Source organism: Parambassis ranga, unplaced genomic scaffold (genome assembly GCF_900634625.1).
Source record: "Parambassis ranga unplaced genomic scaffold, fParRan2.1 scaffold_21_arrow_ctg1, whole genome shotgun sequence".
In the NCBI taxonomy this organism is placed as follows: domain Eukaryota; kingdom Metazoa; phylum Chordata; class Actinopteri; family Ambassidae; genus Parambassis; species Parambassis ranga.
Window position 1 is genome coordinate 3,972,724 of NW_021144767.1, and position 72,089 is coordinate 4,044,812.

At 44.1% G+C, this 72,089-nt stretch overlaps 1 protein-coding gene, 2 long non-coding RNA genes and 6 other non-coding genes across 9 annotated transcripts; 2 read left to right on the plus strand and 7 right to left on the minus strand.

Moving 5' to 3' along the window:
• Positions 1-825: 825 nt before the first annotated feature.
• On the minus strand, positions 826-21,278 carry LOC114429879 (tripartite motif-containing protein 14-like; the record flags this gene model as incomplete). Its single annotated transcript, XM_028398491.1, has 5 exons — positions 21,087-21,278; positions 5,591-5,748; positions 5,305-5,478; positions 4,427-4,473; positions 826-1,328 (listed from the first exon to the last, which is right to left on the minus strand). Coding segments are annotated over exons 1-5 (1,074 nt in total), but the record flags the coding sequence as incomplete, so codon positions are not given.
• On the plus strand, positions 17,971-18,043 carry trnak-uuu (transfer RNA lysine (anticodon UUU)). The gene has a single exon. It is a non-coding gene; the product is annotated as a tRNA-Lys (tRNA).
• Positions 21,279-21,456: 178 nt separating the features above from the next.
• Positions 21,457-26,324, minus strand: LOC114429762 (uncharacterized). Its single transcript, XR_003669921.1, has 6 exons — positions 26,265-26,324; positions 26,118-26,175; positions 23,761-24,079; positions 23,290-23,430; positions 22,562-23,224; positions 21,457-21,585 (listed from the first exon to the last, which is right to left on the minus strand). It is a non-coding gene; the product is annotated as an uncharacterized LOC114429762 (long non-coding RNA).
• A 2,223-nt stretch (positions 26,325-28,547) lies between these two features.
• LOC114429763 (uncharacterized) lies at positions 28,548-29,564 on the minus strand. Its single transcript, XR_003669922.1, has 3 exons — positions 29,299-29,564; positions 28,989-29,211; positions 28,548-28,596 (listed from the first exon to the last, which is right to left on the minus strand). It is a non-coding gene; the product is annotated as an uncharacterized LOC114429763 (long non-coding RNA).
• Positions 29,565-37,229: 7,665 nt separating this feature from the next.
• trnas-aga (transfer RNA serine (anticodon AGA)) lies at positions 37,230-37,311 on the minus strand. The gene has a single exon. It is a non-coding gene; the product is annotated as a tRNA-Ser (tRNA).
• A 5,331-nt stretch (positions 37,312-42,642) lies between these two features.
• trnaa-agc (transfer RNA alanine (anticodon AGC)) lies at positions 42,643-42,715 on the plus strand. Its single transcript has one exon. It is a non-coding gene; the product is annotated as a tRNA-Ala (tRNA).
• Positions 42,716-44,105: 1,390 nt separating this feature from the next.
• Positions 44,106-44,177, minus strand: trnap-agg (transfer RNA proline (anticodon AGG)). Its single transcript has one exon. It is a non-coding gene; the product is annotated as a tRNA-Pro (tRNA).
• A 3,498-nt stretch (positions 44,178-47,675) lies between these two features.
• trnav-cac (transfer RNA valine (anticodon CAC)) lies at positions 47,676-47,748 on the minus strand. The gene has a single exon. It is a non-coding gene; the product is annotated as a tRNA-Val (tRNA).
• Positions 47,749-71,727: 23,979 nt separating this feature from the next.
• trnap-ugg (transfer RNA proline (anticodon UGG)) lies at positions 71,728-71,799 on the minus strand. Its single transcript has one exon. It is a non-coding gene; the product is annotated as a tRNA-Pro (tRNA).
• Between the last annotated feature and the right edge of the window lie 290 nt (positions 71,800-72,089).

The window sequence follows — 72,089 nt, forward strand, 5'->3', positions numbered from 1 at the left end:
AGAGAGATAGAGAGAGGGGAGGAGAGAGGAGAGAGCCAAGAGGTGAGAGAGGAGAGAGGGAGAGAGACAGGAGAGGAGGGAGAGGAGAGAGAGAGAGAGAGGGAGAGAGAAAAAGGGAGGGAGAGAGGGGGGGAAAGAGGGAGAGAGGAGAGAGCAAGAGGGAGAGAGAGAGAGGGGGGAGAGACAGGAGAGAGGAGGGGAGGAGACAGGAGAGAGAGAGAGGGAGAGAGGGAGAGAGAGGGGGAGAGAGAGAGAAGGGAGGAGAGGAGGGGGGGAGAGAGGGGGGAGAGAGAGAGAGAGATAGAGAGGGAGAGAGAGAGAGGGAGAGAGAGAGAGGGAGAGAGAGAGAGGGAGGGAGAGATAGAGAGGGAGAGAGAGAGAGAGAGAGAGAGGGGGGGAGAGACACAAGTTATTTTACAAGTTGAGAGGCTCAGGCATTATTTTATATCTGTCATGTCAAAGTTGATCCAAAATATTGAGTTGGAGTTATTAGTGTTTGTATTGCAGCAGTTTTAAATGGTGTTTTCCACTTAGGTCCATTAACTCCTATTATAATACTACATTTTAATATCAGAGCCATAACAACATGGAATCATGCATTTCTTAATGTAAGGGTTTCATTTGTGAGGACATGTCAAAGTTCATGATCATAAATTCAGCTTCACATTCTTCATTTCACTGCTTCTAAGACAAAAACATGTTCTGACCTGAAATCACAGTCAGTGATTCAAATGAAAGTGAAACATCATCAACATTTAAAGCACAAAGTTGAAGCTGCTGTCACTTCCACACACTCTGCTTCTACACACAGCACAGACTCACTGAGGAATCAGGAAACAACCAGAACCCAGCATGTAGAGGCTGAGTGAATGTGGTGCTGAAGGTGTGGAGGTGGATCAGTGTGTCAGAGGAGACTCTGTAGAAGGACAGAGTGCCAGCAGGACAGTCCACATACACTGCTGCTCTGTCAGAGACAGAGGAGGAGGAGATGGATGTTACTGTGTTATTGTGCCAGACAGAGTAACGACGATCAGAGCAGATCAGACTCCAGGACTGATTGTTTAATCCAAACCTGCAGTCAACACTGTCTCCTTTCCTTCTGATTCTTCTGTAACTCACTGATATATGAACCCTTCCTCTCCACTCGACCTCCCAGTAACAGCGACCAGTCAGAACATTTCTACACAGCAGCTGAGGACACCAGTCAAATCTGTCTGGATGATCAGGATATGGCTGCTCCTCCTCCACATGTGTCACCTTCCTGTTGTTGTCAGACAGTTTGAGCTTTGTGTTCACTGAGTTTGTGTCGACTTCAAGTTGACAGAAATCTGATGGAGAGAAAAAGACACAGCTGCAGTTTATCATCTGACACATCTGATGGCTTCATTCTGTCTTTACTGACTGATGTGTTGTTCATTCATACAAAGTTTATCATCAGACTTTTTGTCACTAATGTTTGAATGAACAAACACACAACTATCAGCTTTGTGTTCAAACACAACTGGATATTTGCAGCAATGTGAGTAAAGACAGACGACACATTTAGAACATGAGAAGAACAGCAGCATCAACTGTATCATTGGATAAAGAGCATCATCCAAAAGCTCCTTCATCAGAGTCTGGAGGAGGATCTGGACTGAAAGACCAGACTCAGACCTCCTGATCTATCCTGATATTGTTCCACTGTTACTATTGTAAATACTTATTCCGCTTCTGTATTATTCTCCTTCTTCTGGACACATTTTCAGCAGAACTAGTCCCACAGCTTTAATGTGAGCGACCTGAAACTGTTACAGGACGTCCGGCTGTACCGGGACACCTGTGCTGTGACTTTTCTTTCCGTTCCGACGTACGGTTTTCACGTAAATCGCAAAAAACCAGTGGGCGAACGACATAGACGGTGAATGGGGAGAGAGAGAGAAAAAGGCAAAAGTCACAAAACCAGGAAGCCGAAAACTGAGGGAGCCGTTTCCATGGTAACCGTAACAGCAGCATCAACTGTACCATTGGATAAAGAGCATCATCCAAAAGCTCCATACAGGAACATACACAACTACACTCACAGACACACACACACTCACAGACACACAAACACACACACACACACGCTGATTTTCAAAATAAAAGCCTCCAAATCATTACACACCTTACTAGGCCTGGTAAACTACACACAAGCCACCCAGAAATATGCAGACACACACTATACACACCTGCCAACACACAGACACACAAACATGGATTTTCAAAATAAAAGACCCTGCACAATAACAGGATATTCTGACGTGTAGATTTTCAAAATAAAACACTTAAACATGTTTTAACATGCATTAGGGAGTGTCCCCAACCCACCCCCCCCCACACACACACTTACACAGACACACACTGATTTTCAAAATAAAAGCCTCTAATTCATTACACAGCTAACTAGCGCTAGCCACCCCTACAAATTATACATCAAATCGACCGGCTCGGTCAGGACTACTACCCTCTGAGGTTTGGTAGCGATCGGATAAACGGTGTTTGAAAAAATCCAGAAAAACTGCGATGGACCCTCCACACAGGCATCAAATCACTGTCAAACTTTGAAGGCATGGTGTTTGGGCATTTGGGTTTGTTGTTTCTATTTTCTTTCCTGTTTAGTTCTTCTGTCCTTATGTTCCTTTCTTTGGTTGGGATTGTTGGTGCATTATCATTGAGGGTTTTTCCTGTAGAACAGACCAAAAGTCCAGTTCATATGTTCACTGGGCCGAAGCCTCTGTCATAAAATCAATAAAGTCATAATATGCCACCAGTACTGTTGTCCACAGGATGAAATCACACGTTTAAAAATGATTATTATTTATATATATTTAACATTTCACCACAAGATGGCAGCAAACATGGTCAAACTCTCACCACCCTGTTTGCCAGTGATCTGTGTTTTTTTATTGCCCATTTCTAAAATGGCAAGTGTGAGTAAGAAAAGGAAGGTTGACAGCGAAGGCCGAAGTTTCAGGACAAGTGGAAATGGAAGAAGAATGTGAGGGCAAGACATCTTGCACATTGAAACCTGTGTTGGAGCCAGACCTGCCCCCTTTACTGCAGCTGAGAGCCCAGTCTCTTCCTTCTCATCAGAGGTCCCTCGTTAATCGCGGGGTTACGTTCCAAAAATAACCCGCAAAAGGTGAAATCCGTGAAGTGATGGGCTTTATTTTTTACAGTTATTCTAGATGCTTTAATGCTTTAAGGCATTTGTTAAACAATCAAATCTTTTTTCCACCCAAAATTCTATAGAAAGAAGGGAAGAAACGGTGCAGGGAAACATGGCGGATAACGTGTTTGTCACGACCTGGTGTATTTTTGGTTTTGTTTTCCTTGTTTTGGGTTTTTTTAGTTTAATCTGTGTCTAGTTATTGTTATTTTCCTGTTCTAGTGTTTTGTTTAGTTCTTGTGTCTTGTCTTGTGCTTGCTGTTTTGTGTTTTACTTCCTGTGTTTTCCCTCCTTGTTGATCACCTGCCCCGCCCTCATGTGTGTCACCTGTGTATCGTATTGTTGATGCTTTGTTTTTTGTTCTCGCCTTTTTTCGCCATGTGCCGGGTTTTCTTAATCTAGTTTTGCCACGCAAGTTAGTTATGTTGGACTCTTCTCTTTGACCACACTGAGAGAGATTTTTGGTTTTTGCATTGTTTTGCCCTCCTGGCCTTAAATAAAAGACTCTTGAACTTTAAACCGATCTGCGTTCTGCACCTGTGTCCGCTCCTCTGACAAGCCCTGACAGTGTTTTGTTAAAACTGATTAAAAACTTTAAATAGAGACCCCGTGTGAAACTTATTTTGGTGGTAACTCGTTTTCTTAAACAGTGGCGTTTCTCGCCCTAACCCTAACCCTAATAATGCTGCTCACAGCTCAGTGTCTCAGTGTCTTCACTCTTCAGTCCATCAGTCCAGTCTGACCCTTTGGATGAGATTCTTTGTGTCTGAGTCCTGCCTGCTTTTGGACTGTGGAGCTGTTTCTTCCTGTGTTTGGACCTTTTCAACCCTTTGTGGTCTCTTATTGGATTTTGTCTTTTGTCTGCTTTGGTTGTCTCTGTTATGTCCCAGGCTGAGGGGAAACCCACACACAGCATGTCTGCACCTCCCCACTCGTCCCCACTCTCAGATCGGCAGCTACACAGGCTGGTTTCAGTGTTAGGCTGCAGTTCATGAACTCAGAGCTGAGCAGTGCCCAAACAAACACAGAGACACTACAACACACTAAAGCTCCCTAACAAGAGAAAAAAGGAAAACCAATGACAAAGCTGGAACCTAAAACTCCTGCTGGGGAGTAATAAACTCCAGTAAACACCAAAGAAATCCAACCGCCGAGGCTGCGCTACAACAGCTCTGATGGACTGATAGAACACTGACTCATGCACAATAACATGAGGAAAGACTGAGTCAAACTTACACTTCCTCAGCCCAGGTTTTAACCTCTGCTCTCCACCATGCTCCACCCTGCAGGAAGAAACACAGTCAGAATGATTTTCTAACCAACATGAGTCCAAACTGCTGATCAACATGAAGCAGAGTTCCTCAGTTTGTCAGAGACACACAAACAGACTGAAACTCATCTGTGTCGACTCCAGAAGAGTCTCTCCTGATCTGCTCTGTGTTTATTCATGTCCTCCGTTCTGTGAAATATTGCTCTCTGTCAGTGCTTTACTGTAAAATCCTCTTCATGCAGCAACAGTGTAGGTTTGATCTCAGCATTGTGCATTTATCCAAAGCAGCAAACAAGCCACACTGTCTCTGACTGTTTGTTCCTTTCACTCTATATGCAAACACAAGCCTGGTTCACATGTGTCATGGATGGAAGAGTTTCTGACACACTTCAAATAAATACATTCACTCATGTCTGTGTGTAGTTTTTACAGTGATAATATTGTAGTGTCTCCCTGCTCTCTGTCTCTGACTGAAGGAACTCCTCCTTCTACCATTGTGTTGTTGTCTCCTCTGAAGCTTCACATATGGATTGTTTCAGGAACATTTGTTTGTGGAAATAATTCAGTGGTTCTAACAGCTGAGGACATTAATAAGTAGGGCATCATTTAGTATTTGATCTGCACTAAGTGTGACTGAAAATCAGTCTGTATGTATTTTGACATGAAGAACGTGTATAAAGAAAAGTGAAGTTAACATGATGGACACTTAATGATGGAGGAAGATGAACATCAGGGATCAGTGATTATTTCTTCTCTGCAGTTTCAGTCCATCCATCAACAGCTGTGGATATATGAGCTAAACTGACAGACTGAGGAGGACTCATGCTCTGTGGTCTCTGTGTACCTGAGAGTCTTCAGACTACAATCTGGACTGTTGAGTAAAGCAGACAGCAGCTCCACTCCTGAGTCTCCTGGATGATTGTAGCTCAGGTCCAGCTCTCTCAGATAGGAGGGGTTGGAGGTCAGAGCCGAGGCCAGAGAAGCACAGCCCTCCTGTGTGATCAGACAACCTGACAGACTGGAGGTACAAAACATGTCATGAACTCAAGAAGAAAGAAGGAAAATCCAACAGATCTTCAACATGAACATGAAGCAGAATTTAACTGATGATCAACAAGCTGGATCCTGACCTGAGAGTCTCCAGTCTGCAGTCTGGACTCTCCAGTCCACGAGACAGCTGCTTCACTCCTGAATCCTGCAGGTCGTTATTATCCAGATCCAGCTCTCTCAGACTAGAGGACTGGGAGCTGAGGACTGAGGACAGAGCTTCACAGCTTCTCTCTGAGAGGTTACAGCTGCTCAGTCTGAGAAAAAAAAGAATGAACACAAAGTCAATGTTTTATTGTTCATATAAAAATCAACCATGTTTGAAATGGTTCATAAATCCACCTACAGAACTTTGTTGGAGGCTTTGACCACTGGCAGCAGCCTCAGAAGAGCCTCCTCAGAAGCAGAGTATTTCTTCAGGTCAAACACCTCCAGATCTTCTTCTGATGACAGTAAGATGAAGACCAGAGCTGACCACTGAGCAGGAGACAGTTTATCTGTGGAGAGACGTCCTGATCTCAGGGCCTGTTGGATCTCCTCCACTAGAGAACGATCATTCAGTTCATTCAGACAGTGGAACAGATTGATGCTTCTCTCTGCAGACACATTCTCACTGATCTTCTCCTTGATGTACTCGACTGTTTCCTGATTGGTCTGTGAGCTACTTCCTGTCTGTGTCAGCAGGCCCCGTAGAAGAGTCTGATTGGTCTCCAGTGAAAGACCCAGGAGGAAGCGGAGGAACAAGTCCAGGTGTCCATTTGGACTCTGTAAGGACTTGTCCACAGCACTCTGGTGGAGATGTCTTAGTTCAGGTTTGTCTCTGAAGCGTTTAGACCACAGAGATGTTGTTTGTTGTTGTTTCAGCAGGTTGACAGCAGAGCTGATGAAGGTCAGATGGACATGAAGAGCAGCCAGAAACTCCTGAACACTCAGATGGATGAAGCAGAACACCTTGTCCTGGTACAGGCCTCTCTCCTCTTTAAAGACCTGTGTGAACACTCCTGAGTACACTGAGGCTGCTCTGATATCGATGCCACACTCTGTCAGGTCTGACTCATAGAAGATCAGGTTTCCTTTCTGCAGCTGATCAAAAGCCAGTTTTCCCAGAGACTGGATCATCTTCCTGCTCTCTGGACTCCACTGTGGATCTGTTTCAGCTCCTCCATCATACTTGATCTTCTTCACTTTGGTCTGAACCACCAGGAAGTGGATGTACATCTCAGTCAGGGTCTTGGGCAGCTCTGCTCTCTCTCTGGTTTCCAACATGTCCTCCAGAACTGTAGCAGTGATCCAGCAGAAGACTGGGATGTGGCACATGATGTGGAGGCTTCGTGATGTCTTGATGTGGGAGATGATCCTGCTGGCCTGCTCCTCCTCTCTGAACCTCTTCCTGAAGTACTCCTCCTTCTGTGGGTCAGTGAACCCTCTGACCTCTGTCACCACGTCCACACAGTCAGGAGGGATCTGATTGGCTGCTGCAGGTCGTGTGGTGATCCAGAGGCGAGCAGAGGGAAGCAGCTTCCCCCTGATGAGGTTTGTCAGCAGCACATCCACTGAGGTGGACTCTGTGACATCAGTCAGGGTCTCAGTGTTCTGGAAGTCCAGAGGAAGTCGACACTCATCCAGACCATCAAAGATGAAGACCACCTGGAGGTGCTGAAAGCTGCAGATTCCTGCCTCTTTGGTTTCAGTGAAGAAGTGATGAACAAGTTCCACCAAGCTGAACTTTCTCTCTCTCAGCACATTCAGCTCTCTGAAAGTGAATGGAAATGTGAACTGGATGTCCTGGTTGGCTTTGTCTTCAGCCCAGTCCAGAGTGAACTTCTGTGTTAGGACTGTTTTCCCGATGCCAGCCACTCCCTTTGTCATCACTGTTCTGATTGGTTCCTGTCTTCCAGGTGAGCCTTTAAAGATGCCTTCTGGTCTGATGCTTGTTTCTGGTCTGTGTGCTTTCCTGGATGCTGCTTCAATCTGTCTGACCTCATGTTCCTCATTGACCTCTGCAGTCCCCCCCTCTGTGATGTAGAGCTCTGTGTAGATCTGGTTCAGAAGGGTCGGCTCTCCTGCTTTAGCGATCCCCTCAAACACACACTGGAACTTCTTCCTCAGGTTAGACTTGAGTTTACGTCCACACTCTGCAGCAGGAGTTCCTAAACAAACAATAAATGTCATTAATAAGTGAACGCTACAATAAATGTGTCAAATAAATATTTTCTGTCTCCATGAAATCTGTTCATCAGTTGTAGACAAACAGTTTGTGTTTTCAGTCAGAAGAGTTCACAGATGTCTGCAGATGTCTGTCATGGAGCAGTAAGAGGTCTTGAAGACGGTTTTTAGAGGGAGGGACTCCCTCCTCTCTGTCCTCACACTGACTCATAGCAGAGCTCACACCTTCACACAAACACAGCAACATGACACAGAAACACACAGTCAGCATGTTGTTATTGTTATTGATTGTTATTGATTGTTAGAGATGGCCACAGGGCCACCATTCCCATCTTGAAGCTAAAGTGGCCATCAAAGAAACGTCAACATTTTTATACTTTACCTGTGACCTTATGATGTCACCTTCATAATAGAACATGATAACATAAAAGCCATTGATTCCTACTGATCTATCCAGCTAATGTCCACATTAAAACTCTGCACTCAACATGTTGGAAGCATTTTCTCATCATTCCTTCCCAGTGAGTGAGTCTTACCTGTGCTGTTGGTTTCTGTGACGAAGCAGAGAGCAGTCAGTGTTCAGGGTGTTTATACTTCATCATAGGAGGAGCCTCTGTGGTCACATGACTTCCTAGAAACTCTGAACAGGTTTAAACAGACTGTTGGCTCAGATTAAAAAATTTCCCAGTTTGGGATCAATCAAAGAATAAAGATCATCAGTCTATCAGCTGGTTTATGGTGTGTTCAAGAGGAACTGGTGCTGACCTTTGGACTCTGCCCTCTTTGTGAGGTCAGAGAGGTCAAAGGTCAGGTCAGTAAAAACCCAAATACTCGCACTGAGGTGTGAAGACAATCATAACAGAGAGTGTGGTGTACAGAGAGAAGACTGTACTCACTGTCAGCGGGTCACATGTGCTCTAACATGCACTGTGAGCTGTAAGGTCTTATACAGACAGGTGTGTGTCTTTCCTCATCATGTCCACAGACACAGCTGGACTGAAGGTTAGAACCATCTGAATCATATTTCACTTTTTGTTTTTTCATCTGCAGAAATGTTTTCCTGTCAACATGGGGTGCTGTGTGTACAAAAAATAACTGAAATGATTTCAGCAAATGGCTGCAGCTGTTTACGTGAGCAGATGCTGTGACTTAATGACTGGAATGTTTAATCATCCCAAAAGGACCGGATCAGGACTGACCTCACGTTTTTAAAGACTAAAAGACTAAAATGAAATGACTAAAAAGACACCTGGGACCTGCTAGCACATACCTTCATACAAACACAACACTCCCCCCAACACTTACGCCACTGAATACCACTGTCACTCTGGATTCTACCAGCAGATGGAGACAAAGTAAACATGGGTCAGAGTACAGAGAGTCTAGAAATAACGTCATGATAAACAGTGAAGAAGCATTTTACATTAAGGATTTCATATGATGTCTGAAACATTGGATTGTAACTTATCTATAAAACTATGTTTTTGTAGGATTCATAAAAAGTGCTTTTGGACTGTTTATAAGCAGGACCTCCATCTTTCTCCAAGCTTTAAAAAACAGCTGAGAGTTTTCAGCTCATCACTTCTGGAAACACTTCATTTTAAGAGACGGCCTCATAATGCTGTTAGAAGTGTTCTTATGATTCCTGAACACCATCTGTGCATCATAACTCAGTCTCTACAGCTGCATTGGATCTCTGCTTGTTAATCAGTGATGGATGATAACATGTTACTGCACAGGTTTCCACCATTTTATGGCTGCATTAAAGACTTTGAACCTGGCTGCTGCTCAGTAAAAGCTCCATCTACAGTTTAACATGAATGAGTGACACAGTGAGAATGTAAAAAGTCAAAAGTGTCTGACTGAACACATGATGCAGACACAGTGTTAACAGATGCTGCATTGCTCTACAAAGAGCAGTTTGATGACAGACTTTCTGTTTCATGCTGACTGTGAACATTTTCAAACATCTGGAACATGTTTAATGACTGTATGAAGCAGCCAGCAGTCCTCCTCTGAACAACAGGACAGTGAACGCCTCTCACTAGCTGAATCACACTGTCTGTTAGAATGACACAAAGATCTCTAACAATCAGATGATCGGCACGAGACGAACAGATACAATAAATGTTCCAAGTGAAGCACAACAAGCAAACACTTGAAGTCACAGTAACACAACAACACTCATCAATAAACTGCTGTTAGTTACCTCCTGATGGAGAAAAGAATCTGGATGAAGCCGAGGAGTGAAGGTGACGTCCATCAGCAGGAAAACAGCAGAGAAAGAACAAACATGGAACTCACAGCAGGAGCTTTTCAACGCTCTGTTGATGCACAGAAAGGCTCAGCTCTCTGGATTCATCGTCACACTCAAGGCTTCTTTAAGGAAACATGATGACAGTGTTCTGACCTTTGGAATAAAGAGCTCAGGTCAAACATTCACAGACTGAACCAGCACAGAGTTCTTATCAGTTACAGTTCCAGACCTTGATCTGACTGTAAGGAAGGAGAAACACACCTTCTTAATAAAGTGTGTTTCAGTGAAAACAAATCCATCAGCTCCAAACATCATTTACACTCGCTATAAATGTAACATTTGATGTTCTTATCTGACTGTTACTATGAATAAACTGTGTGAGGACTTTGTGTAGTTAGATCACAACCCACAGCGAGACTGTGACAGAAGCAAAGAACAGATTTACAAATTTGCAGAAAATTATCATTTGATACGATCAGACACATCAATGCTTTGGTTGTTCTGCCAGCACAGTGGTCCAGATCCTGAAAATGAATAATCTGAGCAGATTGATTGTGGGTGGATGAAAGAAGTGAGCAGATGAGGTATTCTCAGTTTATATAATATGAAGGCAGGTTTCTGGAAACACTTCATTTTAAGAGACGGCCTCAGAATGCTGTTAGAAATGTTCATATGATTCCTGAACACCATCTGTGCATCATAACTCAATCTCTACAGCTGCATTGGATCTCTGCTTGTTAATCAGTGATGGATGATAACATGTTACTGCACAGGTTTCCACCATTTTATGGCTGCATTAAAGACTTTGAACCTGGCTGCTGCTCAGAGTGAGAACATTACTTGAAGCTGATGGGGAGCTGTGTCACTGCACAGTGTTCTGTGTTGAAGCTTCGACACATGATTCAAGAAAAAGGTTCATTACTCGAGGCTTCATTGACACAGTGCTCCAGTAGGACATCTAGTGGTGGATAAAATGAACTGTGGTGCGTGTTATTGGTTCATGGATTGTTTGGGATTTGAATCTCCGCACAGTCTCGTTTGACTACACTACATGGTTGAATGGTTTCAGGCTGACACAATAAAATACATTAAACTTTCACTTTTACTGCACAAAATTTGTATACAAAGTTACATTTGAAGTGATCATCATGATTAATCCGATTAAAATGTTTAACACAATTAAAGCATTTGCGGCGGAGAACAAAGCTGGATGCTGGTGTAGGGGAATCATTGTCGGTTTGGGTGCGAGAGGTTCCGGGTTCAAAACTTATGATACGCGAATCAGCAAGAGGTCCTCCACACACACACATGCCAGAGAAACGTGATCAATAACTTTTCTTCTACTAACATGTACACAATGACAAATTGCGATGTATGTATCAATGTAGCTAATATATTTCACTATCTAACTGATTGATCTATTACTATATATTGATATATAGTCATATCCCTGAACACACCCGATCCCACCAAGCGATTCACAACCCGAACCAATCACATGACTCGTATGCTGTTCGAAGCACTCAACTGCTTCAAACGTCACTGAAGTGGTTCAAACGTCACTAGTCACGTGACCGAAGCAAGCCTCAGCACAGTGTGAGACCGATTACGTGATTTCAGACTCGATCGGAATCGGACATTACCTCCCGATCAGGACTCGAATATATTTATTAGGACTCTCAAAGTGAATTCCTTCTGTGCAGGGTGGCTCTGTGTCCTGTAGTGTAGGGGTATGACAGCTGCTTTTGGCTCGAGAGATCGTGGTTCGAGACCTTGATGTGCTGCTGCGTGTGTGCAATCTCCTAGCGTGGCACTCTGGACACACACACACACACTCGGTATGGGCAGATACTCAAAATGAGGCAAAAAAACCTGATCGGGACATCCCTAATTAAAACGTTATGGATACGCATAGCATTGTAACTTTTTATATTTATTACATAGAAGACACCCTGAAAATAATTCATCAAGCTTTAAGGGAATACGTCATTAGTACATTTTGTTCAAAAACTGTGCATACAGCCATCAACTGCACGAGCAGATCCCCGTTTATGCATAGCAATCTCCCACCTCATCTTAGGTTGCAGACATCGCTTTTCACACTCCTCACAAAACTGCACCTGTTCCTGAGATCGCTTGTAGAGTGTTTTTCTCTTGTCAGCTGTGTGCAGAATGAACTTTGCTACTCTGTCCAGTTTAGTCTCTTTGTCCTTTCACCCGTTTCAGAAACATTTGGATATAACATCATTGACTCAAGCAAAACTTGAGAACTTTTCCACACAGATGTTTCAGAACATTCTCCTCTTTGGCAAACATGGCTTCTTATCTATGCATCCTTCATGTGACAAATAGCATTCAATTTTAAAAATAACTGAAACAGTTCCCTCATATTGTGCTAGATAAAGGCTTCTCACCTGTACGGGTTCTGATGTGAACAGTTAAATCGTTATTTTGACTAAAACATTTGCCACATGTTTGGTTTCAAAATGGTTTCTCACCTCTGGCTGGAGTCTATAGTAGTTGTCAGTGGGAGACAGGCCTTGATGGGTGGCCAGTCTATCACAGGGCTGCCACAGAAAGACAAAGACAATGAACCTAACATGCACGTCTTGGAATGTTGGAGGACATGTCACATGACGCATCTGATGACTAAATATAAGAACAAGCACATAAAAAATCCTGAACTTTAAGGAAGCTAAAAGCAAATAAAACATCAATTTATGACAGAGCTTCTGACATTGAACTATAAACTGTAGCTGACCTACAACTGGTTACTATGAAAAATACACTGTTATAATATGAGGTTATATATAAAGTTTACACACATGTAACAAATAACCAAACTGCTTTATAATGAATCTGTCACATATAATTCATGTTATTTAATCACTTCTGTTTTAATCTGTTTTAATTGGTCAGATTTATGTATGAAATATGATTCAAGTCCTCATATTACATATTTGAAGTTATGTCTCAATATTTTACTATAATAGTTATGATAACAAAAATATTGATTTAACAGACACGGGCAGTATGTGTGGATATGTCAAATATTATACATTTCTGTTCATGAAATATTATTGATGGACATGCTAGATAAAATATTTACCAGATCACATTTAACACATTATGATGAGTTATTATATATTATAATTATTACATATTGATGTCTATTTACCATCATTTACTTTAAAACCAAAATATGTATTTTATATATTGTATAATTTTGATGAATATGAAACGTGTGTTAACATGTAAAACATATGAATGTTTTACCATCTTTTATCTTTTATTTCCTCTTATTTTAGCACCACATCAGGTTTCTTTATTTTATATATTAATTTATTACTGATTAAAAATACTGAAATGATGAAACACTAAATAATTCTGCACAAACAATAGCTCAGATTAAAGTGTTGTCCGTTTGTTTTTTCTGTCCGTGTGCTGTGTGATAAATTCTATACAAAGTATAAAAATAATACAAATGTGATTCAGTAGAAACAGTCCATGAAGAAAGTGACTTTAAACAGCTTCAACATTTCCAACAGTAAAAACAAATGTTAGTTCTTACCTGTTACTATCAGTTTAGTTCCAGGACCAAAGATCCTCACACAGTGAAACAGGCTCATACAACAACCTGCTGAGTGAAGCATCCAATCAGGAGGCAGGAGTCTGTCAGAATTCCATGTTGCAGGAACGTCTGTGTAAAACAGAGACACTGAAAATCTCCATGTTTGTAAAAAGCACCACAGCGTCCTCATCATAGCTTTTTCCTGCTGGTTCTAAACTTCCTCTGTTAACATGTGAAGCTCCGACTGGAAGACTCCCAGTCAGCGCCCCCTCTGGTCACATGGACTCATTCCTTCCTTTGTTGGGATCAAACATGCATTTGTGCAGCTTTCGGTGCTTCAGAGCTCTTTGAGTGTGTTTGAGTCTGAGATGGAGGTGAAACATGAAGCTGATGTGGTTTTCTGTTCTCTGCTGGTTTTTGTTCAGGCTGCTCCCATAATCTCTCACTGTGGGACCTTCCACTCCACCAACAGGAGCAGTAGGTGGCTGAATGATCCTCTTTAACTGTCTTGAGCTCCAGCTCCAGCCCTTCTGTGTTTGTACAGCTGAGAAATCATCTTTCTGAGGATGACTGTAACCTCCATAGATGTCACCATTATCATTATCAATATAGAGAATCAGTCTGAATGTGTCCTGGTCTTTCTTCTGGTACCAGAATACAAAGCTGTCACTACACTGTTGAAGCCCTCCACAGCTGAAGGACACATGTCCACCGACTCTCCTGGTCAGCGAGGCATCGTCCTGGGTCAGATCTGCTGCCATGGAAACCAGCGCTGCAGAGACAGGTGGAGGTCAGTGTTTGTTACAGGTGCGGCTCGTCGGCGCCTGATTGGCTGGAAACACTCACCTGAACACAGCCAGCAGAGAGCAGCAGCCGGCAGGAGAAGCATGTTTCCTCTGGTGAACTCACAGAGAAGTGACGCTCTGATGCAGCTGAGGCCAAACGAGGACGAGCTGCTCAAAACTCCCATCAGCCCCTGCTGCCCTCAGATAAGACTGCTGAGTGCTGTGGTTTGTAACCACAGCTTCAGATGAGACTGATCACTGCTAATAGAAAAGAAAAGAATTCTTATGAAGAATAGTGCCATGATATCTGGTATTATCCTGTCACCACAGTTTGTTGTGTGTGTGTGGTGGTGAGGAAGGCTGGAGAACAGGAGAGATGAGGGTTTGGACTAATTGGACTTATTAATGACTTTTTACTAACCAGACTGAAAACTGTGTCATCACACACCCACACATGTTGTGTTATAAACTACTACTCATACATATTTATACACATACATATGTTTTTAAAGCATGCTGTGTGGATGGGAAAGGAGGCAGAGCTGAGCCTGTCTGAGCATGTGGCTCCACCTAGTGGACAAAAGTGCAAACCACTGGCCCGGTCACAGAAGTCAGAGGCTCATGCAGATCATGGGGCATGTTTTGCAGTGCTTATCACGAGCGTGCTTCTCCTGCAGTTCACACACTTGTGAGGACAAACACTTGTTGCTGCAGGACTGACTGTCTGTGGTGGTTTGGCAGCGTCCTCCTGATAGTTTTAGTCTCTCATCAGATGTTCAGGTGAGCCACACATCAAGACATCAGATAAAAACAGGACAGACTGCTTCAGATTCTCATGTTCCTGTTAACAACAAAGATCAACAATTCACTTCAGTGATGTAACTGCACATTGAGAATATTTCAATGCACCAAGAAGACTTAAAAAGTACCAAGAAGCCCTGAAAGAAAATAAGATGATGATGTCACATTGATACAAAGTCAGGCAGAAGATTTAAAGGTAAGTATCTAAGGATCTGTTGGAAGAATTCTGGAAACAACCTAACCTGTGGCCTGCTGGACTTTGTGGAGACAGTCTGTCCATATGTCTTACTATGGAAATATATGTGGTGTTACTCCTATGATCTCATACATGATATGTTACTGTCATATATGATTATGCTTGTGCCTATTCTAAGATGTGTGTGTTCTGAGAAGCTGTGTCTGTCAGATAACAGAGGGTATAAGAAGGGAGCTGCTCTGAAAAGACCTTGAGCACTCCTACAGAGGCGACTGTCTGTGTGTGTGGCTGCTCCTTCCTGCAGGAATAAAAGCACTTGAGTGATTAACAGCTGATATTTTGGGTTTTATTCCTAACAACTTCACACACTACAGACCAGCCTCACTGCTGCCTCACTTCTCTAAAGTCCTTGAAACACTGTTTAATGATCGCTTAGAAACATTTATTGAAGAACATCAGTTATTAAATGAAAGCCAACATGGATTTAGACTGAAAAGATCAACCTCAATGGCAACAACTGATGCAGCAGAAGAAATCTCAAATGAGCTGCACAATAAAGAAATCAGCCTGGAACTGGGTGAAAGTGATTTAACTGACACAAGCAATGCTAAGCCATGTCTGTTTTAATCAATCAAACCTGGATGTGATCAATAACCTGCTGTGGAACACCTTCTTTATGAAGAACATAAAGCTGCAGTCAGTGATGTTTCTGATGCAGTGTGTCTCCAGCAGGGGGCGCCGTCACACTGGAAACATGAAGCTGATTTTTACAGCAGCCTCCCTGTTGTTGCTCTGTCTGTGTCTGTTTACATGATAACAGCTGTGACACAAACAGAACAGTGATGGACTTTATTCAACCTGCTCAGCGAGAGAAGCAGCGAGCAGCTCTGATAGAAGTCTGTCTGCACCATCATCAGGGTCTGATGCTGCTGCAACAGCCGGACTCTGGGACGAAGTGACGTCAGCAGATGTCGGGTTGTCCTCTGAGTCTCTGAAGCAACATGCGGCTCAGCTGGAAAACAGCTTCTGATGGAGCTCTGATAGTCTGACTTCATCTCTGAGAGGAAGAAGAGGGAGAAGCCGCTGCGCAGCGCGCGGACTCTCTCCAGCAGCAAAGTGCAGAGATCATCAGAGCTCCACATGAGCCGAACATGAAGAGACACAGTCCGCTAGCAGCTCCTTCACTGTCGGCCTGCAGCGCTGCTCCCACACTCATCTGGACTCTTTCATCCACACACAGAAAACACGAGCGGAACATTCAGCCTGCAGAGGAGCTGCCTTGGATTGAGTCTCCGCGGTTCTCATGGTGTGTTCAAGGACCGCCTCCTCTCAGCTGATCATAACTACACTCTGTGGATGCTTGTGTCTCTTCTCCCCTGTAGCTTCCTGCTTGTTGCTCCGTCACACGCCCTCTGCTGGTGAGCCGCGTCATTACACACAACCGCTCATGTAATGAGGCGAATTTATAACTTTTGACTTTATGTGGAGGAGGGATTGATTTTGGAATGAGGAGGCTGCAACCTGCGATGGCACCACTAGATGTCAGCTTTCCACAGCATCGGTGGTTCAGTGGTAGAATTCTCGCCTGCCACGCGGGAGGCCCGGGTTCGATTCCCGGCCAATGCAATAACCCTTTTAACTGAGGAACATGTGAGGGGACATATATTCACCTTCACATCTATGCTGTTGTTCAGCATGTTGTTTTTATATGTGTTAACAGACCTATCTGACTTCTGTTAACATCACTGTGACATACACACAGAGGCACTACACTTCACAGACGAGCTTCAGTGGTACAGTGCACATCACATTTGAAACAAGAGCACTTACCATCACTGGTAGTGAAGGTGTCACAGGAAGAATTACTGTGATGTTTTACCTTTAGAGGCTTTTTAAAGAACACATTCATTTGATTTAAATTAAGAATGTTTGTTGGTGCAGTAGCCAGCATGAGCACTGTAGATGTCTTTATTTAAAGAAGAAAAAGAGAAAAGACCATGTTTCACCTCTTTCTGAGCCTCGTTAGTGCAGTAGGCAGCGAGTCAGTCTCATAATCTGTAGATTGTGACTTCAACCCTCACAAGGGGCACTTGTTTTAGAGCCAGAATACAGATTACAAAGAGCACACTGTATATTTACATGTCATCCAGGTCATATTCATAGAGACCACTGAAGCAAGGCTGAAGCTGGGCATTGTTGGGAGCCAGTGTGCAGGGCAATAGTTGCTAGACAGCAAGCCTTATCTAGACATGGAGGACAGTCTCCTCATGGAGGACAGTGATATGCAAAGTGCTCAATGACACAATATTATAACAAATACTTATGAGACATTATATAAGAAAGACCAGTGCATCATGACTTCAGCTCCATTCAAAGCTTTAGGAGGCTTCATGGCCTCCATCACTCCATAAGACTGTTCCATCTGTTCTGCATCTCTGACATGTGCTGGGACGTGGTCGCTTGGATGTTTCACTGCAGCTCATCTAGTAATAATGTGTAACACATATATGAACATCAAGCTGATCATGTCATGCTAAACTGAGTCCTTGGAAGAGAAAACTGACATGTAACAAATAACAATTTCACTTTGTAGATTACAGCAACATGTGTTTACACCAGAATTGGTCCATGCTCTCTGTTTCAGTTAACCTGTCCGCACAGAATTAGTCTCTGACACAACATGTAGAGCCTGGATAGCTCAGTCGGTAGAGCATCAGACTTTTAATCTGAGGGTCCCGGGTTCAAGTCCCTGTTCAGGTGGAAAGCTTTGTACTCCTGTGACACAGTTCTAGGATGGCCATGTAGCAGCTCAACTTCCCAAGAAGGAGACAGAGTTGGATGTACCATCTATGTAGATGTTTTTTAGCAAGCACATAACAAACATCAATAAATGATACATACATACATACATATGTACAATAAATACATGGAATTCCTTTTTATTAAAAGCTAAAAGCTGGTTTAAAACTCATAACTAAAATTGTCCTTCCCCCTGCACCTATTTCCTGAGTGGACTGGTCCGGAACCATAAATGCCTGCTTGTTCCAAGAGGGACTCTTTTGACTGTCACCCCTGGCCACAACACAAGGTAAGAGCTCACACACCATCACACATTAACAATAAACAATCATTAAAAACCCACAATCCGATCATTGTATAGTTAATTCAGCATCTGGTTCTTGTGTCTTACAGATAATACCTACAGCTAGTGATGGGTTTTCAAGGCTTTGTTGAAGCTTCGACACCTGATTCAAGAAAAAGGTTCATTACTCCAGGCTTCAATGACACAGTGCTCGAGTAGGACATCTAGTGGTGAATAAAATGAATTGCGGTGTGTGTTATTGGTTCATGGATCGTTTGGCATTTGAATCTCCGTGCAGCCTCGTTCGACTACACTACATGGCTGACACAATAAAATACATTAAACTTTCAGTTTCACTGCACGCAATTGTTACAAAGTTACATTTGAAGTGGATACATAATAATTAGGGCTAATCAAACAACATGATTAATCCGATTAAAATGTTTAACACAATTAAAGCATTTGCGGCAGAGAACAAGCTGGATGGTGGTGTAGGGGAATCAGCGTCGGTTTGGGTGCGAGAGGGTCCGGGTTCAAAACTTATGATACGCGAATCAGCAAGATGTCCTCCACACACACACATGCAAGAGAAACGTGATCAATAACTTTTCTTCTACTAAAATGTATACAATGACAAATTGCGATTAACTGCGTTTAATGCTATGAAATTCTTAGATATAAATAATAAAAAATAAATGTGCATCGTTTGCATCCAAGTAATATATTTAACTCATATTTAAAGAATCTCAAACTGATAAATGTATCAATGTATCTAATATATTTCACCATCTAACTGATTGATCTATTACTATATATTGATATATAGTCATATCCCTGAACACACCCGATCCCACCAAGCGATTACAACAATAAATAATTACTCCATGTTGCTGTGTTTTTATTTTATCAATCATCCCACTGCCACTACACAAACAAAAATCATGCTCCCTACATGGGTTAAAGGTGAACTAAAAAAAGATTAACTGTGCTAGCAACCACTGCTAACAGTAATGAAGAGGCCCTTCATTACGGGGGGGGGACACCTTCTGTGGGTTGGTGGTGAAAAAAAGTACATTAGTATATTATGAAATATAATAATATGAAGTAGTTGAGATTTCCTGCAGATTTTAACAGGTTGTTAAACTATTTTAGCTACAGAAGTAAACACTTAATGACTGAGTGATGAATGAATGAGTGATTAATGACTGAGTAATGAATGAGACAGATTCAATAAACACTCATTGATTTTAAAACACGGTGACAGAAACTAATTCCAAGTGAAACAACAGTTTTGTCAAACACACTGGTGGCACTACACTAACAGATGATACAAAACCTCCATATCTGAGGCCTTCTCTCATTTACAGAGACAAAACACTGGCAAATCTCCCTCATGTCCACCTGATAGAGTTTCCCCGTCATCACTCACCTCAGCAAGCATACTTTTGAATTAACAACCAATATAAGTGAGCTTTAAATATATATATCATCAATGAAATAACATCAGCATGTTGATTTAACACAGTTCTCTTCATCTGAGTTTCAAAAAGTTGTTGGACCATGAACCAAACTCTGCTTAATGCAGATAATACTGAAACACTAAAAATACTAACTTACAAAAAGATGCATGTCTTTATTTTTATTTGCTTATAAAACTGCTGAATTCACAACAAACCTTGTGGATGTGTTTATAATGACGCCCTGCCTCATCTGCTACATCAGTGTTTCCCTGTTCATATAATGCTCCACTGTGTCCTGACGGTCCATCACATGTGTTTTATTCTTGCTGATAAGAATAGGAGCAGGTGGCTATGTGCACTGGCACAGCGAGGCTGAAGCTAGCAGGCTAACAGGAGCTAACCTGGCCTTATTACAATATGGGTTAAAGCTGAAAACAACTCTAACTCTCCGTGTCTTTGTTGGGAATCTCCTCATGTCCATTGTGTGTGCGGAGGGAGCAGAAAAGGCAACAACATGTCATCAGACAAATAAAACCGTCTACTGTAACTGAAAGTAAACAGCAGCTTCCTCCCAACTTTTCTAAGTTTCTTTAACATCAACCTAACGTCACCTGGGGCCATGTGACAAACAGTCAGGCTTCAGCATGAGCTGGACTTTGTGGGATGACACTGACGTTACCTCCTCCAGCTTCGACCAGCACCGACGGTTCTCTTCACTGTGTTTTACGCTCGCCCGAAGAAACCACTGGCTTTGTTAGGTCTGTTACTATAGTAACGGTATTGCAGCGCTGTGGTAACCAGGAAAACTGGAGGATCCTCAACCGTTGGTAAATGGGACCGTCTGGCCTTCAAAGCACTTCCTGATTGTGGCGCGACGTCATAAATTTTGGTGGCAGTGTTTCCACCAACAGGAGACCAGCTGTTGAGGAAGATTTATTAAAGCTGCAGATTCACATGAGGTCAGAGATCAATTCAAAACAATAAACAGTCAATCCCTGCATTATTGTAAACAAACACAACAGCTCTGTACACAATCAATTAAACTAACATTACAAATGTGCAAATATTGATCACTTGATAACTGATCTCCCAGCCATCATTACAATCAAACAATAATCCCGTCGTCTGTGAAAACGAAGCAGAACAGTGTGTTCAACAACTACAGGCTAAAGTCCACTTTGCACATTACACAGAGTGTAAGGCCACACAGGTTGGGAGGAAGAGGAGAGGTGTATGGACCAACACGTTTTCACTCGACCACCTTCAGGTCTGGTCCAGGGTCCTCTGGGCTGCTCAGAGAGCAGATCTCTAGACAGTTGTTGTTTTTGCTGCCCTCCTCTGGACAGACCAGATGGTGTGATTTGCGGTCGGCTTGTCTTTGTTGCCACACGTAAAGTGCAGCAATCATCAGGGCACAGATGCAGAGCACCAGCAGGAAGGAGACAGCCACCATGTGTGAACACATCCTGGAGGATGTTGAAGGGAAGCTGTTTGGGGGACTTTGCTTTGGCAAAGGACGTCCACTTCCTCTGCAGAGTCCTCTGTCCTCCCACATCATCCTGTAATTGCACACACAGGCATCAGACTGTAGCATCAGATGACATCACATCCTGCTGTCACTTTTTATGTTACCTTGCAGACTTGAGACACACGGGAGATCTGCAGTTCATCCAGGAAGTTAAACTCTTTCCCAATTTCACTAAAGAAGAAGTAGAGTTTCTTCTCGGCTTGGTCCAGAGACGAGCCGACAAACGATGGGTCTGAAATACAGGAAGTGATGAAAGGAAGTGTCATGTGGTCAGAATACAGAGAAAAGAGATGTGAGAGCATGTGATCAGCTGACTCAGCTGTGGACAGGATACATTTTCTTTACAGAACCAAACTGTCTCAATCAGTGTCAGTGAACAATGAACTGATGGTATCAGATGATAGATCTGATATCTGTAAGAAGACTAGTAGAACGTTCAGACTCAGAGGAAGTGAGTCACTGTTCTGTGGCTTGAAGTCAAAGATGTGACATGAGTGTTTCCATTGTTTCATATTTCTGTGTTGACGACCGAGTGATGAGGCCGCTCTCTCACACTGAGCTGTTACAAAAAGTTCCGTCCCTCCCCTTTGTGCAGGTTAGCTAAGAACGGCTACCTGGCTGCTCCTATTTCACATCACACTTGGTTTGAGTGAAGGTGGAACAGAGCCGCTGTGTCCAGGAGTCTGATGGCGGCAGCTGGACTCAAGGATGGTGTTTTGAAGACGTTTCGTCCCCCGCGTCGCTTCTTCGGTCCTGCTGCTGTTCTGGTGTGGAATCTGAGTTTTTATGTGTTCAGGACCTCTGTGGGGGGATCTTGACTCACATGACTAAGATCCCTGTTGTTGGTTAATGGTCAGTTAAGGACCAGACACTGTGCAGGACTAGTTGACGGCCCCATTGTGTTAGGGTTTGGATGGGGTGAAAGCTGCTGGGCAGGTGTTGACAAAAGGACCGATTGTGTGATTTAAAGCTGACCCAGCAGAGTTGATTTACTCCTGGTCCTCTTTGAAGACCAAACCGCGTGAGACCTTTTCAGACCAGGTTTTGTTCAGATATCAGTGCTCTGCCTCACATAACTTTAGCAGAACTCAGATGAAGAATCATGGCTGAAACAGCATTCTCAGTGATTTCTGCTCTCAACAGATCAATATTTTAATTCAGAATGATTGATCCTCTTTGGCATAACAATACAACAGCAGACAACTCACTGAGTACATTCTGGCAGCTGAAGACACATTAGACAGATGAAGACTGTAGAGACACAGAGACAGACAGGTGCTGCTGGTAAGGCTTTCAGTTAACTTCAGAGTCCAGCACAGATCCAGGAAGTGTGTCAGCTTCCACAAACTCACTGGCCACCTCAGCAAAGGTGGGGAAAGGTCCTTCTAACTGAAAAGGCTCAGAGAAAAAGAAAACATCTAAAACATCTCACTTTCAATAACGTCTATTCATTTCAGCAGCTCAACTTCTCCCATTCATTCTAAAATCAAAACTTCAGACTAAAGATTTTTCACCTTTCAGCCTGAACCATAGAAATAATAATCTGATTACAATCTGATGAAGACTCAGTCTGTAAAGTAATCTGATTACGATCTGAAGGACTTTGTCCCTCAAGTTCTAGTCCGTCTTCAGAGAGTGTGGGCAGCTCTCTGTGAGTCATCACATGACTCCATCTGTGAGCAAGGCACTGACCCGAGGCGTAGCTCCAGGCTTTGAAGTGACATGATCAGTGCTGAGGGGCTGCTTAGCAAGGCACCATTGTTTACAGAGCAGCGTTGAGGAGGATTAAATCCAATGACCAAGCATCATCTTCATCTTCATGGCCTCCATCTTAGGCGCTAGACGGTGGAATGGGAGGAAGAGGAGGCCGTCTGCAGAGACACACAGTTGAGCTTTAAAATGTCTTTCTCTCCTGGTCTGGAATGAACCACTGTACCTGTTAGGAGAGGCAGCTGGTGCAACACTTCTGTGCCGCTGGGGTTTGATGTCAGAGGCGTAGTCGGGGGGCTGTAGGAGGTCGGGGTAGCAGGCCGGGGGAGGCTTCCTGGGCAGCACCGGTCTGAGTGGAACCTGATACCTGAAGAATTTATATGTTTACGCTATATCTAAAGTGGAATCTTCATCAAATGTCATCAACCATGATTAGTCGTTCAAATAGCTGATTAGTTTTGTTGATTGATTAAATGGGTCGAACTAACCCTGAGAATTTGTAGTTCAGGGAATGTTATCAGAATCTACATAAATCCAGGACCTGACGCTCACCTGTGTCCCTGACCAATCAGCTTACACCAGATTTCAGGTGAGTTCAATAATCACAGTGATCAACCACCTGATCACATTACACTGATCAATCAAGCGGCTTCTCTACTCAGCACTATCAGAGGCTGCAGCCAGAGGCAGGTCGTACCTGTCCAGTTGTGCAGGGGTCAGGGGGGAGTGGCTTAGTGGGAGGAGCAGGTCTGTCATGAACCTGACAGGAGAGAAAACAGGAAGCAGAGACAGAGTGACAGAGCTGCACAGAGGTCAAAGGTCAAACAGGCAAGGTTGCCTGTAGCATGTGATCCAATCACAGCTGTGCCATGTGATGTGGTCACCTCACACGCTAATCCCAGGTGTGAACAGTCACTGACTCTACATGGACCCCAGACCAGGACCTGCAAGTCCAGCTGTACCTGGGAGGATGAAGAGGAAGATGACAAGCAGAGCAACATGGACAGGATCCGACTCTGAACACACAGAGAGAGAGAAGGTGACGGGTTAGTCACAGTCCGTCAGGAGGTCAGAGTGTGCGTGTGTCTGTGTGTCAGTGAGTGTGTGTGTGTCAGTGAGCAGTCAGCGTGTGTGTGTGTCTGCAGTCAGAGTGCAGTCAGTCTGTGTGTGTGCAGTCAGAGTGTGTGTGTGTGTGTCTGCAGTCAGAGTGCAGTCAGTGTGTGTGTGTGTGTGCAGTCAGAGAGCAGTCAGAGTGTGTGTGTGTGTGTGCGCAGTGTGGAATTATATAAGGTTACCTATGCACTGACATGATACAGAGCACATTTTTACTCGTATGTATGCTTTCACTCAGAGAAAAAGGGAGGTTTTCACACTCTTTCACACAAACACATCCTCCGTTACAGGGAGTTCGGGAGGATGTTATCATTCCTGGAACCCTTTTGATGCGGTGAAGGCGAAGCACTGGGAGGCATCGGACGTAAGATAAATCATCCAACATAGGAGGGATACAGAGTGTTTCACAGTCATAAATATGTTAGACCAATTATTATAATTGGTAGGTGGGAATAACAGGGCAACATGTCCCAATATGGTAATACCAACGAAGGTCTTGAAAAACTGTTGATCTATTATGCAAATAGATTATGCAAATGTACCTCCACGAGCCTGTGTCCAGGGAGGGGCAGAACACTTATGGAGGGGAGTGAAGCAGACTGAAAGGCCTGTGTTCACTGAGTGTTCTCCCTTTGTGTGTGTGTGTGCAGTCAGAGTGTATGTGTGCGTCTGCAGTCAGAGAGCAGTCAGAGTGTGTGTGTGCAGTCGGAGTGCAGTCAGTGTGTGTGTGCGTGCAGTCGGGAGTGCAGTCAGTGTGTGTGTGCAGTCGGGAGTGCAGTCAGTGTGTGTGTGTGCAGTCAGGAGTGCAGTCAGTGTGTGTGTGTGCAGTCAGGAGTGCAGTCAGTGTGTGTGTGCAGTCGGGAGTGCAGTCAGTGTGTGAGAGTGTGTGTGTGTGTGTGCAGTCAGAGTGTGTGTGTGCAGTCGGAGTGCAGTCAGTGTGTGAGAGTGTGTGTGTGTGTGTGCAGTCAGAGTGTGTGTGTGCGTCTGCAGTCAGAGAGCAGTCAGAGTGTGTGTGTGCAGTCGGAGTGCAGTCAGTGTGTGTGCGTGCAGTCGGGAGTGTGTGTGTGCAGTCAGAGAGCAGTCGGGAGTGCGTGCGTGCGTGTGTGTGCGAGCAGTCAGAGTGTGCGCGTGTCTGCAGTCAGAGTGTGCGCGTGTCTGCAGTCAGAGAGCAGACAGAGTGTGTGTGCGTGCAGTCAGAGTGTGTGTGTGTGTGTGTGTGTGTGTGCAGTCAGAATAGTATTTTCTGCTGATCTTTTATAAATAATAAACTGTACATTTTCATAATGCCCACTGGTAAATAGTTAGAAATGTTCAAACTGTGTCTCTCTCTCTCTCTCTCTCTCTCTCCAAAATGCCAACAGGCAGAATGACCGTTTGATATAATAACCACAATATTGCTCCTCACGTGAACTATACTTTATACTATGGTGGAGCATTTGTATATTACTACAGGTTTCATAGTTTTTTTATGTTATTTGTTTTATATGATTTTTTTCCATACTTTTTGATGCCACTTGGTGAGAATTAATTACTCTGATTACTCTTATTACTTACTCTGTACTGAACACTATTTACTTTGATGACAGCAAGGGAGAATATTTTTTTCCAACAGACTAATAATTCAAAAGTAACATTGTCTGATGTAAAATATTTGCATGAAACACAAACGGCTCTCTGCATCTCAGAGCAAAAATCTCTTTCTATAGTATAAATCAGATCACTTAACTGTGTAAACTTTATAACAGTCCTGTGATCCTATGATGAATAAGTATGAATGCATGCACAGCTAGATGTTCAGTCACTTTCACTACCGCTCTCTGAATTCACATAGCAGTTGTCCTCTCCTGTGTTCCCTATAAACCACAAAACCACAAGAGGGCGAATCATTCTCACTGAAAGTAGGTATTATCACAAAAATTAAGTCAGTCTCCAGCAGCTTACCGTTTGGTGTTTCTTCCTCGTCGTCAAGGTGATCCATGTCGTGACTCACAAAAATATTCTAGAAAGATAAATCACCTGTTAAATCAATCAAAAGATGATGTGGAAAAATTCTATATTTCTGCTGTAGACTGAACACAAGTTGAGTACCTTAGTCCTGACAAGTCTTTCCCAGTGTCCCTGCTGCTGTTTGACTAGTTTGAGAACGGGTTGGTTGGACTTCATTTCCCAGCAGCACTGTTCAGCAACAATATTCTGGTAAAGCTCCAGGTCGGCTCTGTACTGACGACCATTCACTCTGCCACTGCAGAACAAAAAGAGGGCATCAACACACTCCAAGTTTCCTCCATACCAGGTCACTTGTTTGCAATTCTGAAGCATTTAAGGCAATTTACGATTTCAATTTGCAAAAACACAAAAGGGAACATTAATATTCTACATTGTTTCATGATCATCTCTCAAACTCTATAATCTCCCCCTATATCCCTCCTCATTCTTTGTCAGGGTGAACCAATAAACCACTATAATTCCTTGGAAGCTTCCCACAGGTGAGCAACCACAAGGAATCATGTATACTGACAGTCAAGAAATGCACCAACAACCAAGTTACATATTTGCTGCTGATAGAAGGTCTTAGGAATCAGATGGGCAAGCTGTATTCTACTGTTATGTAATGTATACAATGAAAATCTGACACAAATGAGGGCGGGTATATTGAGTCTGTGCAAACAAAGAAGTTTGTTCCCTGACATGAATGAATGTAACTGCAGCAGAGTAAAGATATCTTTGCTAAATTAGTATAATGTTAGGCCAATCAAATTTCATGATAATGTAATCACAAATTAAATGTAGATTTCCTTTAAATCCAATTATGAGACAGCTGTATTATTCAGAAACAACAGAATACAGAACAATCACAGTAGCACCAAAGGAAAGTGACTGAATGAGATGCCCTTTACATTAAACTGTAACCCGGAACTGTGTGACACCGTTTGTTTGTCTAGTTTACAGACTGGCATGCCGAACATGTACCCACTACCACCAGTGTAAAATGCTCTGGACAGAAAGTTCCACTGAATGTTGGATGTGATGAAAGTGAGTGAGCAAACACTGGTGGTCTGGTCCTGACAGACCTGTAGATGACTCTGTCAGAGAAGAAATCACAGCGCTGACTTTCTGGGTTCACCAAGATCACTCTTGCAACTGCACAGTTGACCGTCTGATACCAACGTACATGGGGGTGGTAACTGAAATCCAACAACAAAACACTTAGAACAATGTAACTGTATTATTAAGACCACATATTGTACGACGTCTCGTGCCTTTTTGTTGAGTCGTCTCTTCTGTTAGAGCTGATGACCTGCTGTCTGTAGCTTTCATCTGCCCCTTCAGGTACACCTGTACACATGATTTATGGAGTGTCTCAGCTCATTCATAGTAGCCTATATAAAACATCTTTCTGTGTGCTAGTTTACACCATCTCTTTCCTCTTAGTGTCAATCTGCGATGTTTAGTAAACTGTGGATCTGTATAGAAGTTACAAAAATGCTTTTACCATTTCCAGAGGGGTTTAAAGAGGCAGCCAGGCTAATCACTGGATACACGTCTATCGCATCCCTCTTCCCGTGTATGATAGCCAGCATTCAATTACACATTTGTGACAGTGTGTATGTGACAACAACGACATCAAAATGGATATAAACCTTAAGTGGCTACAGAGCAGAATGAAAGGTATTACAGGAGCACAGAAACAAGAGAGCAGAGGCTGTGTGGTTCTCTTACGCTCTTTGCAACAGCAACCACCTAATCAGGCAATAAGCTCTGACAACACCCAAACAAACTGGGAATAGGGTTATAGAATAATTATTGTATGTTTCCTCACTGTAACGCTGCTGTTAGTAATAACAGTTTCTTTGGCGGACCTTGAAGTTTCTATGCCCTATTACTCAACACTGTGCTCTGTTTGTACAAGGAGCCCTGACAATCAGGCATCTCTGCCACTCCCTACGTATTGATAATAATGCCGCACAAACTTAATCACAGTACTCATTTTGAATGTATACAAGACCTGAAAGAATACAAAGCTCAATCAAAATCAGCAGCACACCATGCCAAACACATACTGGTACTCACACTCAAAACTACACTGAATCTCTGAAACACATGCTTATCTAAAGACACCAACCTCTCCTTCTTAATTATTATTAATTAATATTATGATTCATTTTCTTCTTTTTAATGCGAAAGAAGAAAAGAATTCTAAGAAGAAGAAAAGAAGAAAACAAATCTGTCAGGGCACGGTTACATTTCCATTCTAACAATATAAAAAGCACTACTGTTTCCATTACAGCTGAAGGTTTACAAACCATGTACAGAATCATTGTATCATTTAAAATAACACAACATAACAGTTGTGGCTGTGTTAGTAACTTACTTTGTAGATGACTGGCTCAGAAAATACTGGGGTATCAACACACAGTATCTGTGAAGAGGACACAGAAAATCATCAACACATGCATTGTGTTTACTGTCAGTTGTTGTATATGCTGCTAACACAACCCAATGACTCCATGGGTATTAATAAAGTTCATGTGAACGCACGACACTTTGATCATGTTCAATTTCAAATGACATAAACCAAACAGGCTCTCACACACAAGGAGTTCAGCAGCTCTGGTGCTTTAACACATCTTCATTAAAGTGAACAGCCATGAAGAAAGGCCTCCATGTTCAGTGAAAGGCACTACAAACAGGTTTTATCCTGCTGACTGAGCTACATGCTGTCACTCATTTTGACTTCCTACTCGCTATCTCTGGGCTCACAAACGGGAAGTTCTTAGATGACACTTTCTATGTGTCAGAGAAAACTCCTACCTGCTCTCGTACTATAGAGTTCCTTCTGTTGAATGTGTCACTGTTTGTTTAGCATGTTCCTCCTGATGTTAGCTGTATGACTGCTGCAGCGACCGCTTGTTTTCTTTTAACGGCAGCCGGACACGGATGCGGCGGAGTGTTGTTGGACAGCAGCAGAAGACGCAGCGTAGACCCAGATTAATTAGTCACAGGTTCACTTGCTTCGATTTTCGCATCAATTGATCTAGACGCAAAGGCGTGAAATCAAATATTTGTAAAACTGTTTTATTAATATTTACAAATACACAAATACAGACATAAGACTTCTTACCATAATGTGTTTTTGAGATTGGAGGTTGAATCCTTGTAAGCCGATGTTACCCCACATGGTAAACAGAGTTTGCTCCATCAGCACGCTGTCTCCTTTCCTCCCTGTGGACGTGAACAGCTCCTCCAAGTGTGGCCGAGGAACATGAAGCCATTGCAGCAGCATCGAAACAAGGCCCTGAGCAGCATAACAACAGATAAAGTAAAAATAAAGACGATACAGAACAACCATTAGATCTGCAGATATACATGTAAGTCTGTTCCGGTTGGCCAGCAGGTGGCGCAGAGGCACGGTTGGTTTGGTTGGAGTGACAGCTCACATGCTGCACTTTTCTTCAGTGACACCGTAGTTGCTGAGAGAAGTTTGTGCAGGGCGCCATATTGCTTTCAGAAGTTTGATTCCTCTGAAAGGTAAGCAGCACTTTATGATGTGGTTTATTTTATGTGAAGGTAGTGATTGTGCATGGCTCCTTGGGAGCTCACTGTAAAAATGGATATTTATGAGGCTGAGTTCTGTTTCTGACAATTACATTATTTGGTAGTTAACCCTTCATTGTAAGCATACCTATAAGTATGTGTAGTCATATCAGTGTTAATTTTGGCAGCAATTTTTGATTTAGTTTTTATTTAGTCTTGTGACTAAAATGTCATTTGATTTTAGAAACATTTTAGTCATCGACATTTTTTAACGACTAAAAATCGACTAAAATTCTATGATATAGGCTATTTGTCATGAAATTAGTTTGACTGTGCAATAAAAACAGGCACAGCTTTAACTTGTGTTATTGAAACAAACATCTCTTTATTTAATTGCCGTTACCTTTTCACAAAAGAACAAAAGCACCAGTGAACAGTGAGCTGCTCTCCCTGAACGTTCATACACTGTTCAGCCATGACCTTCTTCATGAACAGGCTCTCTCATATTCTAATAGGCTCACCCTTAACCCATCTGCAAACACGTGTTGCCAACAGCCAATAGAAAGGAGACACAACACAAAAACTAATCAAGTTTACTAACATGAATACAAACAACAAACCTAAAATAACATCCCTGAAGCACATACACCCAACACTAACCAGGTCTAAATGCATTCACTAGTTAACTAGTGCAACGTTTTGCCTTACTAGTGCGAGAAATAAAATATTTACTATCAAGAAATGAACTGAACTGGCTTTCCATACAACACTGACATGAGGTCCACATTGTCCTGTAATGGAATCCAGAGTCTGAGAGTGTATGACTGGCAACAAATAACAATTTCACTTTGTAGATTAAAGCAACATGTGCTGACACCAGAATCAGTCCTGTCAGCTGATATGAACAGGACTTCCTCCTCCTCCTCCTCAGGTTCAGACAATATGAAGTCCTCTATAAAAACACATACATTCATTAAGTATGTGTTCTTTATGTGTATAGGACCACTGTCCTCTGTGGACTAGCAGATGTGAGCATGTGAGGAACTGGAACCACTTCTTCATCTGAACCATGGAGATGCCAATTTATAACACCTGAAACCACCTCCACTGTCTGCACACACAGGAAGTTCACCCTTAAAGAAGCATTCAGCGAATTTCTTATATGTTTGAATGTAGCCAATCAATGCTCTCTGTTTCAGTTAACCTGTCTGCACAGAATTAGTCCCTTAAATCACATGTAGAGCCCAGATAGCTCAGTCGGTAGAGCATCAGACTTTTAATCTGAGGGTCCAGGGTTCAAGTCCCTGTTCAGGTGGAAAGCTTTGTACTCTTGTTACACCACATTCAGATGTTAACCCTTTAAACCCTAAAAGAAAAAAAAAATCACCTAAAAAGACAATAATAACGTGCATTATGCATGTTCTTGGTGTCTAGGAACATCCAGGGACCTCGGAAAATGCATTTCCAGTGTTTAAAATATTGTGTCTATTAGTATGCCTGAGTGAATTACAATAAACTGAATGAGAAATGTAACATTTCTATCCTCAAGTTTTTTTCCTGTTTGACAGCAGAAAACAGTATGCTAACAATGTTTCTATGTACACAGATGCCATTGATCACATTCAGCTATCCCTTGGCTACAAATGTACCAAATTTGATAGAATTTGAACAAAGAGCAAAGTCTTCACAAAGGTTTTAGTAAGGATATCACCAGGCGGACACTCAGGCACAATTTGGCACCACATTGCCAAATAGGTTACTTATCATTTCCAATGGGAAGTGGCTGAAAAATACAACTTATATCCATTTCACTAGTCTATTGCCATCTACTGGAGCTTTTGGGTATGAATTTTACCTTGTACTTCATCAACTTCTACCATTATGCACAGTGTAAAATCAAAAACATCAAAATGTATAATTTTGTCTCCAAATAGAGTAGTTTTTATTATCATAACTAATAACTAATGTAAAATAATGAAAGTCCAACCAAATGTAAAGTAAGAAAAATACAATAACAACAAGGAGAGGTGATGCCTCAGCGTTGAGCCCAGATGGGCCTGGGACCTCGCTGAAGAGGAAAGCCAGGTCCCAGGCCCATCTGGGCTCTTCCCTCTTATTGGCTATGAAAATAATAACACTTATTTTTATCTGTAATTGCATACATATTGAAATATACACATTATGTAAAAAATATGTAAAGACAGTATTGAATAGGATTGAATCATCCTTCATCTCTGTTCAGCTCTTTAGGGGTTGCCACAGTGAATCATCACCACTATCCTCTGCATCCTCCTCTCTCACCCCAACTACCACCCTGCTGTATACTATACTGTGTATATGTATATATAATAAATCATTTTTATTAGCAACAAATAGTTTACACTTCAAAATAAATGTACAAAACTTACTCATAAACTGGGTCCATCTTTTCCAACATTCAACTGGCTGGCAACGGGGTCAAACAAATCCGGAAATCCCTGCCGTTGAAATTCTGCTCCATGCCCCTCTCGACGCAGTAAGAAGAAGAGATAAGAAATAACAACCTAAAAAAACCTCTGACACTCACTGAAACTCACTGAAATTCACCAAAAGTCACTGAAGCACACTAAAGCAACTACAACCTCCACAAACACCTACGCGCACTAGCGTTAGTGTTGTTGCATCTAGTCTTTACGCAGGGATTTTATGTCAGCTGGGTATTGTAGTCCATTAGATTTTTATACCATTCAATTCAGTAGCTTGTCCTCTTTCTTTGGACTACAAACATGGCCGTGTCAGAATTTGAAGTAATAGTGCCTGCACGTTTTCAGCCCTTCAGCGGCCCATCGGGTTTAACCACTGCAGTACTGTTAACCTGCTAGCATCTTTGCTTATCTAAACACAGTTTTCATTTCTGTCCAATGCGAGACAATTACCAACCCCTATAAAGGAGAGGTTCTGCTTCTCAGTTCAATTCAATTCAGTTTCCACTGACCACTTCCTGTTATGCAACAAATACACTTTATGATTCAATGTTGAGCTAATGCCACAGCCACAAAGTCAATCAAGGATTGTTTTTTGAAGACGTTTCGCCACTTCCCCAAGTGGCTTCTTCAGTTCTGCTACTTTTCTGGTTGGGAATCCGAGTTTTATGTGTTCAAGACCTCTGTGGGTGGATCTTGCAGGAGCTCACATGACTACGATCCCTATAGTTCAGGGTTCGGCAACCCAAAATGTTGAAAGAGCCATATTGGACCAAAAAAACAAAAAACAAATATGTTAAAAGCCTTATATAAGCCTTATAATAAAGGCAACACATGCTGTATGTATCTATATTAGCTATATTAGCCTACTATCAAAATGACTAAGTTGGCTACAAATACATAATGAACCTTCATGATTACATGTTTATTTTCCCTGCAGCACATCCTGTAGGGAATGAGGCACCACGTGACTGCTCTGTTGTACGACAACTCCATTACAATATTAATGAATTATGTTTCATTGCTTTGATGAAATTAAAGAAATGCAATGAAGAAATCCGATTTTTGATGTCATTTTTATTTTGAGGATTTGAAAAAACAACAACAAAATGGAACGTGCATAACGTGCCCCTTATCTGGGCAACAAACAGAGTGCAATAAAACGCAGCCTGCATTTATAAAAATAAAACAGCAGCCTTTTGAAAAGGTAAAGTATATAAAATCTAATTCATACAGTTTAAGTTTGATTTCTGTGCAAATACCAAGCAAGTCAGTGCAAGGGTAAAACGAAGCAGCATCCTCTTCTCTTTTGGCATGCAACCAACGCAGCTATCCTCGGCCCTGAGCAACAAAACACAATAATATCCCCAAGTGTCATTCCACATATATACTGACGAAAATCAGAAATCACTTTATAGAAACAGCCACTTCATTACTAAATATGTGCCTATGACAGGATTGTGTTCTTACCCGTTTAATGTGACGTCTGTTTTTGGTTTTTCCATTTTCAATGGTCAGCTTCTCAACATCGGGCATTTAAGATGTAACTTTAATCTTGACGCAGGACTGCAAGCTCTCATCTGGCGGGTGCGATATTTTGATTTGATGTAGTTCATGTTTGGAGATGCAATCCACTTCTTAAATCTATTTTTGCGCTGCTCTAATTTCTCCAGAAGTAATGCAATCGCACTTTTTCTCTCACTCCCAACTGGGCACTCGGCTGCAAATGTAACATGCCTTCCCTGGAAATGTCTTTCCACTGGCTTAGGAAGTGGAAAGACATTTTCCACTGGCTTCCACTTCTACTCTTTTTGTTATTTGACAACTTCTCGCTACAGAGCAAACATTCAGGCAATCCTTCCGCATTGGCAATGAATGCAAATGATTCGGTCCTTTGGGATCCATGGCCCATCACACAGCCACCGGTTTGTTTACAACAGCCACCTGCCTGGCATCCCGCCCTGCTGATAGAAACGTGTATCGCAGGCTATGACGCAAATCTTCGTTGACAGAAATATTGAAATTGAATATTTATTCTAAACATTTTTACAGCATTGGAAAACGTTAAGAATGTTTGTGTCATGTTTGTCCTCCTACAGAAACCATATTAAAACAAAAAATTATATTTCCCTCCCCCATCTTTTTCCATTTTCAAACATTTTTGAAAAAGCTCCAGGGAGCCACTAGGACAGCGCTAAAGAGCTACATGCGGCTCTAGAGCCGCGGGTTACCGACCCCTGCTATAGTTGGTTAATGGCCAGTTAACGACCAGAAACTCTGGGATGAAGGGACAGGGTTGTGGACAGGTGAGAGCTGTTGCCTCACTAGTTGACGGCCCATCGTTAGAGTTTGAGTGGGAGTGAAGTCTGCTAGGAAGGGATGAAAGGACAGAGTTGTAAACAGGTGAGAGCTGATGCCTCAGCCCTCCCCCTCTGTTTAGAGAGGGTTTTTCCAATTTCACATAGACGCTTCTTTGACTCCTCTTTCATACCATCTGTCCTCCCTGTCTAGGATTTGGACATTATTATCCTCAAAGGAATGACCACTGTCTTTGAGGTGGAGGTGAACTGCTGAGTCTTGTCCTGAGGAGGTGGCTCTCCTGTGCTGTGCCATCCTTCTGTGTAGTGGTTGTTTGGTTTCACCAATATAGAGTGGCGAAACGACTAGAATGAAAAGCATTCCAGAATGAAAGAAAGCATTCCCAAATGAAAGGCAGACATCTAGAATGAGAGACAGCATTCCGGAATAGACATCCATCCACCCATTCCAGAATGATAGGCAGGATTCCGGAATGGTAGACAAAATTCTGGAATTAAACCCCTAACCCGACAGTGACCTGTGATGTCATCCGATTGGAGCCAGAGACTGACCCTCCTTAAGAGCAACAGTGGCAAGAAAAAACAGGAAGAACCCCTGAAAGTTTTGTCCAATGTCTCACCTGTTACCTTTAATATTATCATAACAGATGAAATCATTCAATTGGATTTTGTGGTCTGGGTTAGATCAGTCAGCGTTTTAAATGAAAACTTATTTCTCCTCCTCTGAAGAACTGTCAGGAGTGGGATTTGAACCCACGCCTCCAGTGGAGACTGCGACCTGAACGCCAGCTGGCGAAGGATCGTCCGTACAATGTTGGAAAATGTTGGACACAAGAGCCAATCACAAGCCTTCAATTGCTGGAGGTGCGCCCAATCAGCTAGCGGATTTCTTCCCCACTGTCCAACATTTCCAATATTTGACCAATCACGGTGGAGAAATGTTGGAGCAGAGAATCAGTATGGCGCATACCGGTCGTCATTCATTCTGCACTAGCTAGCGAGAAAAACAGTCGGTACGGTAATTAAACACTTGCTACAGTGCCGTGTGACACTATTTTACGTTTGTGTGTCATGTAAACTCTTGTACTGTGTTGACGTTTTTATAGATTGATAGATTTGTTGAGTTACGGTCGTTACACAAAGTGGATTTTGTTTTTGCCACTCGGTGCTTACTAATGTTATTTAAGGTGCAGTGTTTAAACACCAAACCTGAGAATCAAAGTATTTCCACCCACGTTGTAGCACTACCACAGCACCGTTTAAGCACTACCACAGCACTACCACATAAGTTATTTAGATTTTTATGGTGTATGGCCATATAGAAATGTCTTCCTGTAAATAAACATTGTCCCTTAATGCTGCTTAAAGCTACGGCATTCTTTGTAATATTTTATTTTATATTGTTGTGGTACATGGCGTGTCAGAGGACAGCGGGGGTTGGGTGATCTATTTTGCCAGCTGACATGCTGTGGGTGAAAGGAGAGAGACGTGAAGGACAGCGGTGGCAGACAGGAGAAGGAAAACGGGAAAACGGGGAGAGTAAGAGGGACCCGTGATTCGAAAAAAAAAATACGGACAATAACCATTTGTTTTTATGGACAAGGATCGCCCAGGGAGAGAGAGGATCCCGTGTGGGGTTCACCAGGAGGAGTTTTTTGTTTGTTCGTCTGTTTGCCCGTTACTTTTTGATCGGGACTGAAGGGACATTTATTTGTAAATATGGGTCGGATTACAGCGTTATTTGGGATGTAAGAAAATATGATTTTGAGTTAATAAACCCGAAACAGTCTCATTCAAGTGTCTGTGGTCTGTATTATGCAACAAAGGTAAATAGAGTACAACACGGGAGAGTCCCTGCTTAATAGCAACACTCCGTTTACTTTAGGCAGACTGTTAAAACGTTTATCCATATGTCCATTTGTAAAAATGATGCCAAAAATGTAGCAGATGCAGATCAACACTAGCATTCCTGTGGTCGCCGGTTCGAATCCAAGCTGTGGTCCAAAGGAAAATCCTAAAAGTGTCAATTTGAGTTTCTGCATCCTGAAATACGTACATAAATTAGATATGTTTCCACAACTTTCCTTTCTTTTTTCATTTTTCCCTTTTTCCCCTCTTTTTCCTCTTCCTTTCTTCTCCCCCCTTCTTCCCCATCTTAGACGGACGAATGTTCCCCAGCTTGAACGCAGCGCCTTGGACCGCTCGGCCATCCTGACATGAAAAGCATGCTGTCCACAACAAGTTTGGAAAAGCTCAAGGATGAACACTTAATAAACAATCTGAAATCTTCACTGACACTGATGTGGACAGACTCAGAGTGTGTCTGTCTATGCTATCTCAACAAGTCTTGAGCCAGAGATGAGATTTTTCATCTGGTCACCACATGATGAATCATTCTGACTATTGTAGTACCTTGAGATCTGCCTTTCCCAGGTGTTTTGTCCTTAAGGTGAAGCAGTCTCTGCCTCAGGGTGAAACTGGGTTTGAAATGTGCTGGGACGTTTTATCCTTTGCCTCCTCATTGCACACCAGTTGCTCTCGGTCCAGCGTTTTTAAAATGATAGTTTTTGGAAGTGTCAGATGGACTGTGCCAGGGTTTGGTCCTCAGACAGTCAATATAAATGGCAGCACTCTGACTGGTCAAGATGAACTTTTTCATAGAGCTCGTTGTTAACACATCAGACTTGTTAAGTGTAAACGATGGAGGGGCATAAAGTGATCTTGGAGATGAAAAGAACCGTTGTTGGCAGGATTTGAACCTGCGCGGGGAAACCCCAATGGATTTCTAGTCCATCGCCTTAACCACTCGGCCACAACAACCGGCAAAAGGTAACGATGAAGAGTCTGACGACCCAGGTTGGTTCTGTCCATGAGTGCATGGTCTTGTCCAGTTTGTCCTGTCCAGATTAGTGTTGGCACTCCTTTACTTGTTTTCCATTTCATTCACAGGTAAATCTGCGCCGACCAGAGTCTCCGTTTGACAGACAGCTATCACAGAAAGTTGCTGACAGCTGAGCAAGTACTCACGTGCCAACATGGCACAAGTTGAATTGCTTCCAAGCCGGCTGTGTTCACGATCACATGGTGGTTTGAGACTACAAGCCTTCACTGTCCATTCTACGCTGTTTACTTTATTAGGAAGGTGCTCTACAATTGTCCCAACAAGCAGGGGGAGCACTGAACATAAAACTCTCTTTCTCACATGTTATTGTCATGTGTTTTTGTGAAAGATAAGGCTGACTTGTTTTCTTGCTTCTCTATTTAAACAATCTGAAATCTTCACTGACACTGATGTGGACAGACTGAGAGTGTCTCTGTGCTATCTCAACAAGTCTTGAGCCAGAGATGAGAGTTTTCATCTGCATTCATGGTCACCACATAATGAATCATTCTGACTATTGTGATGCCCTGAGATGAGGTCCAGTATTCTGGAATGGAAGTTACCATTCCAGAATGGAAGGCAACATTCCGGGACAAACATCGGCATAACAGAATGAAGAGCACATTTGCAGAATGAAAGACAGCATTCCGGAATGAAAGTCAAAATTCCGCAATGAAAGGCAGAAATCTAGAATAAGTGGCAGCATACCAGAATAGACATCAGTATTCCGGAAGGATAGGCAGAATTCCCGAATAACAGTCAGTATTCTGGAACAGAGGTCAGTATTCCGTAACAGAAGTCAGCAAGACAGAATTCTGGAATGAAAAGCATTCCAGATTGAAAGAAATCATTCCAGATTGCGGAATTAAATTCCGGAATTAAACCCCTAACCCGACAGCGGCCTGTGAAGTCATGGAAGTCAGCATTCCGACATGGAAGGCAACATTCCGGGACAAAAGTCAGCAAGACAGCATTCTGGAATGAAAAGCATTCCAGAATGAAAGAAATCATTCCAGATTGAAAGGCAGAAATCTAGAACGAGCGGCAGCATACCAGAATAGACATCCATCCATGCCAGAATGGTAGACAGGATTCCAGAATGGTAGACAAAATTCCGGACTTAAATCCCTAACCTGACAGCAGCCTGTGACGTCATCCAATCAGAGCCAGAGACTGAACCTCCTTAAGGGCAACAGTGACAAGAAAAAACAGGAAGAACCCCTGAAAGTTTTGTCTAACGTCTCAGCTGTTACCTTTAATATTATCATAACAGATGAAATCATTCAATTGGATTTTGTGGTCTGGGTTAGATCAGTCAGCGTTTTAAATGAAAACTTATTTCTCCTCCAGAGGAGGAGCTGTCAGGAGTGGGATTTGAACCCACGCCTCCAGTGGAGACTGCGACCTGAACGCCAGCTGGCGAAGGATCGTCCGTACAATGTTGGAAAATGTTGGACACAAGAGCCAATCACAAGCCTTCAATTCCTGGAGGTGCACCCAATCAGCTAGCGGATTTCTTCCCCACTGTCCAACATTTCCAACATTTGACCAATCACGGTGGAGAAATGTTGGAGCAGAGAATCAGTATGGCGCATACCGGTCGTCATTCATTCTGCACTAGCTAGCGAGAAATGGTACGGTAATTAAACACTTGCTACAGTGCCGTGTGACACTATTTTAAGTTTGTGTGTCATGTAAACTCTTGTGCTGTGTTGACGTTTTTATAGATTGATAGATTTGTTGAGTTACGACCGTTACACAAAGTGGATTTTGTTTTTGCCACTCGGTGCTTACTAATGTTATTTAAGGTGCAGTGTTTAAACACCAAACCTGAGAATCAAAGTATTTCCACCCACGTTTTAAGCACTACCACATAAGTAATTTTTTTAATTTAGATTTTTATGGTGTATTGCCATATAGAAATGTCTTCCTGTAAATAAACATTGTCCCTTAATGCCGCTTAAAGCTGCGGCATTCTTTGTAATATTGTATTTTATATTGTTGTGGTACACGGCGCTGTCCCCCGACCCCCGCTGTCAGAGGACAGCGGGGGTCGGGTGATCTATTTTGCCAGCTGACATGCTGTGGGTGAAAGGAGAGAGACGTGAAGGACAGCGGTGGCAGACAGGAGAAGGAAAACGGGGAGAGTAAGAGGGACCCGTCTCATTCGGAAAAAAAAATACGGACAATAACCATTTGTTTTTATGGACAAGGATCGCCCAGGGAGAGAGAGGATCCCGTGTGGGTTTCACCAGGAGGAGTTTTTTGTTTGTTTGCCTGTTCGGGACAGAAGGGACATTTATTTGTAAATATGGGTCGGATTACAGTGTTATTTGGGATGTAAGAAAATATGATTTTGAGTTAATAAAACCGAAACAGTCTCATTTCATGTGTCTGTGGTCTGTATTATGCAACAAAGGTAAATAGAGTACAACACAGGAGAGTCCCTGCTTAATAGTAACACTCTGTTTACTTTAGGCAGACTGTTACAACGTTTATCCATATGTCCATTTGTAAAAATGATGCCAAAAATGTAGCAGATGCAGATCAAGAGCACAATTTGAGTTCATCCAATGAGCAACTGTACTTGCTGTCCATTATGGCTTCACAGTTACACTACAGTGCAGCTTTCCTTTAGTGGATTTTATTATGTAGTCCTATTTGCTAATGATGCCATTTACTTTAACAAGGATGCCTGCAATGACGTTATATGGTTGTTGGGGACATTAAACATCATGAACATGGAAAGCTAATGGAAAATCCAAATCTTGCACCATCAACTGTTACTTATGTCTGTTGTATATGTGGAAGTGTGTCTTGTGGTTGCTGTTTATGTTCTGCACTGCTGGAATAATTCCTTAATTTTTCGGCGGAAAGAAAGACGTAGAGAATTGGGTTGAGAGCATTGTTGAAAATGCCCAAGAAGAAGGAAAAGACTCTGATGAGGCGCAATAATTTAACAAGACACTCATCCTTAGTGGTATATAAAAGAAACAAGTGTAGGACTCTTGCAATTTGGCCTGGCAGCCAGCAGATCACGAACACCAGGAGGACAGCCAGGACCAGAGTGGTGGCCCTGTGCTCCACTTTCTGAGTGTTTGAGCTCTCTGTTACCCTGTTCCTCAAAACATGAAGAATGCTGACAGTGCAGAAGGACATAATACAAAGGGGGAGGAAGAAGGTGAATGTTGAATACAGAACACTAAACAGCACATCATGACTTCTACTTGGATAAACACTACTACATTCAGTAACATTATTCTCAGGATCACGTACTGCTTTAAAGTAAACGATAACATCAACATTCAGAAGAAAACCCAGAGTCCACACCAGAACATTAAAATAATCAGTAATCAGACATACAGTCTAGACATTGTTAACATGTAAATGACTGTTCTAGTTAGAAAAGGCAGATTTTTAATGGAATATATACAAAGGTATACAGAGGCCCTTTTCCAGCAGCCATCACTCACTGTGCTCTAATGCTACATTGTGTTAGCTAATCGTGTTAAAAAGGCTAATTGATGATTAGAAAACTCCTGTGAAACTATTGTTAGCACAGCTGAACTGTTATCTGATCAGAGAAGCTGTAGAACTGGCCTGGTGACCCCACACTTTGGAACGGTAGTGTATGTATGCTAGTTTTGAACTAAATGATTGGGCCTACCGATATATGTCCCTTACCCTTCGCCTCTTCTGTCTGTCTTCTTGAAAATATGTCAGTGAGCTTTGCACATTTGGCAGCATCCTCAATCAATGCCTTTTTCTTCTTTAACCGGGTCTTTCCATTTTTACCCGCTTCTCCACCCGTTTGGACTTTTGGTTAAATAAAGATAAGATAAGATAAGATAGATATATAAGATAAAACACATCCCAGTAAAGCTCATCAATACCTTGTAGGTGAGGGAGTCATTCCTGCTGATGAAGGATAAACTGTCAATCACCCAGCTGCTCTCTTCCAGGAGCTTCAGCATCTGATGTAGAAAATAAACTGATGTTAATGTGATGTCAGACAAAGGACTTTGTAACCACGCCCACTGTTGCCCCTCTTCTTGTTGCATCATGTGCAGAAATCAATGTTTTACCTTCAAGCCAAGAATACATTTGTTCATCAGGATGTGGGAAAGCAAAGCTGTTATAAGTGCACATCTCCATCTTCTACTGCAGTGAAATATGAGGAACTACATCATTAACCATTAAGAGCCCAGACAGAGCTCCAGTACATGTTACATGGACATTTCAACAACCAGCATCACCTTTCACTGCAGACCATGTTAGTGAGAAGAGCTGGATACTGACACCACCTGCAGCTGCAGCTCTGGACTCCTCCCAGGATATGTAGACTGTACCTTCCACTGAACATGTATCCAGAAGGATCCAGTGGTTTACAGATATGATGTCACCATGATGTTTGTAGAAAGAACACAGGGAGACGTTCAGCTGCTGAGGAGCATGTTCACTTCAGTTAGACACAGGATCATCAGTTGATGGTGTCATAAACATTCCAACTTAAGACTAGTGGTTAAGACCTTTAAAACTCAGTGGACAAGACATGTCTCTGGTTCTCTTCCAGGCAGTTTTACATATAGTGGAGGTTCCATGGTGTAATGGTTAGCACTCTGGACTCTGACTCCAGCAATCTGAGTTCAAATCTCAGTGGAACCTTTTGTTTGGACAGTAATACTGGTGTCCTATCTACACAGATCAGTCTATGGAGAAGTCCACAGTCTGTTCATTGGTCCAGCTGTAGTCATTAATTACTGAAATAAATCAACCTTTTGATGATATTCTACTTTCAAGTGTTTATTTCTTTTAATTTTGATGGTTATAACTGACAACCAATGAAAACCCACATTCAGTATGTCAGGAAATGAGAATATGTGAAAAGGTTCAACATTGAAGACACCTGGAGCCACTCTAACCAGATAATGAACAAAACACCTGCAAAGGCCTTTAAATGGTCTCAGTCTAGTTCTGTAGGCTGCACAACCACGGGAAGACTGCTGACTTGACAGTTGCCCAAAAGACGACCATTGACACCTTGCACAAGGGCAAGACACAAAGAGGCTGGCTGTTCACAGAGCTCTGTCCAAGCACATTAACAGAGAGGGAAGGGGAGTACAAGCAAGAGGGAGTACAAAGTGTTCTGCCCAAACAGGGACTTGAACCCTGGACCCTCAGATTAAAAGTCTGATGCTTCCAATACTTCACTAGTACACTTCATGTAGTGCAGTGAGTCCTGATTGACTTGCAATTGACCCTTTGTAAAAGGGGGATTAGCTCAAATGGTAGAGCGCTCGCTTAGCATGCGAGAGGTAGCGGGATCGATGCCCGCATCCTCCAGCCTGCATTTTAACAGGGAGGGTGTAACTGGATGGATGAGAATGGATGGATAATGTAGTGGACTTCCACCCAGCAGAGCAAGTCCCAGAGGTTACAGCATCATTTATTAGCTGAGTTTCCCCTCAGGGAAGCTGCTGTTTACAAGCTGTTTACAGAGAGAAGCAAGAAAACAACAGTCAGCATCATCTTCCATAAAAACACATGACAATAACATATGAGACAGAGAGTTTATGATCAGTGCTCCCCCTGCTGGTTAGGACATATGATGACATTTTAAATGTACCAGTCAAAAGTCACTCAGTGGTTTGTCTTTGTTTTTATGACTTTCTACATTGTAGATTCATCCTGAAGACATCAGAGCTATGAAGGAACACATGTGGAATGATGTAGTGAACAAACAAACAAGTGTTAAACCAAGCAGAATATGTTTGATGTTTGACATTCTTCCAAGCAGCCAGCTTTTGCTTTGATGACAGCTTTGTACACTCTTTGCATTCTCTCAATCTGAACTGAACCACCAATGCTGTGCAATGCTGACATCTAGTGGTGGAATCGCAGGCTGCAGCCTCCTCATTCCAAAATCAATCCCTCCTCCACATAAAGTCAGAAGTTCTAAATGTGAGTCATTAAATGAGAGGTTCCAGCAGAAACGTCCAAACATCTGAAGAGAAGCTGAGAAGCCTGAGATACAGGGGCTGCAAGCTGTGCTTCAACTGTTCCTGTTTAGACAATAAGAACAGATCATCACTGTCTTTTAAAATGTTCTGATCAAATCACATTAGTTTGTATATTTATATTACACACAGAGCTGTTGTTTCAGTCACATTCATTTGTTATGTGTACAGTGGGTGCAGGAAGTATTCAGACCCCCTTAAATGTTTCACTTTGTTATATTGCAGCCATTTGCTAAAATCATTGAAGTTCATTTTTCCTCATTAATTTCCACACAGCTCCCCATACTGACAGAAACACACAGAGTTGTTGACATGTTTGCAGATGTATTAAAAAGAGAAAGTGAAATATGACATGGTCCTAAGTATCAGAGCCTTTGCTGTGACTCTCATATATTGAACTCAGGTGCGTCCATTTCTTCTGATCGTCCTTCAGATGGTTCTACACCTTCATCTGAGTCCAGCTGTCTTTGATGATACTGATTGGACTTGATGAGGACAGACACACACCTGTCTGTATAAGACCTTACAGCTCACAGTGCAGGTCACATACTGGGTGATGACGTCCTCCTGCAGGTGTTACTGTGGAACAACTGCTCTGGATTGGGATGAGTCTGAATAGAACTTTGTTAGCTTTGTAAAGCTGTGTGTAGTTAGAGAGGAACTGAAAAGTGTCAACAACAAGGAGTTGGTCTCCAATGGAATAAAGTTAAACATCAGGGCTCGTCCGGGATTTGAACCCAGGACCTCTCGCACCCTAAGCGAGAATCATACCCCTAGACCAACGAGCCATGTGTGACCTCTTATTTTTCATGTTTCAGTCAGTGGAAGAACATGACTTGTTTGTGTAACACTGGAGATGTTAGCTGTACATGTGCAGAACAAAGACATGACCCACAGCAGACCATCATGTTTAAGGAGCAGCAGGAAGTCCTCTTCTTAGTAACATTTAGGTGAATGGGACGGCACATTTGATGTTTGACTTCATCTATGAACACATGTCTGCAGCATGTTTACTGCATTTGAACTGTTACTAATAGAATTCCACCTGCTGTTTCTGTCGTTTCTTTCATTGCGAGTTAAGACTCCAATAAGTTCCATTAAACTCACAGTGATGTATCAAGACTTCATAGCCTTTCTTCTTCATGCCTCCCTCCCACCTTACCCATTACATTAACATTGTGTTTGTTACCAGCAGCAACATGATTGTAGTAAAAAGCTCATTGAACACTAAGCTCAAGGCTCTTGGTAGTTGCTGCTTCTTCTCCTGTGCTCCTGCAGACACTCCCAGTCCTCCTCTCTGACTGAGCTCACCTGCTTCCACTTGCTGATCAGGAGACAAAGGACAAAGGAGGGAAGATGAGACACAGAGGGACATTTGTCCTTTTGTTAGTAGGGCTGCTGCTTGTTGTTGCTCCTTTAGAAAACCTGATGTGTTTTCTTGTTCCTTCAGTAGAAAATAATGAGTCTCTTTTGCTTCTTTGTCTCCTAGTTCAGGTTTTGTTCCTCTCCTTGTCCTCTGACCTGCTGAGGGATGTCAAATGGACTTTTAGCTGCACATGCTGGAAGATCATAGGAAGATGTTCATGTATTGAAAGTTCCATGTAAGGAAAGCTTTAGCTCTTCTTCTTCCTCTTTGATTCTTGGATTCATTTGTCTTTGAAAATGACTCTTTGTCTTCTTCCTGCTTTTGCTTTCATCATGCTTTGATTCATTTCCTCTCTGTCTCTAGCTTCCTGTTTTATTTGGAAAGATCTAAGCTGTGTTCCAATTCAGGGTCTGCATCCTTCGGAGGACACAGCCTATGCGGTCTAAGGAGGCCGCGTCCTCCTGAGGATCCTCCGGAGGATTCTCAACCATTGGTAAATGGGACGGTCTAGCCTTCAAAGCACTTCCTGATTGTGGCGCGACGTCACAAGTTCTGCCCCCCAAGCCCGGGAAAAACAAACGCGGACAGACGACAGCAGACGAACACAGAGTAAAAAGAGAAAAGAGAGGAAAGACACGAAAAGGCAGAAAAACGAAAGATGGAAATGGAGATCGAGATTTGGATTTTGTTTTGTTTAATATTTACGTTGTTGGTGGAAGAGGAGAGGCGGCTTCAGTGGTGGCTTCAGCAGCAGAGAAATCAGCGCCGACTCGTTTATTTCAGGCTGGGAGAGCGCAGTGGAGAGGTAACGTTAACCCGCTGCTGTAATAACCCATACTATTGATAATAATTAATATACCAGTTACTGAACAAATGCCTGCCATATAAACAGTAGTTGACAAATATGATTTAATGTAATATGTATTTATTCATTTGTAAGACTTGAAATGTGTTTTAGTTAAATTAGTTAAATGTGTAAGAACTGTTAACATTCAATAGAATTGTATCAGCTGTAAATCAATAGCTGTAGTTTAATCCTCATGTTCTTACCCTCATGTCTCCAGACAGGGCGGATTTACTGCCGTATAAATGTACACGTCCCTGTTCTACAAACCTTTTTAACAATCATGACACCACCCAAGACTTCCGGCTGAGCAGAGAGTCCCTGGCGGTGCTGCTGGAGCTTCTACACCAGGAAAGAAGACAGGGATGGGGTGCCACAATAGAGACCTTGCTGTTCCTCTTCTGGCTGGCGAGTGGGACATCCTACAGAGTGGTGGCAAGGGTGTTCGGGATGCCTCGCTCCACTGTTCACTGCATCGTCCATCGGGTTACTGGGGAGGTGGTGGCTATTCGCCACAAGGTCATCTACCTCCCCAAGACCGCAGAAGACCTGGCGGCAGTAACCCAGGGGTTTGCAGGGCTGGCGAGACACGGAGCTTTCTGCAAAGCTGCTGGAGCAATCGACGGCTGCCATGTGAGGCTCAAGCCTCCAAGCGGCCCTGATGGTCACTGCTACCGCAACAGGAAACTGTTTTCCTCCATTTTATTGCAGGCAGTGTGTGACCATCAGGGCCGCTTCATTGACACGTACGTGGGTTGGCCGGGGTCGGTGCACGACTCCAGAGTACTCCGGCACAGCCCACTGTACAGGCGTGGCATCTACCCTCCTCCAGGGCACTTCATCTTGGCAGACGGCGGGTACCCATGTCTCCAGCATCCACTCCCCCTCATCACTCCCTACAAGCAGCCGGTACAAGGTGTGGCAGCCCAGCGCTTCAACAGCCATCATTCCAGGACACGCTCCATCATAGAGCGTGCCTTTGGAATGATGAAGACATGGTGGCGAGCCATCTTCCTCCAAGCGCTGGAGGTGCACCACACCTTTGTGCCTCAGGTATGTCACTACATGAGAGAAATATTGCTTATTGTCAAATGGTGAATACCATGTAAGTAATTCTTCTTTTCTACAGGTCATAACAGCTTGTGCCTGCCTGCACAACATCTGCCTGGGTGCCGGTGACATCATGGCCCCAGAGGATGGAGTGCAGGAGGACATAACAACAGTTAAAAGAGTTAATTGTTTACACCTAACAAGTCTGATGTGCTTCATCTGGTCAAGTTCAGTAGAACTGATGGAGCCACTTGGGCTACGTTCAGACTGCAGGCTAAAGTGACCAAATCCCAATTTTTTGCACTAATGTGACCTGTATCTGATATTGTCATGACAGTGTGAACAGCTCAATTCCGATGTTTTTATATCCGACCCAGGCCACTGTCATATGTGGTCCTAAATCAGATACTTTTTTTTGCAATGCGACCTCAGTCTGAACGGCTATGCGGCATATATCAGACTTTTGCGTCAGTAAAAGGCGACAGGCGTCACAATTCTGCGACACAGGAGCGGGCAGACAAGCTGTGTCGTTAGCAACAAGCGCCTGTTGCCAGGAAGTAGAGCCCAACTCCAATGCGCGGCTCACAGATGAGGGAGATGTAGACTGTCTTGCTGTGAAAGTGACACAGAAAGGCGCTCGCAGACGTATTCAAAGGTTCTCGTCATTCTGAAGTTATGAATGTTGCATGTTATGAATGAAGTCAGTGTCGCTAAAAGCAGTCACATCACTATCCCACCACTCCGCACCCACACAACAAGTAAAACCTATATATGACCACCAAAAACCCATAACACATTATATTTTTTTATTTTTTTTATTTTAGATACTATATTAATCCCAGAGGGAAATTCTTTACGGCAGTGTCATACAATGACTAGCAAGGTGCGCCACAGGCTAGGGTGAAGTGTCTTGCCCAAGAACACACAACAGTGACTAGGGAGGAGTTGGGATCGAACCACCAACCTTCCGGTTACTAGACAACCCTGCTATACCACTGCGCCACTGTTGTCCCTAAAACAATGTTGTGTTTCTGCCAGGTTTCAAACCAGGGACCTTTCGCGTGTGAGGCGAACGCGATAACCACTACACTACAGAAACTCACATATAACATGTCTTACAGTAAGTATTATTAGGAGGATGCTGTCATCTTCCTGCTAAATTGAGCTTTCTCACCTGGAGAGCCGCCGATCCTGAAGGACAAACTGGAGCAGACAGGGGTGGACCACCTGCTGTCAGAGTGGATCAGGGACTACCTCACAAACTGACCACAATAGCTTTAATTTGCACATACAAATACTACTGTTTACTGCTTACTTTTGCACTTCAGCCACTTTACAGTCTGTTTACATTGTTCATGGACATTTGGATAGTGATAACATTTATGACTTGATAACCTGTACATACTTAATATTTTAGGAAGTGGTCTTGTATTAGGGTGTGACCCTCCTGAGAAGCAGAACCTCTCCTTTATAGGGCTGTCTTGAAAACTGCCTCTCATTTCCACCTGTTGTCTGTTCCATTTGCATAACAGCAGCTGAAACTGATCCACAATCAGTGTTGATCCTAACTGGACAGGCTGATTTCACACAGGTGTGGCCAGATCAACCTGTGGTTAAGTACCACAGGCTTCTAAACTGCTGTGATCTCCAACCTCACCTTTATTTCTAAGATATTTGAAAGGGTGGCTGCAAGTCAGTCCACCAACAGCACCGGTCTGTTTGAAGTGTTCCAGGATTCAACAATAATCTGTTAAATTAAGATTAAGATTAAGATTAAGAAACCTTTATTAGTCCCACAATGGGGAAATTGCATTTTTGCAACGGCATACAGACAGCAAGGGATAAGTTAGGAAAAAGATATATACATTATAAAATAGGCTACCAATAAAAGATATATACATTATAAACAGTTTACATATTTAACAGTTATTGCACAGGTGAGTGGAGGTAGAAATGGTATATAAACTGTACAGAGTGCATCAAAAACTAAATAGATAATTTATTGTATTGAGTATTGCACCTATCAGAAGTGTTTATTATACAGTCTGACAGCAGCAGGAAGGAAAGACCTTCTGTATCTCTCCTTCACACACCGAGGGTGGAGCAGTCTGCCACTGAAGCTGCTCTGCAGGGCTGACAGGGTGTCCTGCAGGGGGTGGGACTCATTGTCCAGCATGGATGTTAGTTTTGCCAGGACCCTCCTGTCACCCACCTCCTGCACTGAGTCCAGAGAGCAGCCCAGGACAGAGCTGGACTTCCTGATGACTCTGTCCAGCTTCTTCCTCTCCCTCTCAGTGATGCTGCTGTTCCAGCAGACCACACCATACATGATGACTGATGCCACCACAGAGTCATAAAAGGTCTTCAGGAGTGCCCCTTTCACTCCAAAAGACCGCAGTCTCCTCAGCAGGTAGAGCCTGCTCTGGCCCTTCCTGTACAGTGCGTCTGTGTTGTGAGTCCAGTCAAGTTTGTTGTTGAGGTGAACACCCAGGTATTTTATAAGAGTCCACCTGCTCAATGTCCATTCCCTGGATGTTCACCGGTAAGGGGGGGGCTGAGTGTCGTCTGCGAAAGTCCACCACCATCTCCTTGGTTTTCCCTGCATTGATCAGGAGGTGGTTTCGCTGACACCAGTCAACAAAGTTCTGCGTCAGTCCTCTGTACTCCGCGTCATCATCATCTCTGATGAGACCAACAATCGCAGTGTCATCAGAGAACTTCTGCAGCACACAGCCGTCAGTGTTGTGTCTGAAGTCCGACGTGTAGAGGGTGAAGAGAAAGGGGGCCAGGACAGTCCCCTGAGGGGCACCCGTGTTACAGGTGAGCAGGTCAGACACACAGTTCTGGGCTCTCACAAACTGTGGTCGGTTTGTGAGGTAGTCCCTGACCCACTCTGACAGCAGGTGGTCCACCCCTGTCTGCTCCAGTTTGTCCTTCAGGATCGCCGGCTGGATGGTGTTGAAAGCACTGGAAAAATCAAAGAAGGTGATTCTCACAGTGCTGCCGGGCTTCTCCAGGTGAGAAAGAGCTCGGTGTAGCAGGAAGGTGACAGCGTCCTCCACTCCAACATTAGGCCTGTAGGCGAACTGCAGTGGATCCATTGAGGAGCCCACTGTGGAGCGGAGGTGTCTCAGGACCAGTCTCTCCAGTGTCTTCATGAGGTGGGATGTCAGAGCCACTGGTCTGTAGCTGCTGAGGTCTTTGGGGTGCGGTGTTTTAGGCACTGGTACCACACAGGAGGTCTTCCAGAGCTGTGGTACCACCCCCAGCTTGAGGCTCAGATTGAAGATGTGCTCCATAACTCCACACAGCTGGTCTGCGCAGGACTTAAGGAGCCTGGAGCTAATGGCATCTGGTCCAGCTGCCTTCCTTGTCTTGGTTTTCCTGAGTTCTGTTCTCACCTGGGCTGCTGTGAAGGACAGGGGTGGGGGTGGGGGATGAGTGTCACTGTGTGGGTGTGAAGTGGTTTGATGTTGTGATAAGCTAAGAGTGTGGGGGGCTGTGGGAGAGGAACAAAGGCCAGGAGTCAGTCAAATATCACAGACCAGAGTGAAATCAAGTCCTTTTGAGGCAGAAATAAGCCCCTGGACTCACTGTGGGGCCACAGTCACTTTTTGGCAGATGAAAACACCAGTTTTTGAGGTGTATTATTTTAAAGGGGTCTTCATGGTATAAATGTGCTGGCTGCATCATAAGTTCTTGTTATTTAATGATAGTTAATTATAACTTCGTGGACCTGCAGACTCTTTGTCTTCATATGGGCTGAATGAAGGGAGACTAGCACAGATTTGACATGTGTGACTTCCACATGCTTTCCTACCATGAATGGAACAAGTCAAGCAGCACATGATGTGTTTGTGTAACACTGGAGATGTTAGCTGTACACGTGCAGAACAAAGACATGACCCACAGCAGACCATCATGTTTAAGGAGCAGCAGGAAGTCCTCTTCTTAGTAACATTTAGGTGAATGGGACGGCACATTTGATGTTTGACTTCATCTATGAACACATGTCTGCAGCATGTTTACTGCATTTGAACTGTTACTAATGTCATGACGCCAGCTGTGTCAGCTTTGTTTCCCTTTAAGTCCTCCATCTTCCTGCTGCATGTACTTTGTTGTTTTGTTGGATATCCTGTTTTATTGTGAAAGGACTCTTTCCTTCCTCTTGTGTTTCCCTCCTTGTTGGTTAGCTGCTCCGCCATGATTGTTGTCACCTGTGTCTTGTTAACTCTTGTGTGTCCAAGTCTTGTGCTGTCCTTTGTCACTGTCACTTTCAGAGCTTTCTATGTTTGCACCTGTTGTTCCGTGTTCCTTCAGTGTCTTCAGCATGCAGTCTGTCCAGGTTTGGGTCCCTTGACCTTTTCTTTAATACTTTGGTAGTTTATAATTTCACCTGCTGTTTCTGTCACTTCTTTCATTATGAGTTAAGACTCCAATAAGTTCCATTAAACTCACAGTGATGTATCACAGTGATGACTTCATAGTAAAGCCTTTCTTCTTCATGCCTCCTCCCACCTTACCCATTAAGCACATGTGTTTGTTACCAGCAGCAACATGATTGTGGTAAAAAGCTCATTGAACACTGTGCTCAGGGCTCTTGGTAGTTGCTGCTTCTTCTCCTGTGCTCCTCCAGACACTCCCAGTCCTCCTCTCTGACTGAGCTCACCTGCTTCCACTTGCTGATCAGGAGACAAAGGACAAAGGAGGGAAGATGAGACACAGAGGGACATTTGTCCTTTTGTTAGTAGGGCTGCTGCTTGTTGTTGCTCCTTTAGAAAACCTGATGTGTTTTCTTGTTCCTTTAGTAGAAAATAATGAGTCTCTTTTGTTTGAATCTCTTTTTTTAGCTTCTTTGTCTCCTAGTTCAGCTTTTGTTCTCTCCTTGTCCTCTGACCTGCTGAGGGATGGAAAATGGACTTTTAGCTGCACATGCTGGAAGTCCTGACTCCAAAGCGAGTAATTTCCCATAGACTCCCATGATAAAATGGCCGACATCACAGCAGAAAAGAACATGTTTACAGCCTGGTACAAAAAAACACTCTGGTCTCAGATGATAGGTTCTCTTTTAGTGTCAACTGTATCGGGGGTGAATTTTTTTACAACTCACTCCTTTCAATTGTATTCAGACTTAAAATTACACATAATTATGGGCGTTGCCGCTTGAGTGACAGACAGTTGTCGTATCACAGCACGAGTTTCCTCCCCCTCTTTGTCCATATTTGTAGTTTTGGCGGACGTGACACTGCCAACATGGTGGCGGTCAGCATGTCCTGGAACCTCCCACCGAGCCTCAGAATGGCTCTTCAGAAACAAACGGAAGCTCCCACGGAAGCTCTGTCCATAGTTTTTACTGTCAATGGAACGTGTTCTAAGGGTTGTCAGAATTTCTGTATGAGGTATTGTAAAGATATAGAGAAAGTAAATACATCTATTGTGTGGTAATGTGGTATAGATAAATGTGCATTAATTAATATTTATAATATTATTGTTGTTAGTTATTATATGTATATGAACATTTTTTATACATTTTATGAAAGTGCTTGTGTTACTGGGTGATTGGGGGAGGGGGCATTTTTATTGATTTTTATTTAGGAACAATAGTGATATCAAAGTGTTTGGGCTCAGGCGATTCCTCTTTTTTGATAAACTTCCCCAGCCTTGGAAAACACCCTCTCACAGGGGACCGAAGAAGCTAGTGTGCACAGAATCTGAATTGCCAGTTTGTACGGGTGCGGATATAGATGCTTCTGAGTGTGCCAGTAGAGCAAAGGGTCCTGTTGCCTTGGAATGTTCAGTTCTGCAGGATACCTTTGCACTTGAACAGTAGCCTCTGCTTTGGCACTGGACTGTCCACGGCCCTGAGTTACAGTATTGTCAAAAAGCTGCCACAGGTCACCTGCAAAGAGTATATAACGATATTGCAGTAAACATTAAGAAATGTTGATGATCTAAAAAAATAAAATAAACATTGTCCAATGCCACGTTTTTTGCTTACCTCTCTTTCCACAAGTTTACCGGGTCCAAGGTGTTCCTGTAGGTTTTGTGTAAACAATTTATATGGGCCCATCTTGCTCCATAAAATCTCTGGCTTTTCCCAGCCCAAATTTCATTTACTACTGTAGGAAGAAAATAAAAAAAATACTTGTAATGACCTCAGCACAGACAAAACACTGAAAGTCCATAATCACCACTTTCCACTGAATCAGGTTGCATTGCTGATAGAGGAGGAGCAGGGCTGGATGACGGTGGAGCAGAGGTAGAGGGTAGTGTTGTATGGGGAGGAAATAGTGGATGGTGATGCTGAAAGTGTGGATGAAGAAGGCCATTTGTGGGGGATGCGGGGTGTGGGCTGTGTGTATTTGGTAAGGTGGTCAATGTTGACTTTATGCACCACCTTGTTCTTGTGGTCAGCACTTTTATATTCAGTTTTAATTATTGTGAAGGGCCCTAGCAGTGGTTTACCCCCCTTCCTTTGCTCCTGACAGATGTTTTTGTCTCATGACCTGATCTCCCACAGCAAACTTGTCCTCCTGCCCTGTCTCCTCCCTCTTCTGCTTCACTTAAGCCCTGACCCTCTCAGTGTTTTCCAGGGCGACTGCATAATTTCTTTTAAGTATTTTTAGTCCTGCAGATAGTGTTTCATGCCCCAACACATTCTCCACGATGCTATCAGTTACCTGAGAGGAAATATATCACAATGTTGGTAAACCAGATTGATGGATTACTGTACCATGCACCACATACATGTATTGAGAACACACCTCATACTCTTCTGGAATCTCAGTAGGATATCTTTCTTCCCTACCAAACATTAGACAATAAGGTGAGAACTGAGTTTTTTTTGTTCTCAGGGCAAACAAAGAGGACTGCAGGTGGCTGTCCTAAGTCTCAGGTTTCTCCCCAACTAGTTTATTCAAAGTCCTGTAAGATCAAAGATAAACACAGTTACAGGATTGCAAAAACTAACACAAAATCCACAAACATTATAAAACCATACCTTTGAATGGTCCCAGTCATTGTCTCTACCAAGCCATTGGTCTGGGGGTGGTAGGGTGAACACAAGTTTCTCTTTATTCCCAGCTTGTCACAGATCTTATAGTTTATCTGGATTAACAATAATAATACTGAGACAAAACTTATCATTGAAAATAGGGGCAGATAACATGACAAGTGGTGTTACCTGATTGACAAATTCACATCCTTGGTCGGGTAAAAGCCTTCTTGGGGCACCAAATTTATAAAAGAAGTCCATAATTCAGTAAACAACCTCCACTGCTCCTTTGGTCTTCAGTGGATACGCCTCTGTCCACTTCGTAAAGTAATCTATCATAATGCAAATGTACTGGTGGCCCTTCTTTGTTGGTGTGAGCTTGCCAATAAGGTCCATGCCCAGTAGTCCCAGTGGCTCAGTTATCTTAAACATAAAAAAGTCTAGTTATGGACATGGCTTCAATTGGAAATATGTTAAATGTTTTAATGCAGTCACCTCAATGGGGATGTATGCCTTCTTTATTTTCGTAGTGTTTCTTCTGGCCTGGCATTCAGGACACTCAAATATCTACAATAATTTAAGTATGGGGTGAATAAAAAAAAAAAAATTAAAAATTACCAATACAGATTAAAAAAAAAAGTAACCCATTACGTATGTCTTTTTCCATACCAGGCCAGTAATATCTACGTGCAATAGCATCATAGGTTTTCTCCATCCCACAATGGCCACCATGCTTACTAGCATGCAAATCCTGGAACACCTGGTTTGCTTCTTCAGGTGACTTAACAACTTTTGCAAGGTGTTCTCCCTGCTTTCGTCTTCGGCGAATATAGTGGAGCTGCTCATCTAATGATGATTCCGTTTATTTTTTTAATGAAATTGTAATTTACAATAGAAAATAAAACAATAGTTACCACTTACCCTTAATTAAGTAATTTTCACACCTTCTCCGGATAATGAACCGGCTCTTTGCCGAAGAGCCCACAGGACAAGCATTATGTCTCAGAAACCTTTCAATTTCCTGAACCATTTGGGGATTCATTTTTCCCTTCCTACACTTTTGAATTCTTACCTCAAGAAACTACTGCACTTACCTCTGACTATATCTTACCTCAACAAACTGCACTTACCTATGTCTTGTGTTTTACTAATCTACTTTTAACTATCTGTGTTCTCAACTAAATTGCTGTTTCTCTCTCTCTTTCTTTCTCAAATCCACTAAACTCACCACAAGTAGGCAATCATGGTTTACCTATATATATATATATATATATATATACCTTTTGCCATCTGTACCTTACAAGGTGGAACTTGTTGGGGAAATTGCACACAGATAGTTATTGGTTGAGGACTTATCAGCAGGACTTGTAGCACTATGGTTATTTTACCACAGGTTTACCCTTGATCCTTGTAATTAGAAAACCTTTGGAACAAATTCTGTTTGAACATCCTGCCTACAAAGTAGCCTATAAGCTCACTACAAACAAATACATGCAATGTCTAGGGGTGGCCATGCAGTGACGCAAGCTTTTATTTTGAAAGGTGCATCTGGCTTAATGTGTGTGTGGCTCCGTAGCGTAATCAAACACGGCTTATTTAGGATTTTAATGATTACATCGAAGGCGCTATGACCATGCCTGTGTGTTCTTTACATCACCTGAGTTTTTCATGTGTAAGAGTTGTACATGTACATGGACTCTTACATGGAGTCAGACCATGTTAAGTTGTCACAACATCAAGCTGTGACTACAGCCAACATTCATGTGTAACATTCACCCTTGTTCATGAAGCACTCTGTGACGTGGCAAGATGGTGCTAGGGTGTTCTGCTGCTGGCCGTCTGTCGCTGTGCTCTGTGTTTTTCATGTGGATACTGCTTTACCTGTGCTGTCAAGAGGTGTTCTCGCTTCTCACATACGATCGGCAAACTCTGCTTGAGGTCGGATGCTTCTGCAATCAGCTTAAAACTGACCCTGTGACTAGCTCTCCTCTGTTCCTTGAGGAAATACCGGCCTTCCTGAGGCGCCCTCCTGTGTATCTCACCCGCAAGAAACGCCGAAGGAGACGGGGGAAACGCGGTGGCGTCCGGGTGAGGATCGAGGCTCTCCTGAGATCTGCTCGTGTACCTGGTCGTGATCTGCTTTTGCTGGATGATCCTGCTTTACACTCACTGGCGATCAGGGCCCGATGGATCCAACCGGTGTTCCCGGAGGTCGACAGCTACGACGGCGTCGGCTGTTTGGTGGACCCCGCTCAGCTGCTGCTGCCTCCTGCCAGCCGGCGGCCACGAACAGGTAGAAGTGGTGTGGATCATCAGAATTTCCGCTCACTGAAGCTTGCTTCACCCTCGACTGGCACTCTTAATTTAAATCTGGCGCTGCTGAATGTGAGGTCCGTCACCAACAAAACTTTTCTCCTGAACGACTTCTTTACCTCGCGTAAACTGGATTTTATGTTCCTGACGGAAACTTGGCTACGTGAAGGAGAACTGGTACCTTTCTCGGAGCTGCTCCCCACTGGATGTAATTACTTTAACTCCCCACGTACCACTGGCAAAGGAGGAGGACTGGTTTCGATATTTAAATCCTCATTCCACTGCCAACAATCTCCGGCTGTCAGCTACTCCAGCTTTGAGCTGCAACTCTTCGAGGTAAAGCTCCCCGTGACTGTTCTCTGTGCGGTGGTCTATCAGCCACCAAAAATTAACAAAGACTTTGTTCGGGACTTTGCGGACTTTGTGTCGGGTGTCACTCGGGTGTCATATGATCACTTTCTGATTGTTGGTGATTTTAATGTGCATGTCTGCTGTGAGAGCAGACCTCTGGTCAGAGACTTTCTGAGTGCCATTGACTCTTTTAATCTCACGCAGTCCGTTTTGGTGCCGACACTAGAGAAAGGCCACACTCTGGATCTTGTGTTGTCATATGGGCTGGATGTACAGATAACTGAAATCGGACACTCCCTCTTATCTGACCATCTACCTGTGTTATTCTCCCTCTCTGTGCCTGCACCCAGCACCATGAACACCGCGCCCGTTTGCCGTCTCCGTGTTTTTAACCCCTCAACTCCCCAGCGGTTTACCGCTGCTTTTAAAAACTCCTTTCTACACTCAACAAAAATATAAACGCAACACTTTTGTTTTTGCTCCCATGTTTCATGAGATGGACTTGAAGATCTAAACTTCATTCCAGATACACAATATTACCATTCCTCTCAAACATTGTTCACAAATCTGTCTAAATGTGTGATAGTGAGCACTTCTGCTTTGCTGAGATAATCCATCCCACCTCACAGGTGTGCCACATCAAGATGCTGATCTGACATCATGATTAGTGCACAGGTGTACCTCAAACTGCCCACAATAAAAGGCCACCCTGAAATGTGCATTTTGTTTCTGCTTTATTGGCGGTCTGGGGACTCAGAACCAGTCAGTATCTGGTGTGACCACCATTTGCCTCATGCAGTGCAACACATCTTCTTCGCATAGAGTTTATCAGATTGTCTATTGTGGCCTGTGGAATGTTGGTCCACTCCTCTTCAATGGCTGTGCGAAGTCGCTGGATATTAGTGGGAACTGGTGCGCGCTGTCGTATACGCCGGTCAAGCACATCCCAAACATGTTCAATGGGTGACATGTCCGGTGAGTATGCTGGCCATGCATGAACTGGGACATTTTCAGCTTCCAAGAATTGTGTACAGATCCTTGCAACATGGGGCCGTGCATTATCTTGCTGAAACATGAGGTGATGTTCATGGATGTATGGCACAACAATGGGCCTCAGGATCTCATCACGGTATCTCTGTGCATTCAAAATGCCATCAATAAAATGCACCTGTGTTCTTCGTCCATAACAGATGCCTGCCCATACCATGACCCCACCACCACCATGGGCCACTCGATCCACAACATTGACATCAGCAAAGCGCTCACCCACACGACGCCACACACGCTGTCTGCCATCTGCCCTGAACAATGTAAACCGAGATTCATCCGTGAAGAGAACACCTCTCCAACGTGCTAGACGCCATCGAATGTGAGCATTTGCCCACTCAAGTCTGTTACGGCGACGATCTGGAGTCAGGTTAAGACCCCGATGAGGACGACGAGCATGCAGTTGAGCTTCCCTGAGACGGTTTCTGACAGTTTGTGCAGAAATTGTTTGGTTATGCAAACCAATTGTTTCAGCAGCTGTCTGAGTGGCTGGTCTCAGACGATCTCGGAGGTGAACCTGCTGGATGTGGAGGTCCTGGGCTGGTGTGGTTACTCGTGGTCTGCGGTTGTGAGGCCGGTTGGATGTACTGCCATATTCTCTGAAACGCCTTTGGAGACGGCTTATGGTGGAGAAATGAACATTCAATGCACGAGCAACAGATCTGGTTGACATTCCTGCTGTCAGCATGCCAATTGCACGCTCCCTCAATGCTTGTGGCATCTGTGGCATTTTGCTGTGAGACAAAACTGCACATTTCAGGGTGGCCTTTTATTGTGGGCAGTTTGAGGTACACCTGTGCACTAATCATGATGTCAGATCAGCATCTTGATGTGGCACACCTGTGAGGTGGGATGGATTATCTCAGCAAAGCAGAAGTGCTCACTATCACACATTTAGACAGATTTGTGAACAATGTTTGAGAGGAATGGTAATATTGTGTATCTGGAATGAAGTTTAGATCTTCAAGTCCATCTCATGAAACATGGGAGCAAAAACAAAAGTGTTGCGTTTATATTTTTGTTGAGTGTATATTCCCTTGATCTTAGCAGCCACAGTGTGGATGATTGTGTAATGATGTTTGATTCACTTTGCTCTGAGATTTTGGATTCAATCGCGCCCATGACTCTCAAGCCTGTAAGGCCGCAGAAACAGCCTTGGCTCAACGAGTCCACTCGTGTGCTCAGACGCGCATCTAGGCAGGCAGAGAGGAGATGGAAAAAGGACAAACTTAAAATTTTGTGGGATCTCCTACAAAACGATCTCACATCATACCAGCAGGCTGTTAAAGCTGCAAAGACAGAATATTTCTCCGCACTTGTGTCTGCAAATGCTCATAAGCCTCAGGTTCTTTTTAATGTGTTTGATTCTCTGGTGAATCCATGTGATGCTGTCTGTATGTCCTACTCTGTGCGAGGCTTTTAAGCAATTTTTTATTGATAAAATTTTAGCATTTGGACACCCGCTCTCTCAGTCTGCCCAGGACCCCTCAGCTCTTTCTCCCAGCTCCGCTGTCTTTGACAAATTTGAGCCTGTCTCACTATCTCACCTCACTGAGATTGTTAAAAATTTACGGCCTGCCACTTGCCAATCTGACAGCATTCCATCATGTCTTTTTAAAGAGGTCTTCTGCACAGTTGACACTTTTAGCTTACAATTTATAAATCTGTGTCTGAGCTCTGGATCTGTTCCATCCTCTTTTAAACATGCCACGGTGCAGCCTCTTTTAAAAAAGAAAGGCCTAGACCCCTCGGTTTTAACCAATTTTAGACCAATTTCCAAGCTCCCTTTTATCTCAAAGGTTTTAGAGAAAGCTGTTCTTACTCAAATCCAAGAATTTTTAAAAACAGCAAATGTCTGTGAACCGTTTCAATCTAGTTTTAGGCCTCTCCACAGCACTGAAACTGCTCTTTTAAAAGTTTTTAATGATCTCTTGCTCACCCGTGACTCTGGCAACTGTGCCATTTTAATTCTCCTCGACCTGACAGCGGCCTTTGACATGGTAGATGATAGGATTCTCTTGGCTCGCTTAGAGCACCGTGTTGGCATAAAAGGCACTGCCCTAAAGTGGTTTGAATCGTATCTAACAGACAGATCCTTTTCAGTTCAGATAGGGCAGTTTTCTTCTTCAGTGGCCCCTCTGACCTGCGGGGTGCCCCAGGGGTCGGTTCTGGGCCCGCTGTTGTTCTCTCTCTACATGCTACCCCTGGGGTCCATATTCAGGAAGCACAGCATCCCCTTCCATTGTTTTGCTGACGACGTGCAGGTGTATTTGCCGCTTAGAGTTTCTGCCAAAGATTCCCTCCAATCACTGCTAAACTGCATGAGTGATATTAAGAAATGGATGGACCTAAACTTTCTAAAATTAAACGAAAACAAAACTGAGGTTGTCTTGTTTGGTCGCCCCGACCTAGTCCAGGTCCTTGCCAGCTCCCTTGGCCCACTGGCGCCAAACATACAAACTCATACAAGGAATCTCAGGGTGATTATGGATGGTGCTTTTAAATTGGACAAGCAGGTGAGCTCAGTGGTCAAGTCTAGCTTCTTTCAACTAAGGCTTATTGCTAAGGTAAAGCCATACCTTAGTCAGAGTGACTTAGAGAAAGTCATCCACGCTTTTATAACCTCTCCCTTAAACTACTGTAACTCCCTGTATATTGGAATTGGACAGTCAGAGCTTCACCGTTTGCAGCTGGTCCAAAACGCAGCGGCTCGCCTTCTCACCGGGACAAAAAAGCACGAGCACATCACGTTAGTGCTTTCCTCACTTCACTGGCTACCGGTGAAGCACAGAATTGATTTTAAGATTCTTTTATTAGTTTTTAAGTGCTTGCATGGGCTGGCCCCAGATTATTTATCAGACCTCCTGGTATTGCATCGGCCCTCCAGAGCTCTTAGGTCTGCTAACCAAATGGCTCTGGAGGTCCCCCGATCCCTTTTAAAAACTAGGTGACCGGGCCTTCTCAGTCGTGGCTCCCACTCTGTGGAACACTCTGCCTCTAGCTGTGCGGTCGGCAAATGGCCTCACCACTTTTAAATCTCTACTTAAGACTTACTTGTTTACCTCGGCCTCTGCCTGAGTATTGGCAGCTTCTGGGGATTCTATGTTTCATGATTGTATCTTTGTTTTATTGTGTTTTACTGCAGTTCATTTCTTTTATGTATTTTATCAGTTTGAGTTTATTTTATGTATTTTAATGTTAAGCACTTTGGTGGGCGATGCTATGTGCTATATAAATAAAGCTGACATTGACATTGACATTGACATTGACGAGCCAACTGATGCAGGTTCGTTGCTGTGGCGTTCATGTGGAATGAGACGTTCACGGACACTGGGAAATTGGAGACTTCATTATGTCGTCACCTAAATGATCTAGTTTAGATGCTTTTCAATGTTTTTTTATATATATTTTTTCTATACATATTTCTTTGTAGCTGAGTTTTATATTTGGATCATTTGCTAGTCATAATAATAAACATTATATGAATGAAGGCCATGAACCTGCATCAGTTGGCTCTTGTCAATGTCAATGTCAATGTCAGCTTTATTTATATAGCACATTTATAAGAGTGTGGTCCTCCTCTGAGGTCGTAGCATTTTCTAGTTTTCTAGTTCATTGAATGGCCCACAAAACTTCCGGTTGATCGAAGGTAGCTCTCACTCCAACGGTCTTCACCCTCGACGCACGTCAGTAGAAGCACGATGACGCGAAGTGCGACATCACATTATAACATCTTTGCAGAGTCTAAAGTGAATTATTTATTATTTATTAAGGACACGAAGGACCTATAATAATAATAATAATAAAAATAATTTAAATGTAATTATATGCACTAATTCAAACATGGAGTCGGACACTTGATAATTGAAACAACAATCATTTTTATTGACATAACCAGCAAACAATTTTTATCCAATTATTATTATATTTTGTAATACTCAACAATCATTTTATTATTAACAGAAACTATATACAAATTATGTTTGTAATTATTATGTAGTTATTATGTTAATTAATTGGGGGAAAAAGAAGTGGGTTGGGGGAAAGTCCAACAGCAACGGAAAGGGTGGAGAGTATGAAGGATTTCATTCCACCCTTTGTAACTTCCCATTGCCAAAGAACATTTTTTTTTAAAAGAGTTTTTGGGAACTCTTCCAGTTCCTCGGGCAGGTCTTTAGTCCACACTGCCCGAGGAACAACAAACTCTGTGTTTTGGAGGCTTAATATTGCAATGTCTCCATTGTCTTTAGTGTGGAGTCCCTCCACCTCCACTGCTATGGGTTCCAAGGAATGCTGAAGAAAGGAAATATGAATATTAATTGCTTTGGAAAGCCACAAATGGCTTACTTCCTACAGTGAGTACACTCACCTTCACTTCAGTGAAGTGGGTGCTTTGGAGGAAGTAGCCGTAGTCCGGGCTGTACTTCCCCTTAAGTGGCTGATGGTGATGGGGACCCCAATTGACAGTGGGGTCATGACTGCCTCCCTCCAAAATAGGACAGTAACTTCCTGTGTGCCCTATAATGAAAGAGGTTGTTTAGTTCTGAACAGGTGATGAAGCAACTGATGAAGCTGGAGGAGCAGCAGAACATCTTCCAGAATCTCTAAGTCCAGTTGCCTGCTTTAACATCTTTACTGAAAATAACCTGGATCACTAAGAATGTTTATCAACATCAACACTTTACCAAAGTGAGAAATTAATTAAATACGTTAAAGTATCATTAGCTTCCTACCTCCCTCAGCTTTAGTCGCCTCATGGGCACACCTCCACCCTGCTGTCCTTTATACTCCCTCACAGGATGCAGCTAAATGTGACAGAGAAGGGTTAAACTTAAAATATATGATGATGCCAGATATGATGTGAACTCATATGGATGCAAAATCAATATTAAGGTAATGCTTCAGTGAGATTGGCAGGAGGCCATCATAAGAAACTTACAGCTGTGACATGTCCAGATGTGGTAATATACTCAAATTGCTCAGGGTGAGCAATTAAATCTGCTATAGTGACTTCTGGTGGGGGTGGTTCCGGTGTCTCCCTGCCCTCTTCCTCCAGATGGCCATCCACAATAACAGGAGGGCAGCAAAAGATGACTGTGTTTTTTCGGCACAGCAGGGTGTTGGGTGAGCTTGTGCTGATCACTAAATTTTTAATTACATAGCTTTTTCCAATTTTAATTTTGGAGGCCAAAGATGACGATTTGGCTCATACTTTTGATGACATAAATCCCTGATCTGTGCTCAGTGTCTTACCTGTTCCTGGCTAGCTGTCTCTGCCAGCTGGTGGAGTTTGCTGCTCAAACACATAACAAGCTCGTCCCTGAGGTTGGGCATAGGATGCAGCAAGGGGCAGCAGAAGGAAGAGGAGGAGGGGATGGGTAGAGGAGGTCATGTAAGGCTGCCTCAAGAGTGGAGACCACCTCAGCCCACTCCATTCCCTGCACAGCAAGTTCAAACTCTGCCATGAGGTCCATTTCTGACTGATGTCCCAGAACTGGTCCTATTGCACAGTAATAGGACCTATCTTCAGCCTCCCTTAATAAGAGGCTGCGGGCATTTTAACTTAGCAAACAATTTTGCAGACTACGAATTTACACACAAACACCAATAAATATGTTATATGAATGGAATTTAAGTATGTTGTTTTTAGCTCTTACGAAGACCAAACTAGCTCAAAGTGTGTGTGTGTGTGTGAGTTCTCAGGTGCTCAGTGCTCAGGTTTCGAGGAATATTGTTTGAAAAATGCATTTGCTTCTTTATAATATATATATTGTTGATCATCTTTATATTGTTATATTATATATTGTTGTCTTCATATGTTATATTATAGTATTTACATTGTTTATATATATCTTGTTTATAATATTGTTTATATATATATATATTAGGGGTGGGACGGTTCAGGAAAAAAATCCAGTTCAGGGCGCGTGTTCTGTTCGGTTGTGGACATGCGCATCAAGTAATGCAGGGAGGTGTTTTTACCACAGCATAGAGATGAGTGTTGGCAACTTGGCGTCTCTCTCACTACATTTGGCGCTTTCCAAACTTTTTTTAATCAAAAGCAACTAGTGACTCCCTGGTGACTTTTGAAAACTGACGTGAAATCATTCTGCAGTCAGTCCTCGACAAGCAGCGGCCGTGAGCTCCTCCCCCGCCTCAACGCATTCACAGCTGGTCACTCTCACTGTAGCGTCAGCTGCAGCAGAGCAGAGACCCACAGCACTCTGCGTCCAACCATGCACAAAGCTGCCGCTAGTCCCATCAATGCTTACAGAGCGGGGTGTAAATGTTATGGGAACAAAAAACTCAGGATCCAATTGCTGGTCTCGAAGGGGCTCGGGTTTATTTGCAGAACAAAAAACAACCACTAGGGCGAAAGTATTTGAGGAAAACAAAAGTCTATGCTGGTGGAATCCTTGAAGGCGCTCTGGGGACTGCAGCGGGAGATTGGACGGGACCAAGGCTGAGGCTCCTAGGAGGCGGAAGGAAAAAGGATGAGTACGAGTGGTAGCAGTAGAAAAGGTTCAGGAAGGAGATCGATCTGATACCCACGACATGAGCTGAAGAACTGACAAGGAAGTCAGGTAAGCGAGGTCCTTAAATAGGCGGGGAACTTAATGTCGATGAGAAACAGGTGAGACCAATCAGCCCAGTACTCCACCCAGAGGAAGCTGCAGCCCGGACAGAGCGCCTGAAAGAAAAAGCAAAGGGAAAACAAAGAAAAACCAGGAGGCCAAAAGAGGGTGCTCATGCGTCTCACCACAGTACCCCCCCCTTCAACGGACGCCTCCTGGCGGACCCCCGGGCTTGTCAGGGTGGAGACGGTGGAACTCCTGCACCAATGCAGGGCCATAGATGGCGGACCTGGGAACCCATGAGCGTTCTTCAGGTCCGTAACCCTCCCAATCCACCAGGTACTGTAAGCCCCTGCCCCGGCGGCGCACATCCAACAGTCTCCGGACCGTGTAGGTGGGAACACCATCGATGATGCGAGGAGGTGGAGGAGGGGGAACAGGCGGCTGCAGGGGGCTATGGTTGGTAGGTTTAATGTGAGAGACGTGGAACACAGGATGGATTCTCATGGATGAGGGAAGTGACAGTTTGACCGTAACAGGGTTAATGATCTTCAGGATCTTGAACGGGCCAATGAACCGGGGGGAAAGTTTACGAGACTCAGTTCGTAAAGGGATGTTCTTGGTGGACAGGAGGACGGACTGACCCTCCCGGTAGGAGGGAGTCGGCGCACGGTGACGGTCAGCTGACCTCCGGTTCTGGTCGGTGGAACGAAGCAGAGCACTCCTGACCTGCTTCCAGATCCGGCGACAGCGCTGCAGGTGATGTTGCACCGAGGGGACGGCCAACTCCACCTCCTGGGCTGGGAAGAGGGGGGGCAGATAACCCAGTGAGGCCTCAAAGGGAGACAGCCCGGTAGCCGCACAGGACTGGGAATTGTGGGCGTATTCCACCCAGGGTAGGTGGGAACTCCAGGTCCCTTGGTTGGCGGCCACAACACAGCGCAGGGTCGATTCCAGGTGCTGGTTGGCCCGCTCCGTCTGACCGTTCGTCTGGGGATGGAAGCCCGACGACAGGCTGACGGAGGCCCCCAGTGCCTGGCAGAATGCCTTCCACACCCCAGAGGTGAACTGAGGACCTCTGTCCGAGACGATATCCGTGGGGATGCCATGGAGCCGGAAGACGTGAGTGACCAGAAGTTGAGCTGTCTCGAAGGCAGATGGAAGCTTGGGAAGTGGGACAAAATGTACGGATTTAGAAAAACGGTCTACAATGGTGAGGATGACTGTGTTACCATCGGACGGTGGGAGACCCGTAATGAAGTCCAGAGCAACGTGGGACCAGGGGCGACCGGGCACTGGGAGAGGATGGAGCTGGCCAGCCGGAGGGCGATGAGAGGACTTGCCATGGGAACAGGCAGAGCAGGCAGAAACGAATTCCTTCGTGTCCCGTTCCAAGGACGGCCACCAGAAATGGCGTCGAAGCAGGTTAACCGTGCGGCGGACTCCAGGGTGACAGGACCAGCGAGAAGAATGGGCCCATAGCAGGACTTGGGACCGCACTGCGGTGGGGACAAAGAGACAGTTAGGTGGGCCGTCACCTGGGTCTGGTTCCTGGTGCTGGGCCTCCCTGACGGTGGATTCAATCTCCCAGGTAAGAGAGCCAATAACCCTGGAGGCAGGTAGGATGGATTCCGTCCCAGGCGACACACCTGGTTCTTCATACAGACGGGAGAGAGCATCAGGTTTAACATTTCGACTACCAGGTCTGTAGGTGAGGGTAAAATCAAACCTGGTGAAGAACAACTGCCAACGAGCCTGGCGGGAGTTCAGTCTCTTGGCTCCCCTTATGAATTCGAGATTTTTGTGGTCAGTCCAGACCACAAAGGGTTGCTCGGCACCCTCCAGCCAATGTCTCCACTCCTCAAGGGCCAGCTTTACTGCAAGCAGCTCCCGGTTGCCCACGTCGTAATTGTGCTCTGCAGTGGTAAGGCGGCGAGAGAAAAAGGCACAGGGGTGAAGCTTGTCATCCACTGCAGAGCGCTGTGACAGGACTGCCCCCACCCCCGAATCGGACGCGTCTACTTCCACAATAAACTGTCTAGTGGGATCAGGCTGGATCAGGATAGGAGCTGAGGTAAAACGGGCCTTTAACTCACAAAAGGCCTCCTCTGCTGGAGGGGACCATACAAACGGTCTAAGAGTAGAGGTGAGCTGAGTCAAGGGGAGAGCTACACGACTATAATTGCGGATAAACCTTCTATAAAAGTTGGCAAATCCCAAAAACTGTTGAAGCTTACGGCGGGTAGTTGGTCTAGGCCACTCGACTACTGCCCTGATCTTTTCAGGATCTGCCTCAACCTGCCCCTCATGGATGATGAAGCCCAGGTAGCTAACAGATGGAGAATGGAACTCACATTTCTCCGCCTTAACGAAGAGTTTATTCTCTAACAGGCGCTGGAGAACTACTCTGACGTGTGCCACATGTTCCTGCAGAGAAGAAGAAAAGATCAAAATGTCGTCTAGATATACAAAGACGAATTGGTTAAGGAAATCCCGCAGGATGTCATTAACCAATGTTTGGAAGATGGCAGGGGCGTTGGTTAAACCGAAAGGCATAACAAGGTACTCGAAATGACCCAAAGGAGTGTTGAACGCTGTTTTCCACTCATCCCCCTCGCGGACCCGAACTAGATGGTAAGCATTACGAAGATCCAGCTTAGAGAACACCCGCGCCCCCTGAAGGAGTTCAAAAGCAGAGTTGATCAGGGGGAGAGGATATTTATTCCGCACCGTGATCTTATTTAAGCCACGGTAATCAATGCATGGCCGAAGGGAGCCGTCTTTCTTACCGACGAAGAAAAACCCGGCGGCAACGGGAGAGGAGGAAGGGCGAATAATGCCTGTGGCTAACGAGTCGTTAATGTATTGCTCCATTGATTTTCTCTCGGGGATGGACAGGTTATATAAACCAGCGGTCCCCAACCTTTTTTGCACCACGGACCGGTATCATGTAAAACAATATTTTTACGGACCGGCACAGAAAAAAATATATAAAATAAAAACAAAGTGCATACAATGACAACTTACTCTTATGCTTAATTAGTGGGAGCCTTTGAGCTTTCTCAGCAATGAGGCGGTCCCATCTGGGGATAATGGGAGACAATGACACCCGAAGCGTGTTTCTTATGTCCAGTCCACTCCGTCATTTTGTTTTGGCCGTCATTTATTGCTTCAGTCGTTCTTGTTCACGTTTTCTTCTTTCAAAAAACTCCATGGCTTGTCTTTTAATGCAGGGTGCTTGGTCTTAAGTGCCAAAGCAGTTTTGAAGGCTTCGCCACATATCACTCAGAGCGGACTTGGTGTGTGAGAATCACCTGTTGTAATAAATCTGTATTTTAAATAGGACTCCTGATATAGTCTTTTGAATGCAGGTTTCTTTTTCTTTGAAGGGGTAGGCTCCTCTTCTTCTGTCCCCTCGTTAGGTCTTTCCCCTTTCCGAAGAAGCTCTCCAAAGACGTTTGTTTTTTATTTATTTTTGCTGCTTTTAGGCTTAATTTTGGGGCCGTATCCCGTGACCGAGGCCAGCGTCTGCAGGTGCTTAAAGGCACAAGCGGATGAATCTGATCGATTTATAAATGAAACAGCTTTCAGACTCAGATAATGAATAATATATTTTTTTGCTCAGTCGTTCTGTGCGGCCCGGTACCAAATGACCCACGGACCGGTACCGGTCCCCGGCCCGGTGGTTGGGGACCACTGATATAAACGGCTCGAAGGGAGTGGAGCTCCCGGGAGGAGATCAATGGAGCAATCATAAGGACGGTGAGGTGGCAAAGCTAAAGCTTTGGATTTGCTAAAAACCTCGCCTAGACCATGATATTCAGTGGGAACAGAGTCAAGATGAGGAGGTTCTGGGGTAGTTACCGTTTTAGTTGGGGCCGGTGCGTTAGCAGCGCGGAGACAGTTAGCGTGACAGAACGGACTCCAACTAAGGAGCTTGTGGTTGCGCCAATCAATGTGAGGGCTATGTAGCTCGAGCCAGGGATAGCCAAAAACTAGCTGCGCACTCGGAGAATCAATAACAAAGAAAGAAATCACTTCCCGGTGGTTACCGGAAGTGATAACCTCTAGTGGAAGGGTTTCGTGAGTTACCGTGGTGATGAGACGGCCATCCAGAGCGGTAGCGCGGACTGGCTCCCCTAGTGGCACGGAGGGGAGTTCGTGCTGCCGCAGGAGACTGGCATCAATAAAATTGCCGTCCGCCCCTGAGTCGATCAGCGAAACTACGGAGATAGAGAGAGAGTGAGGACACAGCACAACAGGAAGAGACATTCTAGGGTTAGAAGTATGCGTAACTTGGCCCACCCGTAGCCCTAGTCCTACTGATGGGCCCTGTCTTTTGGCCGAACCTGACGGGAAGACAAAGACTGATGGTCATCCCCACAATCTAAGCACCCTCCCTCCCTACGTCTATGGTCTTTTTCCGCAGGGGTAAGGCGAGTCCTGTCCAGCTGCATAGGCTCTGGTTGGTGTGTGTTCACAGCAGTAGGGGGCGCTGGTAGTGCACGTCCGATGTCAGCTGGAGGGCTGGAGGGACTACGGGGCTGAGGCCTGTACCTGGTTCTGGAAGAGGTCACAGGACCGATTTCTCTCATATGATTGTCCACTTGAATGGCCAGGGAAATGAGGGACCCGAGGGAAGATGGCTCCCCGCGGCGGGCAACCTCACGCCTGATGGTGTCATTCAGGGATTTCAGAAAAACCCCTTTCAAGGCCGGCTCGTTCCAACCAGCCTCCAGCGCGAGGGTCCGGAAACGAACCGAGTATTCAGCCACAGAATCGGAACCTTGAGAGATAGAAAGCAGGCGCTGGGAGGCTTCCCCAGCCCGATTAGGGATATCGAAAACCTCCTTAAATCGGCAAAGAAAATCGTCTAAGGTACGACCTGTCCAAGATGCCGTTGCGTCCTCCGCTTGGGCCCATTCCAGAGCCCGGTCCCGGAGTAGACCCACCACGTAGAGGACCTTGGAGCGATCCGAGTCAAATGAAATGGGTTTGAGAGCGAAGACATTCCGGCACTGGAGGAGGAATCCCCGACACTTGTCCAGCGTTCCGTCGAAAGGCTCGGGGTCGACCACGTGATGTTCACGGGGAGTGCCGGGAAAGGAATGTGTCGACGCAGCTGTGGCAGGAGGGAGAAACTGTGCGGCAAATGCCTGGAATTGATTTCGGAGCTCATTTACTTGGCGGGACAAAACTTCTGTAGGCGATGAGGGAGATGAGGCCGCTGGATCCATAACTGGTCAGTTCTTCTGTTATGGGAACAAAAAACTCAGGATCCAATTGCTGGTCTCGAAGGGGCTCGGGTTTATTTGCAGAACAAAAAACAACCACTAGGGCGAAAGTATTTGAGGAAAACAAAAGTCTATGCTGGTGGAATCCTTGAAGGCGCTCTGGGGACTGCAGCGGGAGATTGGATGGGACCAAGGCTGAGGCTCCTAGGAGGCAGAAGGAAAAAGGATGAGTACGAGTGGTAGCAGTAGAAAAGGTTCAGGAAGGAGATCGATCTGATACCCACGACATGAGCTGAAGAACTGACAAGGAAGTCAGGTAAGCGAGGTCCTTAAATAGGCGGGGAACTTAATGTCGATGAGAAACAGGTGAGACCAATCAGCCCAGTACTCCACCCAGAGGAAGCTGCAGCCCGGACAGAGCGCCTGAAAGAAAAAGCAAAGGGAAAACAAAGAAAAACCAGGAGGCCAAAAGAGGGTGCTCATGCGTCTCACCACAGTAAATAGCATATCTCAATGGCAAAAATAAAAACACATGCATCAGTACTGTTGCATAGCTTAGTGTAGTCATAAGGCTGTTCCATACTCTGTGAGACAAAGAGCGGAGAACGCGCTCCACGGGTGGTAAGAGATAAAAAAAAGGTCTTTTCCGCACTGAGGTACCATACTCCGCGAGACGTGTATGTGCAGAACTCATACGGCCCGCCCACTGCAGCGCACGCCGTGTATACTACAGGGAATTTCTTGCCACCGGGATCACCACTTTTACTATTCTGCACACTGCGTTTTGCCTTTGCAAATCTGTCGCACAGGTAGCGCCACTTTTTGCGACACACACTCTCTTCTGTGCAGAGTATCGTTGCTATCTCCTTCCAGGAGTTGTTGGCCATCAGCGTGTCTTTGTAGGTCCTCAACGATGTATTGTAGAGATGCTCGTATCTCCTCACTGCCTCAGCAAGCTGCTCCTCAAAACATCCATTGTTGAATTAATTAAATCTGTTGAATCAGTGCTGTTTACACACCTACCTATATACCTGGAGAGGCTCTTGCGCTTCTCCACTTTCATCTTGATGGTCGTGCCGGGAAGACAAGCAGGTGGTGGTAAAGGAAGCTGGCCATTCTTGAGAGCGGACCCAAAGTTGCTCTTATCAAAAACTCCTCCATCGCTCTCTTTGCCATAGGCACCCACGTCGACCATGGTAAATCTATGTCGCGCGTCACACACAGCCAACAAAACAATGGAGTGCTGACCTTTGTAATTAAAGTAGTCACTTCCTGCTCTTGGAGGTGCTTTGATTTTCACGTTTTCCATCTATAGCCCCAACACAATTTGGAAAATTCCACAGCCTCCAAAAGTCCACAGCTATGTCGGCCATCTGTGTCGGTGATGGAAAGGCCACAAACTCGTTCTGCAGGGCAAGCCAGATGGCCTTGGACACTTCGGAAACAGTATTACAAACTGTTGTCAGTCCCAATTTGTAGCTGGCGGCGACACTGACCTGTGAGCTCCCAGAAGCTAATATGCGCAGTGTGACTGCCAATCTCCTGGATAGAGATGGGCATGCTGTGTGTGGGTGCATGCTGGATGAACGGCGTGATCCGACGGACAAGGTCGTCAAAACGTCCGGCCGACATCCTGAAATAGCTAAAGTGCCTCTCGTCATCCATCTGCCGCATCTGTTGCACCAGGACTCTGTACTCTCCCTGCTCGACTCTCGTTGCATTGAGTGGCCGGACGTGCCACCTACGTTGCCTTTTTCTCGCAAACTCCGTGCATAGCAGCAACAACTCCTCTTCTTCTTCTTCCTCTTTATGCATGTTCGTCTCCTCGTCCATCTGCACTAACAAAGCTGCAAAATCCATAATGTCAGCTGCTGTACCTTCCTCTGTTCGCAAACACTGGAGGTGGGCTGTGTGTGATGTTGTTCCTGTTTGGTGTCTGACGTGCGCTGCAGTGGGCGGGCCGTATGAGGAGTTCTGCACACACGCGTCTCGCGGAGTATGGTACCTCAGTGCGGAAAAGACCTTTTTTTTGTATCTCTTACCACCCGTGGAGTGCGTTCTCCGCTCTTTGTCTCGCGGAGTATGGAGCAGCCTTTACAGCTCACAGTGCAGGTCACATACTGGGTGATGACGTCCTCACACACTCTCTTCTGTGCAGAGTATCGTTGCTATCTCCTTCCAGGAGTTGTTGGCCATCAGCGTGTCTTTGTAGGTCCTCAACGATGTATTGTAGAGATGCTCGTATCTCCTCACTGCCTCAGCAAGCTGCTCCTCAAAACATCCATTGTTGAATTAATTAAATCTGTTGAATCAGTGCTGTTTACACACCTACCTACGTATATACCTGGAGAGGCTCTTGCGCTTCTCCACTTTCATCTTGATGGTCGTGCCGGGAAGACAAGCAGGTGGAACAACTGCAGTTGTTACTGTGGAACAACTGCTCTGGATTGGGTCTGAATAGAACTTTGTTAGCTTTGTAAAGCTGTGTGGTAGTTAGAGAGGCCTGAAACTGAAAAGTGTCAACAACAAGGAGTTGGTGTCCAATGGAATACAGTTAAACACCAGGGCTCGTCCGGGATTTGAACCCGAGACCTCTCGCACCCAAAGCGAGAATCATACCCCTAGACCAACGAGCCATGTGTGACCTCTTATTTTTCATGTGTCAGTCGGTGGAAGAACAACACAAAGCACATGTTCTTCTTAGTTTGACATTGGTAAAGATATGAACACTAATTTCTTCTAATTGTGTCAACAAAGATTGAACACTTTGCATATCACTGTCCTCCACGAGGAGACTGTCCTCCATGTCTAGATAAGGCTTGCTGTCTAGCAGCTGGAGAAATGTCTTTTTGTGGCTGTGGCATTAGCTCAACATTGAATCATAAAGTTTGTTGCATAACAGGAAGTGGTCTTGTATTAGGGTGTG